This window comes from Solea solea, chromosome 4 (assembly GCF_958295425.1).
Source record: "Solea solea chromosome 4, fSolSol10.1, whole genome shotgun sequence".
Lineage (NCBI taxonomy): Eukaryota > Metazoa > Chordata > Actinopteri > Pleuronectiformes > Soleidae > Solea > Solea solea.
Window position 1 is genome coordinate 12,213,166 of NC_081137.1, and position 72,089 is coordinate 12,285,254.

Below are 72,089 nucleotides of genomic sequence, written 5' to 3' on the forward strand. Positions count from 1 at the left end.
ACTTTAATAATATATGACCAGTTCAGTCTTAAGGAGATTGCTCCATTATTAACATTATGTGGTCATGACTGTCAGCTTGCGAAAAAGTTAAATCTTAATGCAGGAAGGCGCCATTAACATCACTAAGAGGGTGGTAAATCGTATTTATTTCATTTAGACTGATGTGTGGAAAACACATTTGTCTCACCTGTCATAAATAACTGTCAAGCAGAAAAAAAAAAGGTAAATAAACATCTGCATAGGAAAGACTCATGGTCACTTAACTCCCTGTCATGTTGTAAATTTGACACATTGTTAATTCAGACATTAATTTTGTAGCTCCAAGCGGCCAAATTGCCACATTGACAGACAAGTGCTCATTGTTTCATGGTCAATGATGTAATCGCTGATTGTCAACAATGTTGTCCTTGCATAATTGTCCCCACCCAGTCTCCCTGGGCAGTAAATCTAGCATCGGGTATAATCTCAGCGTTGATTCCACTGGTATTTGTTCCGTGTGGGAAGCATAATCACAGTGTAGAAAAGGTCATTTTACCTGGTATAGAGTTTTTCCTCGGGGCTCAGGAGGAGAAAATAAATCTTAACACCTGCTGTCGCTATAAATGGGTTTTGGTGGTGAATTTTCATCATGGGAGTCAGGTTCATTTAGCTGGTTCATTTAGTGCTCAAGCTAAATTTAAATATAATGAAATATCTACCCAACCTTTATCATAATTTTTCCAAGTCAAATCTTTATTTTCAACCCTTATTTTTTTTTATCTTAGGGTGTGTGTAACTCACATGGTCACACAGTAGGGTTCAATTGTTTTTCTTTTTGATTACACCGATAAAATATATCTGTTATTTATAGTATTAGTTAAAAGAAAAAACAACAACAACACTATTAAATTCTGAAAAACCCAAAATTGAAAGTTGACCAGCAACAAGAAACTAAAACCAGTGGCAACCGGTTGTAAATGGTCTGTATTTATATAGTGCTTTTCTAGTCTTGATGACACTTAAAGCTGTTTTACAGTTTTACCATTCAAAAATCAAATGACATCATGCTCCATTAAAGTAGACATTATAAATCAAGAGAGACATGAGTAGGATTGTTTTCCTTTGCTTCCTGAGGAACCTGGAAGACTGTACAGATTACCTCCCTACTTGATCATCAGCAAACATCACAACAGGCGCAAAAATAAACATTAAAATTTAAATTATACTGTTATTTATATTTGCATTATGTCAGATATGTATTATTAAAGTAAATGTAATTGTAATTTGCTTATTTCCTTGGAACTCAAAAGGGTATCAAGACAATTTTCCTGGATACGGAGAAATTCTAGTATCATGAAAGCCCTACACATAATAACCATCGATGACACATGAGCTGAATGATGGAAAAGTGCATATTGTCACATATTTTCACATAAATTGTCTGTTGAGTTGATATGGACGTGGGCCCAAATGCAGCCTAATATTACATCAGAGCATAAACACGACTGCACATGCGGTTCACACAGAGGCTGACATGGACAAATACAAGTCGTGATGTTTCAGCACAAAAAAACATTCAAATTAACGATGCCTCTGTTCTGTTCATGCAAGTCAGTGTGACAGTGAGCCAGTGTGCACCGTGAAACTGGGGAAGCTGAATGGAACTGAGCCACTATTCATTTGGTTATTTATGCCTGCAATTTCCCTCCCAATCAAAATGGTTGCTGTTCAAAGGGTGAGTACACACTTTTCATATGCGAGTGCAACATATGGACAATATAACCATACTAAATCAATATTAGACTAGACCATAGTCTTGTTAAGGATGGACATACAAATGTAACAATATGATTATTTGTGTTACAGCATAATTCAACTATAATTTATTTATAGTAATTATCAGTTTCCTACACATGTAAATATCCTTTATTACACACTAAAACTCACCAGAGATGTTCTAATGTTAAAAGTAGCAACTGTATTTAAGTAATACTGGTCATAAACAGCTATAATGCAGAAATGACTGTATTTTTAGGCTAGATATGTTCTTAGTATTACAGTATTAAGAATGTATTGTCTTGTGAGAAGCAACTACCATTAAAATGAAAACATTTCATAAGCTCTCTTGATTTATATATACATACATATATATATATATACACATATATTATTTATGTCATCTCCCAGCCCTATATAAGAAAGGTGGTTGTTTCATATAAATATGTCTGTTTGATTCTAAGGCGAGTATGAATGCAGCTGCGTACACTAAAGCACTGTACCTGCCCTGGCACTTGATTCTTGTAATTAATCCATTGTTCAATGGCATAAAACACATTGCCCTGAGTTGCATCACATAAGAATTCAATTGTTATGCTCAGGCAAATCAAGGGAGGAGAATTGCATTACTCAGTGATGTCATCAGATAGGTTACCATGGAGAGGCACTATTAAAACAGTGGGGATGAATGGAGCTTGTATTACCGAGACATGTCATCAGCACATGTGCAGAGGGGAGTTTTCCATCACGTGCCAACATTCATTTGGAAGCCTTAAAATCTACTGAAGCCCATAGAAGACACACAAACACAACATTAAACACTTAAGGAATCCTTTTTATATTATAGTATACTGTATTTTCCCCTTTAGCATGAATAATGCATGAGTGTTGCTTTTAAAGTAAATGGCTTAAATAACACGTGTGGTCCTTAAAGAGAGCTATATGGTTATTTGTGGATGCTGAAGGAAGAGACACACGTTCATGGCTCAGTCCCTCATTCAGTGTCTTAATGTGCGCAAGTATTCCTTACCTGCTGTTAAGAGCTTTTAACCTGAAGTTCAAACTGATTCTATAAAGACCATCACAAATGCCAGCGATTTAGCTGCTACATGTCCAGAAAGAGGCAAATCTTTTTTCATCCAATAAATAAACCAGTGAACAATTCTTTGTTGAGAAGAGAACCTGACTCTTTGTCTTATTTGTTTGTTTTTTTTCTTTTTCTCTCCACCACTAATATATAAAATGTGATTGATTGTGTGTATTTTATATCCTGTGTCAGGAGTAAGGGATTGAGTGAAGTGAATTAGCGCGCTTAATTAGCCTTGAATTATTGTAACAGACTTAGATAACATTATTGGACAAATTGACCTGCATCCATTAAAAAAGGTTGTAGATTTTATTGGACAGCACCCCAGTGTCACACTGTGCATACATTAGCTGTTAAAAGGGCAGCCGCCACTTGCCAAAACTTCACCGAGTGTGAAGCTTGTTATTGCACAACGTCAAGTTAAGAGCTTTGGAGATGCAGCGGTCTGTAAAGGTGTGGATCTGATGGGGACGTGGTTCTGCTCAGCAGATACAAACCTTTTAGCTCCTAGTTCCAAGGTTGCACACACAACACAACACAACACAACCTCAACTGTCCTTGTATTAGTTTGGTTTAGTGTTACTTTATACAACTGTGTCCTGTGAGTCAGGAAAAAACCTGACACATTTCATTGTCTGAGCATTTCTGTCGGAGCCGTTACTTCATGCAGAGTGTCTCTGTGTCTCGGATTTTTTATGATGCAATTTTTTTTCTGATTGCTATTTAATTTGTGATTAAGCCTCAGTTCAATAATCACTGTGTGATATCGCTAAGTTATTTAATTGTGATATGATAGACTCCATGGAAGTGGCAGGTAATCAAAGTAACTGTTTTTCAGTTTCAGGATACTGAGGTCGGGCCACACGGTTGGTGTAGTGATTAGCACTCTTGCCTTTGCAGCAAGAAGACCCAAGTTTGCGACCTGGTAGGAACAAGGGCCTTTCTGCATGGAGTTTGCATGTTCTCCCTGTGTCTGTGTGGGGGGGGTTTTCTCTGGCTTTCCTTATATGGGGATTAGGTAAATTGATTGTAGGCGTGAGTGTGGGACTGGATGGTTGTTTCTATATGTGGCCCTGTGATGGACTGGCGATCTGTCCAGGGTGTACCCCACCTATCGCCCTATGTCAGCTGAGATTGGCACAGCACCCCCCCACGCCCCTCATAAGGAGGATAAAGCGGTAGAAAATGAATGGACGGATAGCCGCGGTAGCTCAGTTGTGCGAGTTGTCTTTCAACTTAAAGGTTATGAGGTCGATTCCCAGCTCTGCTTGTCTACATGCTGATGTGTCCATGAGCAAGACACTTAACCCCACGTTGCTCCTGATGGCTGTGCCGACAGAATGTGAATGAGTATGAAAGATGAGTGATAGAAAAATGCACTGTATGAATATGAATGGCAAATGTTATCAAGACTAGAAATGTGCTACACAAATGCAAACCATCTTATTTTAAATATTGCATTTTCAGGCTTCACAAACTAATGTAAGGGGAAGGAATGATGGATATGAGATGTTTACAATGAGTATGAATTGCATTTTATAGTAATACAGTACTGTAAGCAATTGCTGTAAAATTACAGTCAATTTCAAACAGGAATACACTGTATTTACATAACACGGTTTTATTATACTGTATTTAGCAATGCATTGTGGGCCGATCCACTTGAAGAATTTAGCACACAGGCTCTAAACATGGTAAATTATTTGTTTTGTATACCACTTCTCGTCTTGGTGACCAATCAAAGCTGCTTTACACTACAATTTTACCATTCACCCATTCACACCCATTCACTCATACAGCACATCTATGTGCAGCACATCGAACCCACAACATTCAAGTTGAAAGACAACTCGCTCTGCCACTGAGCTACCGTTGCATAAACATAAAGAGTATGTTAATGTTTTAAATCACAGCACACTACAGTATTTATTTTTACACAAAAAAAAACCTTGCTTCATCCCTACGATCGGGTTTTACGTCTACAAAATTGCACAGTAATTAAAACCTACATGTCTTTATTTCTTAGCCAGTAGCCCTATTTTATTCACATTAGCACAACATTGTGTGAAGCTTAGATATTAACGCTTTGTACGGGAGATTTTTATTATTTTATTTTGCTAATGTTAATATAGTCTTTCTTTGGAGAACAAGTGAGAACCACTGCTGGAATAAACAGTTACAGTAGGATAAAATGAGAAGAGTCCAGCAGGCAGTGGAAACAAACACCATATTTAGTTGGTGGTTATTTCAAACAGACTAACAAACAGATATTGTTGTGATGAGTTTCTTTTTTACTTCTCTGTCAAATTTGAATAAATGTGTAAAATGGAGGCAATTGAGCAAATCTTTGCTTGGTAAAAGACACTTGAATTCAGTAAATGCATTACAAGTGTACTTTTTTATTTTCTGTTTTTGAAAGTTGCCAGCAGATGTGTAGGCTTTTTTCCATGGTGGCAATAATGTTTTTCTTGTCAGATGTGTAGACAAAACTTTGCCATGATATTGGTTTAAATGAGGCACATGGGAATTCATAAAAATACACCTAATTTAACTTTGAAGTGTGTTTTGCCGGAGTGCATTCAGGCTTTTCAACTTTGTACAGACATAAAGTCAAATGTGTCCAACCTAGTTTGTGTGGCGGAGCTGAAATAGCATGTGATGTTGATTTTTGCAGTGCAAGGTGTGAGAACTTGAAGTCATTTTACTCTCATCTGACTATCGTCTCGGAGAAGTCTGCGACAGTGAATACCCATGCACATCTCTCCATGTTAATTCAACTGACTCATGACACCACGTTAAGACATTTGTTTTAAGCATTGATCAGATATTTTTCTTGTAAATTCCTGAGATATTTGATATAGTTTGTTGCTGAATTAGGGTGTTAAACCCTAGAATGAGGAGATGAACCGTTCCCCCCCTTTTTTATAACTGTCTGCTCACCAAGATGAAGAAATGTACTACTGTGTGATTTCCCTGAAAAAATGTCTGTACTAAAAATTAAAGATGTTCTCAACAAAGACCTTACATTCCGAAAAGTAGGACATAACTACCAATTAGCAGTTATCTAATATAAGTAAAAAGTTTCATTCATGGTCTCAATCACAAGTTTCAGCTCTTCAATGGAACACTATGTTGATTTTGTAAATTATGTTCCAATTTAGGGGAAACTAGACAATAAAGTTAGACACATAGTGAGAATCAAGTTGATTGACAGATAGCATCATTTAAAAGGTGCCTGGTTGCAGGTATTGTGTGAGTAATTAGTCAATTTATTTGTATAAAAAAAAGATTATTTAATGCCTTTGTTTCTGGCAGGCAATATTTGGCGGTTTTTATGCTGGTAAGTAGTGTGCAGTATTCATATTGACACTGCAGTGTTTATAAATAAACATTTTATTTGATCCCTATCTCTCATAACTATTTATTGTTTCTCTTTGCATAGTTTTATGGCAGGTGTCTGTAGCCCACAGAACAAGATTTCTCATTTCAATTGCATTAAAAATGGATTTGTTAGATATTCAAACCTTTTTTTTAAAACAATAAAAAAAATAAAAGTAAAGTAACCCCAAAGCAAAATGACTGTAAATTGAATAATGACAGAAATGAACTGCATTTAATATTGACTGTAATAGATTTAATAAATGTTTAATATTTACTGTAATAGATTTAATAAATGTTTAATATTTACTGAAGGAAAAATATTCATCAGTATGAATACTGTAAAATACTATAGATTTCTGGTTTCTCTGCTGTCTGTAATTTACTATCAATGGAAAAAAATATATACTGTAGTTTAATGAGCTGCAAGTTTTTTTACAGTATAAATAAGGTAAAACCTTATTTTCAGTTACAGAATATGGTAAAAGTATGGCAAAGTCAAAGCTTTGCAATAACAATGGACGATGTGTATGTGACAAAACAGGATGCATTTCAACATTTTTATTTGATCATGACCAATTTTCACAAACGTTATTACACTGCCTTTAGTAAAACTAATTATCAAGCTTTTATTTTGGAAATGACATAGTTTTTACTCTTATATTATCTCCTCACTGGCATTTCATTTAGTAGTATACTATTCTGTTGTATTAAAGACTTATTACCACTGTACATCGTACACATGTGCTTACCACTGTAACAAATTTTAAAATATTAATATAAAAAAATATATATTCAGCTTACATACTTGACAAATAATCAACATTTTGAGAGTGAAATAAAGACTTGTGTCAGTGTATTACACTGTACACATTATTGATTGAAACATGACAGTGAGAAGGAAATAAAAGTTGAATTTGCATTAGAAATTTTATTTTTGTAGTTTTTGTAGTGAGTATTCGTAGTATTTGAAGTAAATATTTACTATAGTTACCGCGGTGACGGATCACAGTGCATGCATACTAGACAGGAGAACAACTAAACGGTTCGCTGAACTTGGAAGTGTAAATGTATCATCATTTACTTGACTTTGCATCTCTTTGTTTTAAAAAACAACCGGGTTTGATTTATTGAGGGGATTAACGTCGTCTTATCTGTCCTGGTCTCTGGGCTGTTGTGTTGGAACCAAGTTATGAATAGCAACATTATTGATGAAGTGTCAAATGTGCAGCGTTTCTGGCAGATGGTCCCTTGAACTTGATAAGATGCTTGAGGCTCGGGGCCATGTTCCATTTAGAGGATAAGAGTGCAACACCACTATTTTACAGCGAGCACTTGTTGTTCATTACTGTACACTGTTTGTTGTATCATCAAATTAAATCCACATTTCACGTGTGAAAGGAGAAATGTGCTGGTATTGAAGTGAGCCAAGCATCTTAAGTATCTTTTTCTTTTCTTTTTTTTTTGCATGTGTTCAATCACGATAAGTGCTTTATATTGATTCATCCCCCCGCCACTCCTCCCCTTAGGTCTACAGAGAAGGTAGACCTCTTCTTATCATGCTTCACCTTGGTAACGACCATTTGCATTTTGCTTGTTGACACAAGTTACGCCTTGACTGTTAGTAGCAAGGAACAGACACAATAGCTTTCACTTGGTGTCAACCTTGAATGTGGCAGATTCTGTACAGTAACATGTTGTAACACCTCATGTTAAGAATATATATCTAATAATACCAAAGACTAACCGAGGGTTTTTTCCATATACATACAATATATACAGAGGGTATAAGAATGTGCAATATACAGTGTCTTATAGGCAATCTGATAGAAAATAAAACATTTTGACCAACTATATAAACACACACACCTGAGCAAAAAGTTCTCACAATGTTTGAAATCGGATTGGATTTGTGAAATACATCACAGTTCAAAGTTCACATGGCTCGTTTATACGTACCAAAAAGAAAAGAAAAATGGTCTATTTTGTAACAATTATCGCTTGTCTATATACTTTATATAGACTAAAAATGTGATATAAAATGAATCATAACTTTGACTCAACAAGACATAAGAAGAAATATGTACCATACTCCCATACTTATGAAAAGATGAAATAAATAGATAAAAAATAATGAATAAATATTGATCAGTGTTTTTATCGTCATATGTTTTACACAAACCACAAATATTCAGTTTAAGTGACTATTAATAAAGTTGGAAATTCATTCAGTAAAAAAAAAAACAATTGATGAATGAATTAAACTTCTTTTTTAATTGCAGCCTTTGCCATATGCTAATTTGCATTTTTCAAATTGTCATTTGAATTAGAAAACAATGAATTGTCTTGCCCTAATCAAGTTAAAATGAAGTCACAGTTATGGTTCGGCATTTAATTATGATGGTTACAGTCAGTGACTGCATGTGAATGCATTAACTCACAAAGATAGACATGTTTCTGAGTGAGAGAGAGTTAGGGAGAGAGACACAGACCGTCTTAGGCTCTCACAACGTGACATTAGGACGTGCACTTGATGTATGAGATTTACGAGTTGCACTCATCCGTCGCTGATATTTAGCATTGAGTCTAAATGTTAAATACGAATAGGAAATATGACTAATTTGGATCGAGGGCTGTTGTGAAGAAGTGAATGATAATCTCATCAAGAGCCTGTAGATAATCCTCACTTCTAGAAAAATCCAAGGCCCTGGGTTTTGAGCTGCTGTCAAATCACAAGCAGGAGGTTTTTGCCAAAGTGTGAAAAAGTTTGATATGGACTTGAAGAACTTGCTGCATGTTTACATATATTCTTATTCATGTTGACGGTCAATGAAATATTTGCCCCGATGAAGGCTTCGGCTTTTTGAAAATAGACTCAATTGCAATGAAATATTTAAGTCTTTTTAAATCTCTCATCCTCTCTACTGCCTCTTTTTTTTTTTTTTTACTTGACTATACTTTTACAAACATACATTTTAAGCAGCATATAAATAGACAGTCACATGCCATATGTTGTATCAATGCTTTTAAAACTTTATAGATACTTTTTGCTTAGTAAATAAAAAAAACAGCTCTGGATCGGTAATCGAAATACAGTGATGCACAGTAAACAGATTGGATTTACCAGTAAATGTCATCATTTTACAACTTTACAATGTACCTCTAAATAAAAAAAAAAAAAAAAAAATCAAAGGCTGAAGGCCCTGGTATACATCCTTGTCCAAGTCCAAAGAAGAAGAGAACAATGCTACAGCTCCCTTGGACATGTCTGGTTCAAGCAACTCACAGCTGAAAGGTCCATTGGGCAGGGGAGTCAGGCAGTCAGCCGGTTTGAGGGTCACCAGGTCAGGGCTCAGATGACTATCCTTGGTGTTGTCGAAATGTTTTTTTTTTCCTCCCTGAGAGCAAGAGTTAGTATCAACAAATCCTCAAATACTCTACACTTGGTTGACCTGTTCACAAGTATTTGCACCTCCTCCTGTCCACTGTCTTTAAGTCAGTCTTCAGTGTGAAGGTTCTCAGTCATCCATGTCATAGACATCTTCTGTAGTTATAGCTGTTGGTGAGTGGACACATAAAAGCTCTGCCACTTCATTTCAAATTCCTACAGTTCTTTGTGCATTGAGCACCTGCTTCAAAATGTGAAATGTCCACTCAAGATGGCAGCCACTGGGAATCAAGTTCCTGGTGTTAACCCTTAGTGCTCACGGGGCACAAATCTGTGCCGCCAGCGCACCTATGGTAATTTGCCGTGGGAATTATACACAACACAACATGTGGACATCCTTGGGGGGGTGTTTGTAGGTCACATGTTCATGCCTTTTTTTCATCGTCTTATGTGTTGTTGAGACAAAGTCATGACTCAGTTCACGTACATCACATTTTTAGTCGTGATATTAAGTAGCAATAATTGTGCAGACGTCACAAAATATACCGTTTTCATTTATTTTTGTTCATATAAACGAGCCACGTGAACTTTGAACTGTGACGTGTTTCCGAATTGCACAAATTCAATACGATTTTAAACATTTTGAGTACTTTTGGATCAGGTGTGTCTATATAGTTGGTGGATTTTTCTTTTTTCCATCAGATTGCCTAGGTTGTGCAACAACACTGTATAGTGCACACTTTATATTCTTATACCCTCTGTACATACTGTACGTTTAAACATATGGAGAAAAGCAGCCAAAAGGCTCTGTGTTCTACAAATAAAAGGCGTATTTTAAGGCTATTAATCCAAACAATATACTTTTCTTAGGCAATTTTTCACTTATACACACATAGTTTTGGGTTCTATGTTGAATTCCTGCCAATACATATTGCACACTGGACCTTAACTGTAAACCTGTGGTTTATGTTTTCATAAAAGAAAATATAGAAAATGAATTGCATGATGAAAAGCATTATCATAGCTCATGTATTTAACATATACATTTGTGACAGCTAATTACTATGTATCTTTTTTTTTGGTCACTGTAACGCTATGAAGTCTATCACATGTCCTGATATCCACCTCAACATCTCTTCCTTGTGTAGAGAAAATCCTGCAGTGTGTCATCCAGCTGAGAGGGTCATTGCTTGCCAGTTGCTCTCCACTGAGCAGGCGTCCTGATGCTAAGAGCAAAGAGGAGGGCAGGGAGGATTGCCTCCGACTCTGCCCACCCAGGCAATCAACTGTTGGAGGATTTGTGGCTCAGCCTGCCCGCTTCTGCAGCCTCTTCCCAATACCTGTCCGCCTACTCAGCTCGCCCTCCAACCTGAACTACATCTCTCAACTGACTGCCTCCACACAAGCCACAACATGCTGAATGAGCTTTGTCGCTTATCCACTTACACAACGCTGTACTGCTCTACAACACTGTGTGTCACCTTTCCAAAAAACAACCACATTTGCATAAGTTTATAAAAGCAATTGGTACTATTATCCACTATTATTATATTTATTTTGTCTTGTCTTAATGTGTCATCAGTCCAGTGAGTTGTTTTTATGTCTGTATACTCAAAGCACTGTCACTTAACCCTTCACTAAAAACAACCATCAAGCTCTAATATGTTCATGGGGATTTATTTTAACCCTTTAACACCTAAGCCTGAAAATGTCTTTCTGGACTTTTAGACTTTATTTCAACCATAAAAGAGCCAGAAAATGCCCTGTGAGTAAGTGTGTTTGCCAATTTTTCCAGACTAACTTTCAATATCAGGCAGTTATTTACAATTTGCTGCGTGTTAAAACAGTGTATTAACAATTTAAAATGAAGAAAACAAAAGTTTTTATTTAGAATAAATACTGTAATTGTAGATTTTGCTTGTTAAAATATAAAATATGAACCATATAACACATTTAAAATAACATCTGTTTGAGTCTTAGTCTCAATGTCCAGAAACTAACAACATAACAACCAACTCTCTCCTCTGGTGACAATTGTATATTGCTGATTCGCCGGCTTCCTGCAACAGCGTGAGTGGAATTACTGTTACAACCACACGTTGACAGCACAAATTGTTGCGTAATTATGGTAATGCAGAGTGCGCTTGCACAAACGTGTCGTCTGCGACAAACACCACACTATGAGTGTGTTGTTTGTGTATTGAGTGCACACTACAGAAGCACTCGCAAACGTTTAACAAGTGAATTCTACTGCTTCACCAGTTTGATGGGATAAACACTTTCTTGTCCCCTGCTCTGCTGCTGTATACACACAAACGCTCCTTCAGCCAGGTCTGATACAAATATTCTTACATCATTTATGTACATGAGCAAATAGAGGCAGAATATTAACATTAACCAGAAACGTTTCAATTATGACGAAGGTAAGTTACAGGTATAAATAACCAAATGAATGGTGGCTCAGTTCCATTTAGCTTCCTCATTTTCAGGATTGAAATCTGGATTGAAGAGGACAAAGCCCGAGAACTGTTTTAGCTGCCACTGATCATTGGTCATCTGCTGTTTCCAACAATGGCACACTGTTGTTAAACTCGGTGCCTCCTCAGTGTTACTTCTGATATTCAAGCTCAGCAGAGTGCATTTGTGTTTCCCAGGTTATGTGATTCATTCAAAAGAATGAAATCCTTGTGTCAGCTTTTACCGGAAGTCCATGCTGTAAGTGTGCATTTTGTAACACAGTGGTGGAGGAGTTTTATTATCGTTTTATTCACAGACACTTCAGGAAACAAAGTCCTGCTGACAACTGGCATTGAAAACTCTCCCGGGGCCGGCGGGTTTGGCCCAGTGGTAGACGATGCTGATTGATGAATAAAAGGTTGCTGTTTTGATTCCTGGTTGCATGAACCTGTAGCTTTACAACACTGAGAACTACAGGTTCCCTGATACTGAACTTCTATTACAGAGCAACACCTTTAAGTCCCTTTGAACACATCACTGAAGCCAAACGTGCTCTGGCACCACTGCTGCTGCTGCTCCTGCTGCTGCTGCTGCTACAGAGACAGCACTGACCTTTTCAATTAAAACAAAAGGGTTGTTTGTGTGTCTGTTGGTATCTACAACTGATGTTCCTATTACTCAGAGTAGATTAGATCACGCAATGTTCATCAAGGCCTACGTTTGAGAAATATAATGTGGCTTTGAGCCATGTGCCATTTCCTGGTGCAAATTAAACAGCAAAGGCCGATAATTCATTAAGTCATTAGTATATGCACCTGCAGGCTTTAAACAAAAAATTTGACACAAATTTAGATATGAATCCATTTTGGCACGTTTTTGACACTGAGAGATTTGAGACAATTTTTATGAAAATTTAAGAAAATAAAAAAAACTACAGGTACTGTATGTCATATATAAGAACGTACACCTTGTATTTACAGTATCAAATATAAACATGAGTGATATTGAGAAGTGTCAGCTGCCAGTGGGCATTTAATGTTTGATTATTACTAGTTAAAATGTGAAGCTGCTATGGCATATACAACAAGGATAAATGCACTTATATTAATTATGTTGGCATGCAGCTGCAAAAAGAAAAAGAAAATAATGATTTTTTTTTACTTCCCCCCATACGACTCACCTCTCAATGTGCTGTCTAAATTACTTATGCTGACAAATTCATCACATGTTGTGCAATCTATCTATTTTTAATTACAGAATGTGTTAGCCGAGTAACAATAGTCGTAAGTAAACATTAATATTGTGCCAAAAAAGAACCCCAAAATAAGATTGCTTCATTATGAGCCCATCTTGCCACGTTCTGTAAAAATGAAAAGATTAGATCAATGCTGACCTCTACAGGTGTGATTTTGCATTGCTAGTTATCACTTTAAATTCTGGATCACATTAGTAAACCCTTTCCAAAAACAACCAAAAACAGCAGTAACCATATTTAGCATACTAAAAAATAAAATCTACTTTAGTGTTTAATGTTCTTTTATAGGGATTTATATGTAGATAGGATGACAGTGGCCTATTATACATTACTGACTCAAACAATGAGCATGAGGGTGTGTAAGCAGAGCAGAGCAGAGCATAGCATAGCAGAGCAGGCTTGCTGGGGCACTGATAGATAATGAAATGTCTCAGTGGAGCCAAAATGCAGTGGCAGAGCAACAGGGAGGCAGACGGCTAAAGCAAATAACTGGGCTCTCCTCTCTGCCTTCACTGACAAACAGCCACAAGCCTCACTGAACTGGAGAAAATAGAGCGGTGGAGGAGAGACATGGTGGCGACGGAGCACAAAGTGGAGATGACAGCCTTTAGGACACAAGTGACAGCAATTCAGGGTAAACTGAGTACAAGTGAGTGTCAGGCAAACGGGGGAAGACTCGCTGCTGCAACAACTATTAATGGCGACTGGCACATGAGTGAAAGAGAGACACAGGGGTCTCGTTCACCAGGTCGTCTGCACTCGCAGCCGAATGGTCAGCTGAGAAGTATATAATGATGTTTCACTGCACACATTCTCTAAACTGCACTTATTTTGGGAAAAAAGTTGACAGACTGTGCTCGTATTACTGCAAAACTTCTACAATAAAGTCCACAGGAGCAGTGTCAGTCGCAGATCTGAGTCATGTTCATGAGGACATGTTTAATGTGATACACAGGACACTATAAACACGTGGAATGACAGAAATGGACACTTTCTTCTCCCGTTATACACCTTTTAGAATGATCTTAATCCACAGACACACTCCATGTTGACATTTCATCTTCACCTGTCTTCTCCCTGTGGCTTTATTGATTGCTAAATAAATTCAAAATCTCTACCTCTGTGATTATATAAACAACCTCATCAAATCCATCCATCATCACAACCTAGAAAATCAACCAGCACGTACATAAAGTCATCAGGAAGCGCCAGCTGGAGGAGAGCGTTTGAGTGGTTGCCACGGAGACGGACACAATCTCCCCCGTCGACTTTGCCTCGTCCAGTTTTGTCAAGACAACTATTATCAAACTCTTAAATACAAACTAGCAGTGGCGAACCGTGAGCACTACAGCTGGGCCTTCACCTCAGCCATCATTGCCGAGAAAATAAACCATCGCGGGAAAAAAGCAACAGTATGACGAACTGAACGCGTTAAACAACTGCAATTATTTAATTAACGATGACAAGGATGTAAACAAACAGACCATAACATCAATAACATTCCCCGCAACAAGATACATTCTCACCATTATGGCTACATAGTTGAAATTAAATAAACATACTCAGTGCAAACATAGCCAAAATCTAGAAATATAAAATGAGGTCACCCCGTGACGCTGCTGACAACCGACACCGAGGCTCATTTCATCACCATGGACAGCGCTATGAAATCACGGCGCACAACAAACCACACATTGACACTAAATTCATGAGCATCCTCAAACTACAATACAATTTCAAATGCACAAGCTGTGTAATACAAAGACTATTTGTTAAGATTCAATGAAGTGCGTTGCGCGCGTCAGCCCTATTTTTCCTTTTCCCTAATAGGAGTGTCAATACTCAATGCTCAATACAGTACCCAGAACTTTTCAAACCACACTTAAGCTATGGTTAGGCCTACCTTACATCCATTCGTCGGTCTTTCCTTGTGAAGTGGGCGATGGCAGCGTAGTAAAGCTTGTCCTTTGACTTGAGCTCCAAAAGAAGTCCTTTCTCTATGGACATCGGTACCAAAGGCGATCCTGTCCGGTCCTGTTTCTGGCGTGCGTCTTGATTGGTTTCAGAGGTGGACACGGGGATGGTCAGCACCAGGCAGGTGAGGGGATACAGCTGCGGCATGCTCTCAGTCAGCTCGTTAAGTGTCAGAAAGTGCAGCAGGTCTGATGGGCTCCTTGCCTCAAAGTTTGCCAAAGTTTGTGCATGACCGTCAGTTCAATCTTGAGTCTGCGGCGGAAGTCAAAGTGCAGCCCGTAGCTTTCACTGTGCAACTTCCGGTCGGCTTTGCGCACGTCTCCAACTAATTTTCGGTCTTGAAATGCTTTTCCACCTTCATAAGCTTTTCTTTTAATTTTAGTTCTGGGGTTAGACTTCCATTTTTTATTACTTGAAGTTTATATGAACGGCCGCCTTGACAAAGGCGATACTATCAAGCTAGCCACAACATCGCTCTCTCAACCTCTCTCAGTCTTCTGGGGGGCGTGGTCTGCAGTTAGACCTGCGCTGTTCGGACTTCACGAAGGCATAGGATCGTTTGTTTTTGGCCCGCCCACTTCAAATCAAACCGTGATTGGTCAGTTTGCCCATCACTCTCCAAACCAAAACACGTAGCAAGGACTTCTCCGGGATTCGAGAAGTCCTAACCAATGAATGAGCCAGCTAACCGGGCCTAATAGAGACGGACGATTCTGATTGGATAACATGTTTCAGGACAGTAACCCTTTCATTGCTGATGGGAACTTGACAGTAAACTTAACTTTAGAACATAGATGAGAGAAAATGTATTAAATGTATTGTATTAAATTAAATTACTAACATTTTTTAAATACATGTATATAATATATATACCTGTATATATATGTGTGTATATATATATATATATATATATATATATATATATATATATATATATATATATATATATATATTATATATATTTTGGTCCAGAATTAATGTTGTAGGCGTAGAAGACCCTGACGTTTCCCCACTGCACGCTGCCTGGTGACATTCCCCGCGTGGCAAACAGGAAGTGATTTGTTTTGTGTCAGACAGACGGAAACAGCAACATAAAGCAAGACGGCTGCAAAGAGACAGCCGTCTTGCCGAGGAGAATTCTACTGCATGAAAAAACACTTTGTTGAGATAAATGCTTCTTGTCTCCACCCGCCCCTGCACTGCTGCTGTATACACACAAATGCTCTCCCCAGTCAGGTGTGATAGTATTACCTGGTACAAATGATGTTACATCAAATGTTGCCACCATATGAATCAATGCTTTGACACTTAACTACAATATCTTTCAGGTATTAGACCTTTATGCTGTGAACTAGCCCTCATCAAGTTTAATTTTAGATGAGAACCACGACCTCATATGGTCTCTGACATACACCTGACACTAACTCACCATGAGAGCGGTGTGATACATCTATAAAGGTCAAAATGATTAACCTGATGAATGTCACATCATTAAGATTGGGTTTGTGACAAAGGAAAAAAAAAAGGGATAATTTACACAAACATGAGGTAAAACGTCCAAAGCATTGATATATTTGTACAATACACTGCATAATTAACTTGTGTTGTGTTGCCAGTGAAGAAAATTACATAGCAATTATGATTGTTTTATTGTTCACATTTCAACACAAATGAAAGACAATGATGTCGAATAGGTGTTGAGAGAGTATGTTCTGTGTGAGAAGACCAACTATTGGAGAACGCAATGTTTAACCTGAACATCCTTTAATGCACTGCTGTTATTTAACAATCAATCACCATCAGTACATCACTGATGTCTAGTTTCATATGAATGGTATCCAGGGCAACGGAGCAGCTACTGAGAGAGAGATAGATAGATAGATAGATAGATAGATAGATAGATAGATAGATAGATAGATAGATAGATAGATAGATAGATAGATAGATAGATAGATAGATAGATAGATAGATAGATAGATAGATAGATAGATAGATTATATAACACTTTAGGTAACAGTTATTTGAAATGTAATGAAGACACTGGAAAGAATAACAGTGAAGTGATAATTTAGTGATGAGCTCCAGTGAATCAGTGACTCCACACTGAAGTTGAAATAGACTGCGTGACATTTTGTCTTTAAAAGTTACTTTCATTCAACTCCATTTTAAGTGCCACGCTTCATTTACATAATGTGCATCCGTCCAATGCTTTTTCCAATTCCAAAAATGTGGCATTTCCGTTGTGCTGTATGTTTCATTGATTCATTTCTCTTTAGTTTCATTTGATGATTCATTTCATGTACGCATGAGCAAACTTTTTGTATCACCGGCATCTTAGAAAACGTGATCGCTTTTAAAGCCCAAAAATGTTTCCCCTCTTATGACCATTAGTGACTGAATGGATCACAGAAACAGTGTCTACCAGCTTATTGTTTTTAGGTTAGCTATAGGCCTTGCTCAAAGGGACTGTATGTGTTGATATACTGTATACAGCACTTTCAAACCTCAACTGTTTACTTACCAAAGAAGACCATTGGCATCAAACTCATCGTCTTCCTGCCTTCAAGGAACTCACACCCTCACTCACTCACTCATCTTCTAAAGCTTTATCTTCCACGGGGAGAGAGTTAAGCTCCTTTGAAATCATAATTTTATGTACAACTTACTTCGTTTGCATATTGATTTCATATTGATGAAACATTACAAGTTTAAATTACTCAACAGAAAAAAAATGTCGCTGTTGCTCAAAATGTTTAGAGCTAAAAAGTGAATTACCACTACTTAATCCAATTAATTAGGGTGAAAGGTGGGGTCTATGGGAAAATTAGCCTATTTCAATTTATTTGAAATGACAGGTCAATCCTTGTCCTACTTTCAGGCATTCTTCAGACATGTTGTCAATTATGTAAATGATGTTCCCTTTAAAAGGAAAAGACACAATAAAGTGAGGCAAATACAGTTTCCATGGATACCGTGAGATTGACAGCTTGTACAGTTCAATGGCGTCCGTGAACTTTTGGTTTCAAAAACTGAAATCATACTGTAGATCTCAAGCTTCTAAGCGGGAGTTTGTTTTGCAACCAGAAGATGGCGTCCTTTTTTGTCTCAAAAAGAGATTTAGCATCTCTCTTTAAGGAACAACATCATGACCTTGGAGAGTTCACATTATGAAAAGGTGTTGTGATTGATGACAAACTTAAACTTTTGCTACTTCAGAAACAGTTTGTTAGACTGGCAACTTTTTCCCAGAGCTACTGTCCCCAGTGAAGCTCTCTTTTTTTTACTTTTTTCTTTTTTAATTTAAGGCTAGTGATTATTTTTTTGACAGCAATATTCTTCAAATCTGTTCCTTGGTATATCGAGTGAGATGTGAAAGTTTCTACCACATGGTTTTAGAAATGATTCATATTTAATTAGCCAGACAAGCCATTTATCTTCATCCTCCATTCTATACTGTATAATACCCTGCAGCAATTATGTGGAATCCAAACCTTTTTTTTCCTGTGTACAAGAGGAAACTAAGAATAATCTCTTATCCAAAAATGTGTATTCTCCAATATTAATCATTATCTGAGGAAACGATGGTGAATATTTTTGATAAATTAAATAAGTTTGCATTGCTGTTTCTTTTATACTGCTAAATCCCTGAATGACATCATTGTTTATTTCTTGTCTAATACATTGTACAGTATATTAGATTAGATTAGATTAGATTCAACTGTATGGTCATTTCACATGTCACAAGCACAATGTAATGAAATGCAGAAGGCATAACCAAAAATGCATAGCAGTGAGGTATAGACACAACTAATTACATATGGATATTATTATAATCATTGGAATTATTCTCAATATTATCTTTATTAAATATAGTGTCTAAATTATTTTTGGGTTTCTACTACACCCTTGCTCATATACTCATATTTTGTCTGTAAAAAAAAATAAATGAATGAATAAATAAAAAAGGAAACTCTTGATTCCATCACTACGTTTGATTAAAACCTATTGTGTTATAAATGGCAGCCTGAAACCCTTAACAAGCACCGGACAGGAGGTCGTAAACGTTATCTATACTTTGCGTCTGTGCATCAACCAATGCGTTATATTGTTGTCTGCCCCTGCAATATAATGACAGTAAAGCTATGCGACGGAAAACTGTGGCAGCGTATATACAGCGCATAAAGTATTGCATCGTAACCTGATATTGCCATTGCACTGAAGGCCAAACAGCATTTAGTCATGCAGAGAGAGAGAGAGAGAGAGAGAGAGTCAGTCACTTTGTGCCTGACTCATAAACTTCACTCATCAACAGCAGAAAAGTTACATGCAGCTCAGGCACTTCCTGAAGCACATTCAAAGCTAAAAAACTTCGAGAGGACAAACGAGGAGAGAGTTGCAGTAATCAAGACGGGATGTCACCAGTGCATGGACGAGGATGGTGGTGCTGTGGGGTGTGATTGAGGGGCCGAGTGATGTTATTGATGTGGGCATTGAAGGAAAGTGGACCATCGAGGATGATGGTACGTTTACTACAAGTGTGTTTACTCTGAAGCACTGACTGAATCAGACAAAGGTAAACAGATGATACAGACACTCGGCAAAACAAAATGTATGCAGGAGTAAAATAGACTTAGGTATGCTCGGTTAATATCTTTTATTTGAGGGAGTCAGTCGCTGCAGAGGGATCCTACAATGAGGAGGAGAGGAGAGAGTGAGGGAGAAAACAGTGAAGAAAAAAATGTGTCTGCTCTTTAAAAATGTTATACTGAGACTGGGAAGTAAAATGTAAACTTGAATCAGCGCGCATCGAAAACAAAGCAGGTGTGCGGAGACATGAAACTAAGCTGTAACTGTAGATGCACTGCGATGTCAAGGGACCGTCAATGTAAAATACCTGACAAGACAGTTTTCCTTCCCAGTACAGTAGGGGGAGCTAACTGCATTGTCTGAGCCACGGCGCACAAGTGATGGACTGGTTTTAAACTTGACTTCTTTCTGAGGGGACACTGAGAATGAGAGTGTTGCATTCAAGTGGGAAACTAAATAAATAAATAATGAAACGTAATTTTGACTCAATTTTTCTGAATTGTCTTGTTATTTCTTTGAAATTTCCATTCTTTTTGTTTTTTGTTAACAAGATCTTTTCTCCATAAACATTTATTTTTTTTCTTGTAAATTCAGAGAAACTGTTAGCTACTAACTATAAATATTTATAAGCATTAGGCTTGTAGTGAGTAGCACCCTTTCCTTAGACCCGTTTTGTGACCTGTTCAGCACAAGGGTCTTTCATCATGGAGTTTGCATGTTCTCCCCATGTGAGCGTGGGTTTTCCTCCGGGTTCTCTGATTTCCTCCCACAGAGACATGCAGATTTGGGGATTAGGCAAATTAGACACTCTAAATTGACCGTAGGTGGAGGGGGTGTCAGAGTTAATGGTTGTTTGTCTCTACGTGTCGAGATGTCTATGGACTGATGACCTGTCAGCCGGGATTGGGGAAGACTGTGCGTCTGTGGATTTCCCCACAGGCATTTTCTTTAAATTTCCAAAAATGAATGGGTAAAACTTAAGACACCAGACAGCAGAGCGCTTCTCCAGAAATAGGAATAGGAATACTGTCATGCAGTCCAGTCACACAGTTGGACCATGTTTCCGACCACGTTTCAGTGAAGCATGGCTTCACCAGCGCAGCACCTGCTGTCACGATCACTGTGAGAGTCACAGGCCTTTTACAGCGCAGACACCCTGACAGGTTTGAGCAGGAAAAGCACAGGTGTCACTGATCACAGGTACGATGGCTATGTTCACTTCATGTAAGTCAGGACAGAGTGACAGTGGCCCAGTCCCAAATCTCACCCTCACACCCTCACAATAAGTAGGTGAGGCCTTCACATCACATTAAAGAGAGGAAAGAGATGAAAATAGGGGCCAGGAGCATTTCACTAATCAATAACATTCATAACAATTATCATGATCACTATTATCTTCATGGCCACACGGTGGAGTAGTGGTTAGCACTCTCGCCTTGCAGTGAGAAGACCCGGGTTTGCATGTTCTCCCCGTGTGTGCGTGGGTTCTCTCCGGGTTCTCCGGCTTCCTCCCACAGTCCAAAAACATGCAATGTGGGGATTAGGTAAATTGGACGCTCTGGAATCAGGGATACCTGTGAAATAAGAACAGAGAGTGGGGAGTTGTGTTAGACCATCTCATTTCTCACTGTGTCTTGACTTCCATCTCCTTCACACTTGGAGGGTGCAGCCTTGACTATTAGAACACAGCTAGGCTTTGGATATCAACCAATCAGCAACATAGTGTAGCAAGCTGTGTAAAGTGCACAAAGACAAATGGCACCGACAGAGTGGTCTGCAACCTGTTTGTAACTAATTTGGGTCACGGCTTCACGTTAGCTGCGATTGCTTCGGCTAGTAAGTGAAGCGTTTTATCTCATTTCCTTGCTTTAGTTGTTTATTTGCAGAATTTATGTATAAATAATTGCGCCTGAAATGAGCTTTTCCCTGTTTCAAAGACTGTCACTGTTTCACTGATGGTGTCAAAATGCATCCATTACACGAGAGATTCTAAAAACACATACAATCAACAATACAGTGAACAGAGACGCCAGATAAAACCTACAACTAATCTACGGCATCATGCAAAGCATTCACAGTAGGAGTAGAACTACTGCATGTGACTGTTTGCACTAGCCCTCTAAATATTTCAGCATAAAAGTGGTGAGTGGGCTGTTTAATATGTCATACCCCAATGAAACCATGTGACTATAAAGCAAAACCCTCAGACACAAAGTAGGAGCTTAAGTCCCTTCCCTAAAGGCAACACTTAACTTTTTCATAACAATCCATCCAAGGACATTTTACATTCTTATGAATAGCCAGACAGATTCTCATATCTGATCGAGGAGTTTGTGGAGTAATAGCGGGTTTTTAAAGGCAATTCTCTGTCACCTCTGGTCTTTAGTTTTTTAAATGTCCATATGCTGTCTTCAAGCTGCAAAAAAAGGTATATGCTAATATAAGGATTTATAATATGGATTTAAAAGATAAGTTCCACTGTCATGTGCAGGTTATACTTTCTCTAGATTTGTGTACGTGCTCACAGTCTTCCCTTTCATATTTTAGTATAGTATATGAAGTATAAAATGATATAAGGTGCATATTTTTGCTGATAAAATAGCTAGTGTTAAAATGTACTATAAATGCCAATAAGATATGGTCAGCACTACAGTTTAAGGTCATGAAATCTTCAGTATTGTTGGCTGTGTGCTGCTCCTTTCCTGCAAAAGTAACGATCTTATCAAGACAAAGGGGGTGTTGGCTCAAATTGGCTGTCCACCAGTCTGTCCTCTCAGGAAAGAAGCTCCTGCTGCACACAGGGAGCAGTAGCTCTACTGATGCGTGGCGTTGGCATGTTGTTTAGTGCAGAGACATCTGTTTGTTGGGGGGGGGGGGGGGGGGGGGTCATTGTTTAATCTCACCATATACACCAGTGACCTGAATTGTTGTGTAATCTCTGTGTTTTATGAGACACTTTTTTTTGCTCTTGTCCCGATTGTCTGGCGCTGAGGTGTGCATGTAGTCATTTCTTTGATGGATTTCTCGGCAGCAACTCTCAGTGGTGAAGTCAGACTGAGGAAAAAGTATGAGCGCAGTTTGCATCCTATGGCCTTACAATAGCATAAATCCTTATGTTCATGATCTGTCCACGGTCCTATGAAGCGGTCTGTGTCTCAAAGGTCTACTGGGAAACACTTATGAGGGTTTGTGGCAGAAATGAAATAGTCTACCATGCCGAGATCATCATACGATTTAGTAGACAATATGCTTTTGTATTGATTGGTCTTTATTTCTATTGATTAAACCTCTTGCAACTTCAGGGTCCTTTAATGGCTTTTTAGCTTTTATCTTGATAAATGATTTGATATTTTTTTTCCGAGTTAATATAAATATCATGGTTTTTGACATTTAAAAAATATGTTCCAATGACATAACACACTTTGTAGTTGTGTTCCTCACTTTTATACATAAACCATTGCAATTGAAACCCATTATGAACTGATTTTATAAATCCCTGTAATTAAGATAAATAAGGTTAAGACAGTGTTATGATGTCATCAAAACAGTGCTTTGATGTCTGACTGATGACAAACTGCAGTTTCCTGCTGGAAAGTTAAACAATATATGAATGGATAGACCATTGAAATGAATTATCTCGGTTCCAACAATTTCAGGAGAACATAAAATCATGCATCTGACAACGTTGTTCTGACATACTGGCCTCACATTTTTATGTTTTTTTTACTTTTCATTGTGATTGTTACCAATTTATCTCTGTTTAGCAGGAAGTGGTGTTGGCCAGTGGATACTAATTAAGAAAATACTGAAAACAAATGATTATTTGTTTTTATGATCTAGACTAATGTTGGTTAAAAATCATCATGTCTCTGTATACATACATGGGACATATTTGGCTGTGAAGGTGTTGAGAGTGAGTAAGTGATGCTATACTCAAAAACTGATTTAGTGAAAAAAAAAATGTATTTGCTGTGAATGCAATTTTATTCAGTAACAGTTTATGTTCTGTTCAGTCGTATCTGAGATGTCATGTTTTTAATGTAGTCATGACAGAGCAACTAGGAAACCCTCTTTTTGGAGATGCATATAGACATATACAGTAAAACTAGAGCCGTCGCCTAACATCACCAAATCTTGCAACATAGAAATTAAACAATTTTTGTTTCTGTTTCATTTTTGATTGATACGAATATAGACTGCCCTGAAGAACGTTTCAAAGACAATTTTAATTATACAGTAGTTAGTATCGACAGACAATTTTGCTAACAAATGCCCTCACAGATTCACAACACTGCTTTATAATGAATGTTTGACACTTAAATCTGCATGTGAGCCAACTTATCCAGATGGATGCATTTTATGACTCAACATAAAAGTCCAAAAATCTCAGGTTTTATTAAACTGCTTATTTGATCCCTAACACCTCCAATTTAGTGTTAATTCAGTTCAATTGAATTGTGTGGCAAATCCTGATTGTTCTGTTCATATTCTCACCTTTAAATATTGTTTTATATATCCCTTTAAGGCCCCAATTGGGGGACCCTGACAGAGTCTGCGTGGCCTATTTTCGATAAGGATCGCAAAAAAAAGTGAATTTTGAGAGAATATTTTGATGCTGGGCATCAAATTTTTCAGCGAAATCTGGGTTACAAGACTGTAAAAACCTATTTTAAATGTGACAAACACAGCTCAAATAAAATGTATTGCGCATTTCATCGCATTTCTGGAGCTAACGCCATTTTGTCCACGCACTCTCCGGTTAGACTGACTTCCTGTGTTACATTCAAAAGCTTCCGGGCGTCTCTAGGTGACGTCATCACGTTTTGAGAAGCATTACCCTATCCTAAGGCAGCAGCCAGGCGCGTCACATCCGCATGCTCTGTTGCTTCTCATTGGCTAACAAACCTGTCAATCAAAATTCGGAGACGACAGCGTCCTTCTATTGGCTGTAAAGAAGCCAATGAGATTCATGTAGACCATTCCCTCACTGAGATACAGGCCAGCAAAGAGAGACATGTCTCAACGGACCAATCTGGTGTTTGTTTTTAGAATGGAAAACATATTAAAGTCTGCAGGAACTTTGAAACAATGCCATAGATTGTTTTATTGAACATTAATAGTTATATAAAAGTGAAGAAAGTAGTTTAATACATGGTTTAAATACAAATGGCACAGATGTTTCCAAAATTCACCAGTAACACTTACACTGATATTTAGTGTAACAATTCTTTTCTTTACTTTGACACCAAAAGTATTAAAATAGACCTTGTGGTTGCAGAGATATACTCATTTTATTCTGAGTATGAACTTTTCGAATACAAATTCCCTCCTCCTGTTATCCGTCCATGGTTTTATCGATCCTGTTTTTTTTTTTAGAATTGTCTTTTTAGTTTGTATTTGGAGAATACAAAATGAGATAAAATACAGAAAAGGTCAGTATGAATTTAGAAACTTACTTCTACGTATGCAGTGTCCTATTTGATTTTCACACAATTTTTCTGCTTTGAAAACATCAAACAAAGTTTTTTTTATATATATATTTGTTTGATATTAATAACTTATTTTGTAGTTAAAAATCTCTGACAGAACCAGACTCCAAAATGTGCAGCATCTGCCGTGAAAGGAAAGGTGAAAGGACAAATGGGGGACAGAGGAGAGATGTGTGAGAGAAATACGTATAGGCCTAAGTACTGAGCTCTGTGGAACTCCATAATGAACTTTTGTTAGCCACAAAGCATTATCATTAACATGAGCAAACTGGAATCTAGTTGATAATTACCTCTGCAAAGTCCTCGTGTGGAAGACATGTAACCGCCATGGTTTTATTTCCACGTTTTATTCTGCAGACGCAAGCAATAATAACTGTGATGTTGAGGACAAGGATACTGATGATGACAATGATGATGAAAATCACAGTTGGAGTAACCACTGATGACGCCGTGGATTTAGATGATTTTGTCTGGAGGAAAACATCACAGTGCTCCACACTGAAAGGACTTCCAGCTGTGCAGCGGTAGGTTCCAGCATCCCTTGTTTTCAAGTCTTTGATATACAAGTCTCCTCGAGTCTTGTCCAAAGATGAGAAGCGGGGAAACATCCCATCTCCAGAGATTTTCTTCCAGGAGAAGCCCCGGGACTCTGTGTCTTCGGGGAACCCGCAGTGCAGCATCACATCGTTGCCGACCGTGGCATTACCAGAGACACCACATTTTGGCTTAGGTACCTCCTTTATCACTGTCAGCTGCATTGTACTGCTTTCAACTCCAGTGGATGTCTTCACCTTGCACCGGTAAGTGCCTGTGTCTGCAAGCTTAAGGTTCTGTAAGATTAATGAAGCATCACCATCTTGAGGAGGCAGCATATCAAAGTGGATCCTCCCTTTGCTGCCACTAAGGTCTACTACTGAATGTCCTTCATACCAGAGGAGGAGCTTTTCTTGACTATCCGGAGGCCTGAAGGTCCATTTGATGTCCAAAAAATCCAACTCCTCAGGAGCCAGGGTAAAATCACATCCAAGGTTGACACCAACACCTTGAACTGCATGATAGTGAGACACTGAGCTGATAACATTGAGTCCACAAGTGGATGGAAGAATGAAAATAAGCCAATTCCACATGGTCATTTCAGGGCTCCTTCTATAAGTTCTGCTGGCCATGCTTGCACTCTAAAAATGATGGAAAAAAGGAAATGGTAAAAGCAGCTCACACTCATTTTACATCCTATATATATATATATATATATATATATATACATATATATACATATATATATATATATATATATATACATATATATACATATATATATATATATATATATATACATATATATACATATATATATATATATATATATATACATATATATACATATATATATATATATATATATATATATATATATGCACTTAGGGTATTTCAAATTTGAAAGGGAAACAGTATATGACCTTACATTCCATTATCTAAAATCTCTAAAATGTTTAAAATTGAATTAAATTTGAAATGTTGGGAACCCTTTATTTTACAATCCACTAATTACCTGGTATTTACTAAGAAACTAGATGGTAACAAAATGTAGTTAATAGGAATGTTCCAAAATAACTTTATGTAAATACTAAGTTATAACCTAGTAAGTACATGAAAAACTGCCAAGAAACTAGATGTAATACAATCTATTTATTAAGAAAGTACCCATACGGAACGGATGTAAGTACTAAGTTATAACATACCAAGTACATGGAAACATACTATTAAAGTAGATGGTATTTCAATATACATATTAACAAAGTACCAGAAAGAAAGATTAAAGCAGGGCCGGCTCTTGGCATAGGCGATATAGGCGGTCGCCTAGAGCGCCATCCCAAAAAAAAAAAAGAAAAAATTTTAAAACAATGAAAATAAATTAAAAATTAAAATTCTATTCCCAGTCGCCCTCATTTGTATGTTCTCTCTTGAAAATAATAAATATTAACAAATGAATAAACAATAATGTTCCTAAAATGTGGTGCTGCTGAATCACATGACGGGTGACCTCAGGGTCAGAGCAGGGATCAGAGGTCAGGTCACAGACAGGTGAAGCTTTTGTTATTAACGACATGAAAAGGCCGTCCAAGCCCTCGGGACAAAGTTATTACCAAGTGAGTACATGGAAACGTACTAGGAAATTAGATATATATTGTAAGTATCATGGTAAAGGACAGTTAGTACAGTACGTTAGCAAAGCATAAACAAATTGGCCTGGTTGTCTGTCAATGTGTTCAGGTCCAGATCACATAGACTGGATGACAATAGAGAGGATACTGACTCGGCATTCACACTTGTAATGTTAAAAAAAAAACAAAAAAAAAACATTATTACTTTCTTACTGTGTGGATATCAGCACAATCCTTGAAAACTGGAACAAGTGCACTTTTTGCAGAAAACTCAATCGGCAGTGTTGAGTATACTCATACGGTTGCCTTTGATCTGCCTTCAGATCAAAGGAAAATTGTTCCCACCACAGTTGCCATGGCAACCCATGCACAGATCCTTCGCCATTATTTTCAAAGTGAAAAAAGCTGCAGAAAACATTTAGTTCATTTAAAACTTTTAGTGTGAGGAAGAGTAACATGCAGAAGTAGCTGAAGCCCAAAGTAACTCATGGAATAACTGAGAATAATGAAGAAAACATTAGTTAGGAGTGCTGATATCCCCAAAAAAAACAATGATTAAAACCTCTGACGTCTTATACCTGGTGGATGTCGCAGAAAAGTCTGTGGTTTATAATGAGGATTATCAGCCCACACCACCTCTCTCACAGCTCTAATGAGCATGTGGATTCCACTGAACATTGTGAGGAGTCCACTATGCGCCATCTTCAAAGATCTTTCTTTTTTTTATTATTATTCTTAAATAACAATATAATAATACTGAGACTGCAGCAGCACTCGATGGCTAATCGATTGGGAAAGATGGAGAAAAATCTGCATCGCTTGTAATTTCCAGAGTCAGCGTTTTTGCTTTGAATGAAGCTTTTAAAAAAAAAAGATTTTCACGTTACAATAAATCGTCAGATCAGCAGTTATGAACGCTCCTAAATCATTAATAAAGAGCAGTCGCCCCAACATTTTTAATAAACCATTCATTCTGCAGTTGCACGTCATTCAGTTGTCACTTTGAGTCATCTCAAAAAGGTAATGTTAATTATTTAATACATGGTTGCTACAGCACTCGGGATATGTCCAAGTTAACAGCCATTCTGTTAATCTTGCTTTGGATCTATCTATCTATCTATCTATCTATCTATCTATCTATCTATCTCTCTATCTCTCTATCTATCTATCTATCCATCTATCCATCTAGTGTCATCAAGACTAGAAAAGTGCTATATAAATACCATTAATTATACATTTTTATAAATATTATGCAACTGAGCTATATCTTTCAATACATTTTTCTCTTTCATATTGTATGTACAATATGTGTTATAAATGTGCTATAAACTCTCCGTACATCAGTTCTTTGTATTAGAACTATCAACTATTAGAACTATTAGTTAAACTGTATTGTCCCTACTCAAATACACATTATATTCTAATAACAACGATAATAATAGATCACTATTATTATTATTATTATTATTATTATTATTATTATTGTTATTAGTTCAGCCTAAACACACATTATGTAATTTCTGTTCTCAACAAGAACAAAAGACCTAGTTTAATGACATTGGAGAATATTAAAAGAAGAATTGGAAAATGCCTTATTATGATGATGATTATTATGATTATTATTATTATTTTATAAGACACAAGGGGACACAAATCTTACATGAATTGGTTTTAATGAAAGGCAAACCTTCACAAATTAAAGTGCTGACAAAATAAAACATGTAAACACATAATTCATCAGTCACAATGGGTCAAAGGTCACCAATGGTTAAACTCTCTCACTCACTCAGGCACCGTAATCAGCGCCAATTCACCTGTCCTCATCGTTCACTGCCAAAGTGTCAGATTCAGGACATTTTTACTCAGTAACGGATGTGTGAAGACCTACTCAATGACAGTAACGCGAGTACACTTTTCATTTTTAAATAGAGAATAAATAGAATAGAATGCCTTCATTGCCATCAACAACACTGTGTGGTGTATAGTCATGGTATTCAAAGAGAGCTTCACCTTACAATACGACCGTACATACAATATATTGCCCTCTCTTTGAAATATGGTGGTGCCTATTTTAATGCAAAAAAAGTTACATATTATATCTTAAAGCCAAAAATGACATCTAAAAATGAAAATCACAAGCTCCCCTCTACGTGAGCAACAAAGTTTTCTCTTGGTATGAGAACAGGTGAAAAGTTTCCCACTGCTCTTCACTTTCCCCTGACAAGAATTTAGCGTTGATGATTCTTGAGGATTTCTGTGCCAACCGTTGGTGACAGGAGGTTTCCAGGTGACTGCTCCAATAACAACTCTGTGCTCACCTGTCCCTCTCTCTGGTGACATTTATGTCAAGTACTCAAAGAAAAGAAGAAATACACACCGGGCCTATAGTTAAATAATGCAGGTGATGTGACCTCGTGTGCTGCTAGATTTACAGGAGGCAGGGAGACGAGTATAGCGGCACATAAAACTAGCACAGCAGCGACGCAATCGGTGTTTTATGTCAAGGATGAAACCCAAAATATTTTCAACGACGATGAGTACGGGCTTTAAGATTACGTCGGTAAATTTGCAGGTAGTTCCCGTCTCCCCATTTCTATCATAAACAAGATGTTCTCAGTGGAAAAAAAGAGAATTTCTAAATAAGCACATACAGGAATGCACAGGATGTGATTTGTGCAGATTATTGAACTGCATCATTTATTAAAGATCATTGTTTACAGATGGTGCATCTAAACATGAAAGCTTAAAATGACAGTATATGGTATTTCTGGGGTTATATTAGCAGATATTGAATTTACTATTCATATACATGATACCGATGTTGTATAATCACAAAATGATAATTGTTTTGGACAGAGATGTCTTCCTGTTCAAAGGGTTTCTCTTCTCTTTAAAATATTATTGTAAAGGTTTCTGGTTTACTAGGTACAGTACCTTAAAATAATGTGACTTGTGATTTGGCACTATACAAATAAAATTGACAGACGTGCAAGGTGTTGTGAGAGAACCCTGGGAGAAGCTGGATTCAGGATGTTTGTAAGGATGGAGAATGATATTTATTGTGTTGCTGAAAAAAAAGCACCGACGCCTGAATCTACGTCATCGAAGAAAACGAAGCACGATGCCAAAAACAAAAAAGGACAGAGGTTTACAAACTTCACATTTCACATACTTATCTGAATGCTATTTGTAGTTTTATATGTGTAACTAGAACACAGAGCAGTGTTTGTGTTTGTATTCCGTGCGTATAGTTACTAATGCACTAATGCCACTTCAACTCAGCAGGTAACACATTAGCTGCTCAAGTGTTAGAGGACTGGGAGGGTTTGTGCTCCCTCTGTGTTCAGGTGAGTGAGAACATCCTCCTCTGAACATGAAACACAATGTGTTCAACTGTGGCTACAGCAGTAGTGTATTACGAGAAGAAGTTGATTGTTCACAGGGTTTGATCTGAAAAGTTTTTTTGTGTTTCCTAATGTGTCGCACACACTACACCTTACAGAGATGAGTGTTTAAAGGTCATCAGAGAGAGGCCTCCGACGTTCAGAGCTTAGACATGAATCATCATCCCTGCGCTGATGCATCATCAGAGCATCAGAAACTAGACCTGGTTTTCTCTATGTACATGAAACACAGAAAAGAGAGAAATAAAGTGTTTGTTTGAATGATGATGACAATGGACGGCATGTTCCGGTTTGTAGGTCATTCACTATTACATTCACTATCTCAAGCTTAACCTCACTGTTACTTTGATTACAGCTAGCCTGCCATTAGTGATATGGAAAAGTTCTGTTTCAGTATTCACTGCATGTCATAAAGGTTTGCAGTATCTTTTCAGGTTGCCTTTTGCGACTGGCTCTTTGCACCAAAGTCCTTGGAGAAAAACTTTTTTATATTTGTATGATCTGCTGATCTGCTGCTGCCTTGTTGGGTACAATTGAGTCGCTTTGGTAACTCTGAATAAAAGCCTTCAAATACCAAAGTCACAGAAAAACACCTGTGAGCTTACTGATGGAGGGAGTAGTGGATTCATGACTAAGGTGATTGATTTTCTCTGTGGAATTTGGTGAGGAGTGAGAGGTTTACTTCAATTTCCACTCAAAAGATAGTACTGTATATCGGGGAGAAAAAGCAGCAAACAGACATCTGTTTATATCTAAGACTTTTGTAGGTGTAGATCATAGTAGAACTTTGTGTGAAGTGACAAAAATATCTTTTTTTTTCCCCTTTTGTCTCCAACATGAGTCACATTCAGCTTCTTCAGCATTGACTCTTTAGAGAAGCTGAACTATTACTTTAATGCAACAAAAAAATGTAGAAAATGTATTTGTTTTGTTCAGAATGTGGCAGCACACGTAAGACAACAGTTGTGTTTTCCTGTGTGACAGAAGCAGTTAATGACTCTTTGGCTCTTTGACATGTGGTGCGGAACATCTAAATGCACTCAGCCCATGACAGTCATTTTTACCATCTGGAAAGGAATGTGACTGTGTCCAACCAAAACAGCTTAAGTGTTAAAAGCTGCAGGATATAGGCTAACCTAATCCTGCAGTTTTAAAGTGGGAAGTAGTTAAAGACAAAAGGGATTGACGTTCTACTCTTGCTCTTCGGCGAGACTCGTGGAGTGAGGAAGAATGACGGATATGATATAATCTCTTTTCTATTTTTGATCCCTAAATGTGGTGGAACTAAGAAAAAAAAACATATTTCAGCACTAATAGTAATAATAATAATAATAATAATCTTGAAAGTTTATGATAGTTATTTGAATTAAATTAGTGTTTTTATTTTACTTACAAAATGTGGTGCAAAGGCTTGGCTTGCCTGCTTGTGGGGGGGGGGGGGGCACAGTAATGTGTGTGTGAGTTTATCACAGCTACTCAGCTTGTGCAGTGTGTAAGTGATGCCATGCACTTAGGCCGTGAAAAGCAGGTCAGTATGACCAGTGAGAGAAAACCACATGTGTATCGCATGAATAGCCTTGGGATTATTCCTCACAAAATGTCTTAATTCTTCTGTTCCACTAATGATCCAGGGATAATGCCTCCCTAATCTCCATCCCATTAATTAAAAAGAGCATGAGCCCGTGGAAAACCTCACCATCTGCTGCAGTTTCATTCCCACAGACAGATTGTGTTTTCAGTGTTTCAACCAGAGCAAACGGGTAAAGAGCATGTGAGGAGGATGGTAAACAAATATATCCACTGAAATACAATGAAATAGCATATATAACCATTTTGTACACTCAAATTATACCCAAAATGATGTACCTACTAGATGGACCAAAGCAGTCATACTTCATTTGCATATAATTTCAATAATCAAAGTACAAAGTGAAAATAAATAGATATTGAATGTGAATTAAGGTGATTGTAAATATGAGGAAACATTTAACACCTTAATGTGTTCTCCTTTGATCAATTTGTTTGAAAAAAATATTTTCTTTTGGACAGTATATTTTGCATTTGTCTCTTTTAAAGAGAGTATCTTTTGGAAATAGAGAATAAACAACATTCTGACCATGAGCACCTCCAGCAACTCGCTTGTGTGACCCTAAGGTGCAGGAAAGAATATTACAGGCTATTCCTTCCTGACGTGACTAAACATCATCAAACTCTAAAGATTCAATCAGATCAGCACAGCACAAAATCTGCATCAAAACAATCAAAATGGTCTTCATTATAAAGCACTATATCCACATTAAGTATTACACTATGATGTTTGAAGCTTTATTTTCCCGTTTACAATAAAAATCTGCATCACCACATCTATGGGAAACGTGTTTCACAGCTAACAAATGCATTTCCATTTCTTAGCCTCAAAAGAGAAAATCATATTATTATTTGTCTTTCAATAAGATTGTGTGTGAAATTTCTACTTTCTCTCCATGAGAATAAATGAACAGATTAATTGCCTTTCTTAAAACAAATCCCACTTTGACTTTTCCAACATGCAGCATCTTTAAACCTGCAAATGTTTATTTATGAATGTATTCATTTATTTATTCAAGAAAAAGGGACATTGCTTATCAATAAACATTAGAACGTGAATATGCCAGGTTATAACCTGAGGCAGGTTCATGTTACAAGAAACTACAATAAAATACAATCATAACACAACAGTTCAATAAAGAGGAAATCCTAATCCATTTTGAATTACTAGTGCGTGAGGAAGTAATTCTGCATGAGTTACTGCGGGTCATTGGTTTAAGGAGATGAAACACTGGTGTAGAAATAAACTGAATCAGTGATGTTTGACCTGCTGTTATGTGACATGAATCTGATCGGGTTTGTAGAAAGGTAATCTGAGCAGATGTTGTTAGGGCCAATAACACATACGCGCGCGCACACACGCACACACACACACACACACTAATCACAGATCCAGGGCTCATAGCCAGAGCGCATCTCTCCCTCTCTCCTCTCTTTTCTCTCAGATAGTCTCTGTTCCAGTGAAGTTGTTTTTTTTCCAGGCTCCATTTTGCGCAGTTCTGCTTTAACCATTAGACCCTTCAGCCTACAAATGTACACGCGTGGAGCAGGTAAAAGACAGTGTGGAAACTGTCGCGTGGTGTACTGGTTTGTGTTGTTTTCTTGCTTCTTGGATGCGGCGCGTGCACAGATTCGCTACTCAATCCCAGAGGAGCTGGAACATGGAGCTTTTGTTGGCAACATCGCGGAGGACTTGGGCTTGGATTTGGACAAACTCTCTGCGCGCAGATTCCGGATAGTCTCCGGTACCAGTAAGCAATACGTGGAGGTGAATTTAGAAAATGGAGTGTTGTTTGTCAATGAAATCATCGACAGAGAAGAACTGTGTGAGCAGAGTTTGTCCTGTTCTTTTCACTTACAAGTGGTGATAGAAAATCCACTGGAGCTTTACAGAGTGGAGGTGGACATTCTGGATGTTAATGACAACTGTCCAAATTTCCCGTGGACAGAATTTAATCTGGACATATCGGAATCCGCTGCGCCTGGATCTCGATTCCCACTCGAGAGCGCACAGGACTTGGATGTCGGGTCCAACTCGTTGCGCACCTATTTACTGAGTGTAAATGAGCATTTCATTTTGGACATTCAGACGCGCAGTGATGGGAGCAAATTTGCGGAACTGGTCCTCCAAAGCCCGCTGGACAGAGAGCAGCAGAGCACACATCAGATGATTCTGACAGCGGTGGATGGAGGCGCGTCGGAGAGATCCGGCACTGCGCAAATCGATATTACCGTCTTGGACGCAAACGATAACGCACCCGTGTTTGATCAGTCCTTTTACAGAGTGAGACTGGCTGAAAACGCACCCAAGGGCACAGTTGTCATCAAACTCAACGCGACCGATTTAGACGAGGGTCCCAATGCTGATATTACTTACTCTTTCAGTGGCCACGCGCCCATCAAAGTGCGCCAGCTCTTCAGCGTGGACTCACGCACGGGAGAAATCAAAGTCAAAGGGGTGATTGATTATGAAAAGGCCAGGATGCATGAGATTTATGTGCAGGCTAAAGATAAAGGGCCATCCGCTGTTGCAGTGCACTGCAAAGTGCTCGTGAACGTCTTGGATCAAAATGACAACCTCCCTGAGGTGATCTTGACCTCAGTGTCCACACCTGTGCAGGAGGACGCGCCCCCGGGAACCGTGATAGCCGTGATCAGCGTGATGGACAAGGACTCCGGTGAAAACGGCAATGTGGACTGTGAGATCCCGCACCAGATTCCATTCCAGCTCCACTCCTCCTTTAAAAACTACTACACTCTTGTGACTTGTGATTTTCTGGACAGAGAGACAGTGGCAGAGTATAACATCACAGTCACCGCCCGCGATATGGGCTCTCCACCTCTCTTCACCAGGAAAACCATTCTAGTCCAGGTGTCTGATGTGAACGATAACGCGCCTCACTTCAAACAGCCTTCATACACTGTGTATTTGGCTGAGAATAACGCGCCAGGCGCATCCATTTGCTCCGTGACGGCGCTGGATCCAGATATTGGCCAAAACGCATACATCTCATATTCAATACTGGAATATGGGGATATTCTGGGGATGCCAGTGTCCACATATGTGTCCGTGAACTCGGACAGCGGGAACATTTACGCGCTGCGATCCTTTGACCATGAGCAAATCAAACACGTTCAAATCACAGTTCTGGCGCAAGACGCAGGGTTTCCTCCACTGAGCAGCAACATGTCTGTGAATATCTGTGTTTTGGACCAAAACGACAACGCACCCGTGATAGTGGCAAACACTCAGCAAAAGGACACGGGAGTAGCGCCAGTGCCCAGGTCTGCTGACCCCGGGTACCTTGTCACCAAAATCAGAGCAGTGGACGCAGACGCGGGTCAAAACGCGCACATTTTCTACCAAATGCTCCAAGCGACAGAGCCGAGCTTGTTCAGCATCGCTTTGTATACAGGCGAAGTCAGGACGATGCGGCCGCTGACGGACAAAGACGCCGCGAGGCACGGACTAGTCATTCTGGTGAAGGACAATGGTCAGCCAGCGCTGTCTACCACGGTTTCCATCACTCTGTCAGTAGTTGACAGCCTGCCAGATTCAACGCCAGATTTGGATGAGCTGTCACTGAGCCCCGCACATCACAGCTCCAACTTCAGCCTCTACTTAATCGTGTCTCTGAGCGCAATCTCCTTCACATTTCTGGTGGCTATCATTGTCCTGGTGTCAGTGCGGAGGGTGAAGGACAGAGCGTCCAACAGGGAGTCCAGCGTGCCCTCCCTCTGCTGCTGCTGCTGCTGCTGCTCTGCCTCCCAAACCTCCTCCTCCACTACAGAGGTTTTCAAAAAGACGAACCTAAATGCGCGGATGTCCACAGGCGCGTCTGGCTGCGCGGAGACGAACAGCAACGGCGCGCTGCCGCAGGTTTATTGCTATAAAATGTGTCTCACGCCGGAATCGTCCAAGAGTGACTTCATGTTCCTGAAGCCGTGCAGTCCGGTCATGTCAGTGCGGCAGAATATCGCCAAGAGCACAGACTATCTGACCTCTGGTTGGAGCGCAGTGGACCGCAATGAGCTGAGCAACAACAGAGCAGCAACACCAAGCCAGGTAACTAACCCTGACCACATACTGTACAGTATATAATCAATGATCTTTAAACTCATGACTTTTATTACACACTTAAAGCTCCAGTGTGTAACCTTTGTCACCAAAACACCGTTAGTACTATTAAAACCAAGTTTGAAGAAAAGTAAAATGTTATCATAATTGAACGTATGAGGGTTAATATTAGTCATTCCACAGCATAGTTTTCTTTAGGGTAAAGTGGGGAAAAGGCTTATGATTAAGTATTTTCTATTATCCCATGTAATACCCTACATTTCCTTGCAGTGTGGGCAGATAATGGCAGTGTGTCATGTTGTATGACACTAACATAAAAAGGTGTGTCTGCGTGATGAAATACATATTTTGTCACTGCCTTACTCTCCCATTCAAATGTCCATTAATTAAACCAACGTTTTAAGCTACCTGGGAAACAGGAGCTGCTGGTTTAAAACTGCCTTGTCTTTTAGGTTTGTGTAGTTCGTGGAAAGATGAACAAAGGATTTCAAATACCAAAGTCACTGAATAATGCATTTGAAATCACTAATGGAGGCAGAATTGGATCATCAACTCTTGTGTGCCGAGATGTTAAATTGTTGATTTCCTTCATGGACTTTGGTGTGGGAGAGTTAATATGTCACAGACATCAGTTTCACTCAGAACGCTAACAAAAAACAAGCTTATGAGACATCATAGACTTATATAAGTTAATACAGTGTGTGAAAATTAACAAGTGTTGCAGCTGAACATCCCTGTCTAGTCTACATGCCGAGTAAAGCAGCTTTGAGTGCTACATAAATACAAAAACTTTTTTATATAATTATTTTGTCTTCAATTTCTGCCAAATAAAATGACTTATATCTAAATTTTACACACTAAAATACATTTTTCCTTGCGTCCCAGTTGGCAAGGATGTAGACACAAGGGGCCAGGAGTGCACACAGCTTAGTGTTAACTCAAACACCCTCACTTCAAAATGACATAAACTATCCCTTTAAAGGGAATATAGTGTTGTGTTTTTATTTAAAGCAGGTTTGAGGATAAATGAAAAAGGCTTTATGATATGACATTATGATTAGATTATAGCAGATCATGTCAGGTTGTGTGACACACTGTGATTAAGAAGCACATTTTTAATTAGTAAGTTCAAGCATCATTACTTTGATCATAACTCTGCCGCAGCTGTATTTGTATTTTTTTTTTTTTTTTTTTAATTGACAAACTGTTGTCATTGGTGTTAAAGAAAAAACCCATGTCATTTAAAATAGACTTTCTTTTTTCCTTGTCTGCATTTTTAATGCCTTTAGTTATACGTCCATACATGAAAAGCTCTTCTTCTTGTACTGATATCTTTTTTTTTTTCTTGTTTCCTCTGTTGCAGCTTAAGTATTCAAACAAGGACTGGACATGGACCAAGAACCAATACAACTCAGCATACAAGAGGTGAATACACATTTTAAGCCAATTAAAACAAACTGTATGTTAGGGATGTCCCAATATCACTTTTTTTGAGTTCGATACCAATACCGATATCAAAAAACTCTACTGATATCGATATTATTCCAACACGGTAAATTTTCAACATTTAGGAACGTATGAAGCATTTGTGCTGAGTCATTTCAAAGACATAATTCTATACCGATACTGACCGATACCGATTCCCATCCCCCTATATATGCACAAACATCCATGGAAGACACCCATTGCTTCCTTATCTGTTTACAGGAATAGTTCAGCAAATATGGAGGGCGCTGTTTCTCATCAACAAATATACCATGCTGATGGTTTTTCCTGCCCAGTGGCACCACAGTACTTGACCTGGGGGAACCACATGAAAGGTAGGCAGTGGTCATCATGGCTCATTGTTGGTTAGAGATGCTGTGATAGTGTGTGTGAGGAGCAGGAGGAGGAGGAGGGGTGCTCTGTGTGCCTGTGTTAAAAGATTTAGTCTGGAATATAAAATGGCAAACAAAGATAGGATTTGTTTTAAATGCATCAACATGAGGATTACTCAAACTCCTGCAAGACAAAATGGAGAAGATGCCCCCCCCCCCCCCCACACACACACACACACACACACACATTCAGATCAGTGATACTGTATGCAAATATGAGGTTTTAGCATAAATAATCATCTGATAAAAAAAAAAAACCTGTAATTTATGCACATATTTACAGACTGCAAGATTTCTCTTGAGGAGGAAACAGCCTCTAACTGCTCGTGGACTCCTAAGTTGACGCAGCCTCATTGTGACGCACCCGACTACCAGCACAATGTCTACATTCCCGGCACCACGTCTGGCTCCAGCACACTGAAGCTGACACCCACTGGAGAACTGGATGTGTATAATACCTTCTCTACCTTTGGGAAGAAAAAGAAAGTCATCTCAAACTATCAGCTGCCTTTTGATAAAGCCGATGGTCTCTTTAAATGATGCACGTAATAACTCCAACTGTGTATCCTCTCTGTCAATGTGAAGGCTAACACACTGCAATGTTATTCTCCCATTCCCATGCATTGAATACCACTCGTAACAGATATACTATTTTTATAAAAAAGTGAAATATTATATTATTGTATAATGTTATAGCGTATTATATGATAACATATTAAAGCTGGGTAGCAATAAAGGCTAAATGGGATAGTTACAATTTTCTTCAGTGGTTGTATGAATAACTTACCCTGAATAAGTGCAGTGTTTGCTTTGCATGTCCCCATGTGTGCTGAGTTCTCCATCTGAAAAAGCACTTTGTCAAGCAATACTATCAGATTACTATGGGAGCACGAGTGTCTATACAGCAGCAGTGCATGGGTAGGCGGGGACAAGAAGTGTTATCCTGGCAAACTGCTGAAACCTTTGGGGCACTTTGAGTGTTATAATCAGTCATAATCCTAATAATGTTTGCAGCCCTTGTGTCACTGCAAGCTAAAAATGAAAAATGACCTTAATGGACTTTGGTGTGGGAGAGCGAGTGATTCACAGACTTCAATTTACTTACAACCCTCATACAATCGTACTTAATGAAACCTGACATATGTTTGGACTATGGAGCAATGTGGTCTAGTAGGAGGCAGTGAAGTGGAACAATGGTTCAGTATTTTAGTGTAAAGTCATTACACTGAGGTTTTCCATGTTTCGTTCCCCTCATTTTCCTTGTGTACAGACAGATCCTCCTGATACACTGCTGTGTGTCAAAGCTGAATCAACTAACTAATGTTCTATGGCCTTCAAAGGAGAGGTTTATATCATGACACTTCAAAAATGAAGACTGTGGATCGTGCTTGGAGGATCAAACTGCGGTACAAGTAAAAATATCAATACCACCTGTACATCTTCATTTGGTAGTGGTGTAAATAAAAACATAAAATCAGTCATTTGACTGCTGTAGTCAACTGAACTGATATTGTTGATAATATCTCGAAGGACAAATACAAAACAGATAAAAACAGGTCAAATGATGCTCCTGTCATCATAGTACAATCAAGATGCAACTCTCAGTCATGTTTCAAAAACTGGCTATACAAATGTTCTATTTGTATTGATCATCATGTGTTCCTTATCTCCACAGTTATTAATCACTCTGTATACACTGTATAGTTATAGCAATAAATTTGTCTTCAACCATGTGTCGATTTTTAACAGAAATGTTCTTCCTGAAAAAATTAAACTATTTAAATCTATACCAGTGAAAGTCTATGTCTGCTGCTTTATCTCACTGTTAAACACTGGAAACTGGAGTTTGTTACCTGCTCACTATCCTGCACCAAAGTCCATAAAAAAAATCTTCACTTCTTAGCTCATGGGGACACAGTTGGACTACTGCTGCCTTGTGTGGACGTTGGTGAGGGAGTGAGGGATTTACAAAACAACACAAACTTCAGTTCCCTGGTGGAAAACTATGTCTAACGATGAGTTAGCAGCAAGCATAAAGATAAATGGTCTGTATTTAAAACGTGCTTTTCTAGTCTTGATGACCACTCAAAGCTGCTTTACACTACAGTCTTGCCATTCACCCATTCACATCCATTCACTCACACTTTCATAAAGTGCATCTATGTGCAGCACGTTTCCTTGCCCAAGGAATTGACAGCTATTCTTTTTTACTTGTGTCCCGGCTGACAGTGTCTCAAGTCGGTTCTCAGCATCTGATATGTGTCAGTGCCTCATACAATCAGACTTCAAAACCCTGAACTATCACTTTAATCCCCAAAGAAGCTGAAGGGTAAGAGAGCAGTGATATCCCATTCTTTTACATTGAAGCTTGTGGCTATTATCACTGTGCCCAGCATATTGTGTAACCTTGCATCATAAAATTCAGCGGGTGAACTCTAAGTTCTTAGTTTTAAACTAATATCCATAATAATAAAATAAGAAGAAGAATAAAAAGAAGTGGGATAAAGAATATGGTTTATTTTAAACACTGAACACTGCTTAGATGGTTGTGCATTGACCCACAAGCATTTCATTATGCCAACATCTTTTTATCACAACCAAAATATCTAAATATCCAGGCTTAGCCATTATTGTCATTTGTGCTATAAGTTCAGAGGCAGAACATCTGCCACTGCTTCTGTTCAGAGTCACAATCTCTGTGACTTTATTTGTCTTTCCATCCCACTTTTCTCAGGAATCCACACAGCTCCAACTGAGCAGCAGAGTTTCCCTTAAATATCCACTAGAGGTCGCCTTTTACTTACAGACAAACGGAAGTGCAGAGACAAAAACAACCATTCAGACTCACTGTTACGACCCCAGGGTCGTCTGCATGTGAGTGTGAGATGGATTGCAGGTGTGCATGTTTCAGTGAACGACGTGTGTGAGAGTCTAGGTGGATCCTGGGAGCTGATTGGTCCTGCACAGGAGGTACCAGTACAACAGGCCTGATCATCCAAGCTGTAGTGGACTTTCTTGAACCACATTCTTGGACCCCGTAAAACCTAAGCCATAAGAACTGCTTGAGGAGATAAGGCTTCTCGAATCATTCATTCATTCATTGTCTACAACTTTGTCTACAATGAGGGTCATGGGAAGGTGGAGCCAATCCCAGCAGACATTGGGTCACATCTCACACCCTGGACAGGTCATCAGTACATCACAGGTCAAACACACAGAGACAAACATTCAACACCCTCAGTCAATTTAGAGTGCCCAGTTAACCTCTACATGACTGTGGGAGGAAAACAGAGAACCCAATATGCAAACATGCAGCATGAGCTTTCTCTCTGCAATCAACAGGTCAGCAGTTATGAACACTGGTAAATCATTAATAACAGGCAGTCAATCCAACGTTTTTAATTCATTCTACACTTACCATTTTATTGCATGGACACCTGTGTCAATGAAGAAGCGACTATTATTACTGTTCTCTGACTTCTGGACCAGTGTATCATGTAACCTTAACTCATTAAATTCTGTTCAGTAAACTCAGTGTTTTAATCTTAGTCTAACTGTAAAGTAAAAGTAAACTTAATGTAAAGAGGAACAAGGAGAACAAATCTGCTCTCTCTTCTGCTCTACTAACAATGGTTTGCTTTTATAAACCATATCAATCTTAGTGTGGCTGTTGTCTTTCTTACTTCTTCCTATAACAAATAAAAACATAAAAAGGACTGTGCAAATGCACATACAAACAGCATCAGCATACATGTGAGAGAACCCTGACATTTGGACATTAAAGAACGAAAACTAACTTCAAATAATACAAATTAAAGAAATTCATGTAAAATAACATTATAAACACACTTCACTTTTTCTTTTCTTTTTTTACTCTGGGTGTGGCAGCTGCCTGTAAGTCTTTGAGTTGTCACTGGATGGAGCTAAAGGACACATCATGGAAACAGCCAAGAAAGGGACAGTAGAGTAAAGACTGTGTGGGCTATGACACGGAACACAACTGTCAGTGTGACCACTGGAGGCTCACAGATCTGCTGAGGATGTCAGGAAAATGTTAAAATGCAAATGTAACCTTCAAAAATGTGACCATTGATAACTTTGTTGAAATGTAACATATGAAACAATGACCCTGACTTTTCCTAAATGTGTGTATTTATCATTTCAACAATGTCATATTATAAAAATGACAAAATGCAAAAAATTGTTCTGGTACTGTCCACCTTTAATTACCATAGTCATTTGACCATATCCATGGAGTGGGAGTGAAGTATTGTTTTAAGTGGCTCTGTGTGTCTGTTTGTGTTTCCACACTTGCCAATATGACCAACAGAGGCTGGTTGGGTGAATGGAGTGAAGTCTGCCATCTCTGATTGCCCTGTTTTTTTTTACCCTGAGGTTAGTTAATTTCCGACTCTTATGGCAATTCTTCATAAATGGTTATAAACGGCTTTGACATACATATTTGTACATACACATATAACTTGTTAATTAACTCATATATTTTAAGGTTTAAGAAAAAATGAATTTACTTTGCGTTTTAAGTGAAAAATATGGTATTTTCCAAATAATAAATTTTCTCACTTAGAATTCACAGTTTGTTTCCTCTATCACCTATATTCACATTACATATCTATTTATTTTCAGATTGGACTTTATTTAATAATATTTCTATGAATGGTCAAAATTACCTCTGTAATTTCTGGTAGTTTGAGTGAATCACGTCTTAAAACCCATTATTATAGAATGGCATTCTTGCGACCCTGTTTATTTATTTAGTTAGTTATTTATTCATTATACCGTGGGCAGCCCATGGCCAAGTAAAAAAGTAACTTGCTTATGACTGGAGGGTTGCCAGTTCGAGTCCCTGCCAGGTCAAGGGCTGACCTTCTGACTGAAGGTCACTCATAAATACAAAACATAATTTAGTGCTGCAGCTACCTTTATGTTCTTGAGTTGGTAACCTATACTCTGATTGATACGTATTTATAATCTAAAGCTATGGTTAACAGTAGTGTGTAACTCTTATTTGATTGATAGAGGCAACAACAACAACACTGCACTAGTAGTGTGAGATGGTTCCAAACAGGAAGGCGTATGTATGAAAACACAAGGATGTGCCCACGAGAAAACAGAAGCACATTTTCTGCTCAAAATCCTAAACGTGAATCTTAAATGTGCAGCACTTTGATGGGATAAATGCAACGTGTCCACTCCAACCCCTGCAGTACTGCTGTGCACACTCTCTCAGCCAGGTCTGATAGTAATGCTTGACCGATTTTCAGAAGGAGCATAAGAAAATGTTACACTGTTTCTGTACAAAAGAGCAAACGGGGTCAGACTAATAGTATCAACAACTGTTTAGTTTAATTAATATTTTCTCAAGCGGCTTCAATTGATTTTATTTTATTTTTAAAAGCCCCCCCAACACCACCACCGCGCAGGCCACACAGATGCTGGTTACGCCCCTGCAGAGCGTTGGCGTAGAGAAGCAGGCTCCTCCAGCATCACTGTACTGTGCATGGCCTTTACTGCAGCTGCATCTACAACTCGTGGTGGCAATAATGAGACCGGCACCTTATTTCATCAAGACAACCTGATCATAACAACGGAACTGTTTCATTTCTATCGTTAAAGGAAAAATACCACAATGGTTGCGCTGATATTTGCGCCTTTATGGACACGAAGGGTCGCGGCTGTTTTCACATTTATTTCACTATGGGGATTTGCGCTCTCCATCACTCGGTACTCTATTCCGGAGGAGATGGAGGAGGGCTCCTTTGTCGCCAATCTGGCCACAGATTTGGGTATGGACGTGCACAGTCTAGTGCAGCGCAGCGCAAAGCTCGATGTCATCCACAGCAAAAAATACCTCGACATCAACAAAGAGACGGGGGAGCTGGTCATCCGCGAGAGGATGGACAGGGAGAGCATATGCACGACTAAAACCGCCTCGTGCTTTCTGAAAATGGATGTCATCCTCGAGAACCCCATTCGCATCTTCAATATCGAGCTCGAAATCCTGGACATCAATGACAACGCGCCCGTGTTTCGCAGGAAGACGATGCTCTTGGACATCTCGGAGGCAACCCCTCCCGGTGAGAGGTTCTCCTTGACGAACGCCGTGGACGCGGACGTGGGAGCCAATTCAATCAAGACCTACTATCTCAGTGAGAGCAAATACTTCATCATTGACATACAAACTGGCAGCGATGGCTCTAAATATGTGGATTTGGTCCTTAATGGTAAATTGGACAGAGAGGAGCAGACAGTTCATAATTTGATTTTAACTGCTGTGGACGGAGGAGTACCTCCCCGTTCTGGCACAGCCAACATCATTATTAATGTCCTGGATATCAATGACAACGCCCCCCTCTTCAGTCAGCCGGTGATTGCAGTCAATATTCCAGAGAACTCAGCTGCAGGGACAGTGGTCCTGACCTTAAACGCATCAGACTTGGATGAAGGCTCAAACGCGCAGTTAACGTACTCTTACACGCTGTACACCTCGGAGAAGACGCAGGAGATCTTCTCGCTCGATCCAAACTCAGGTGAGATCAGAGTGAAGGGGGTGCTTGATTTTGAGGAGAGTCCAAGTTTTGAGATGTACATCCAGGCTCAGGACGGAGGAGCGAACCCACGGTCAGGGCATTGTAAAGTGACTGTGTCTGTCACAGATCTCAATGACAACTACCCTGAGGTGACCATTAAGTCTCTGAGAAGTGCCCTGAGTGAAGATGTCTCTGTGGGGACGCTGGTGGCAGTGGTCACTGTCGGAGACAGGGACTCGGGAGACAATGGCGAAGTGGAGATGACCTTGAATCAGCAGGAAACCTTACCATTCGTGCTGAACAAATCCTCAGAGGGTTACTTTGAGCTGCTTGTGTCAAAGCCACTGGACAGAGAGATGAGGGGCAGATATGACATCATACTCAGAGTTACAGACAAAGGCTTGCCGCCCTTATCTGAAAACGAGACCATCATTTTAGACATTTTGGACATCAACGACAATGCACCTGCATTCCCTCAATCTTTCTATACAATCCATGTTGTGGAGAACAACGTGCCAGGAGCATTACTGACATCCCTGAGTGCACATGACCCAGATCTAAACGAGAACCAGTACTTGGTGTATTTCATAATGGAGAAGGAGATCGTTAACACGTCCATGTCAATGCTGTTCTCCATCAACCCCGAGAACGGCGACCTTTACGCTCTGAAAACCTTTGACTACGAGCGAGAGAGGGAGTTCCTCTTCCACATTGAGGCGAGAGACTCTGGGATTCCCCCACTGAGCAGCAACGTGACGGTTCACATCATCATCCTGGACCAAAACGACAACACCCCTCTCATAGTGTCACCATGGCGAGCGCAGGGCTCCATGGTAGAGGAGGTGATACCCAGGTCCACAGAAAAAGGCCACTTGATCGCCAAAGTGATCGCTATCGACGCAGATTCTGAGCAGAACGCCAGAGTCACTTATCAGCTCCTGCAAAATAGCGACGTATCGCTCTTCAGTCTCGATCAGTACAACGGCGAAATCCGGACAACAAGGATGTTCAGCTACAGAGACCCAAGACAGCAGCGGCTAGTCATTGTTGCCAAAGACAACGGTGAACCCGCTCTCTCTGCCACTGTCACCATCAAGATATCGACCGTGGAACACGTCATGTCCTTTTCAGAGACGACAGAGTTGCCACTAGATTATGACCTATTCACTGACCTAAACTTGTACTTGGTGATTGGTTTAGGAGCGGTGTCATTTCTGCTTCTGATCACCATCCTGGTTATTATTGTGCTGAAGTGTCAGAAACCAAAGCCAAAGGCCATCAAGATGCCCCCAGGGAATAGAAACAGTGTGGTCAGCAGAAACAGCATGATCAGCCAGAGAAGCTCGACCATCGCAGATTCCACGCTGATATCCAGCGATGCCTACTGGTACAGTCTGTTCCTCGCAGAGACCAGGAAAGGTAAAGTGGTGGTGAGACAACCCATCATTCCAAAAGGAGCTGGGTATTTTGTGTCCAGTATACCCAGGAGCATAGGGCCAAGTGAGACCACAAACTCCAGAGCTTCCACACTGGAGGTATGTATAAAAAACAATCCAACTGAAGCATGAAAAATAACTGGTTATTGTATTTTCTGTGGATATTATATGTTCTACACATTATTATTTTTAATAAGGAGAAGTTTTGTAGTAATTAGTGAATAGATTATCTGGGACACAATGTTCTGACTGGAAACTGAAGTTTGCAAACGCTTCCGATACCAAAGTCCATAGAGAAAATCAACATTTCCTGTTTGCATCAGTCACTGGTCTACTATTGTTGTCAATGGAGTTTGGTTTGGGAGAGTAAAAGGTTTAAATACTTTGGTTTCCAGTCAGAAAAGGCTATCTAAAAGTGAGATAAAGCAGTGAGTATATTGCTAAGATATAAGAGAGATTCAGATGAGCTAAAATCAGTATGTCCCAATGGGGGCCATGTGTTAGTTCAGTACTAGTGCACTTCAAAAAAAAAACTTGATTATTTTTACTTTTTATATGTACTTGAATGAATTACATTCTGAAATGTATAGTTATTTTAATTCAGATATTTTTTTATGAAAGTTGTAGTTACAAGTTACTTTTAAGATGATAACCCCTTTTGTTTAGGGAACACTGGGCTACAACAGGGTTAAGACACTCTCAGTGGGCAGCTAATCATTTAAAGTCACTGAAAACTGAAGTGAAAATTAACTATTGGTGGTGCCGTCTTGTTTAAGTTGAAACATGATGCAAATGAAAACCACGTTTTTGTGGTTTATGTTATGTAAAAATACAGAGTCAGGTTGTGCTAAGTTCAGTTATAAGCCTAAGTAATTTATAAACAGTCAGCATTTCAGTGCACAATGAGGCCAAACAAACAAACATACTCCACCACCACCATTCCAAATCGCAAATGTGCCACTGTCCAATGCCTTATACAGTGTGTAGGTCATGAAATGCAGATGCATAACTAGTGGGTGGTACTTCAAAGAAGGAAGGAAAGATGCTGTTGCTTTATTAAATGAGATGCAGTACAGAGAGTGTTTAGCAGCAGACTTATTACTGTGTTAAAAGTGCTGATACTGATCCAGATGTTGCAGACCAAACCTGACACATTGCCATCGCTGTGCAAAGTTAAACATCATGACTATGTATGAACGCACACGAGAGAGATAAAGAGAGAGAGGTGTTTGTATGTTTGTACTGTTAGGCCTTGCTCATAATTTCCATGTTCTGTCCTCACATTTCTGCATGCCTGTGCATAGCCGTGGTTTCATTTGTATTAAACTGAGGGTCCATTCCGGTGTTTTGCATACGCATACTTGCTCTCAAATTCTGTTCCAGTTGCAGCAAGTTCTCACCAGTAATTTGCCCTCATTTCTATGTCCTTGTATCCTTTGAACAAAGGGTTCTTTCTCCCGAGTTCCTTTCAACCCCATACAAACATCGGCCACCGAAGGGCTCAGATTCAGAACTTTTTTCTTTCCTCTTTTTAGAGTCGGAAAAGGGTTCAAATGAGCTCAGTGGAGCAAGTCTCTTAAAATGGAAGCAACTGCCAAATCAAAAGAGAGCTGCTCTTCGACCATGTTGGATGTACATAAAAGCTGCTAGATGGCCGCACATTGCACTCATCATCACACAGATCTTACCTGACCTCTGTGGACATGGGACTATGGGAAATATGAGCCTAACTGTGAGTCTGAATGTCATACACACAACTTAACCTGTTTTCTTTTTTCTCTTCTTAAGTACTCAAAATGAAAGGAAGCCCCTTCTACAACTGAAGGTACGTCACTATAGTCACTATAATTGTGTAGACATTTGAAATAGTTGTTTGGTTTGACTCAGAAACATTGTGTCTGATTAACTGTCACCCTTCCCAATGCAAATCTTTAGCATATTCCTTTCGGTGAATGTTTATCTTACACGTCTTCTTCTGTTCCTCACAAATCCAAAACCTCTGCTCTGATATCATGTAATTGTGAGTCTGGCCAGTCTCTCAATTGACAAGGCAGAGAGCTGAGATTAGAATTTAATTGGCTGCTGGTCAGATTTGTGGTGTGCACATCTGGCTCGCGTGTCAGAGGGACGGCACAAATTGGGGGAAAATGAGGATTAAAGGATTGTCCTGAACGGGTTCTCAGCATGTTAACGCCCCTGAAAGCAGGGACTGCATCAACTAACTCGACATCCCAAATCTGTGAGCAGTGCCCTACAGTAATGAGATAGTTATTTTAGATTTGGCCCACCAAATACCAAATAGCACACACTGACGTCTGCTTCTGCATGCTTTTTTAGCACGCCAATATCTTTGACGTGTTTTATTTTAGCACATTGATTTACTCTTTTATGTCCCTGCACAGATGTCCCTATAACTCAAATGACATGTCAATGATGGTGGCAGCAAACGAGTCACAATCCACACTTGCATGAGTGGGGAATAAGTTCCGCTTAGGCTAATTTTACTTTCTCTCTGTCAGCAGGAGCCCAGAAGAGAACTGCCATGATGTAATCATCCCTTCGTGGGAGTCTCTGTGTGAAACTTTTCCCCCATGGCTCACAAAAAAAAAGATACTGTTCAAGAACTGTCCATCCTTCCAGCTGCTCTGCTCCAAGCCAACTTTCTCTCCAGTTCCTTCCAATCCCCTATATGAACATTGACCGCCACACGCCTCAGATTTGGACCTGTCCTCTCTTTTTAAAGCATGAATCTGCATGATTCTACAGAACAAGTTCAAGGTATTTTAAAAGTATTTGGATATAGAAATGGACTGGTTTATGGAAGAACATCTGGATATTAATATAGAGTGGTCTCATGTTATAATAATCCCCTCATTCGTACAGTGATGGTTCAGGTTTTTCTGAAGACGATTTTTATATGAGAAACAGAGACGTGGTCAGTGCGGACTGGACCGAGAACGAACTTGAGACTGACAACTAGGAAAGGAAAAGGAAAGGAAAGCATCTGTATTGTCATTATATAACCAGTATTGCACAACGAAGGCACCAGCAGGGACACAAGAAAAAAGCGATTTTAGCCACTTTATAATAGGCTCACCTTATAAAGTCTACACCTGCTGAAGTCTAAGATTGTGTGTGTGTCTCTTCATCTTGCCAATATCCTTTTTCCAACTGGAAACTGAAGTCTGTGTCGCTTTGTGAAGCGCTCACTCTCCCACACCAAAGTCCATGGGAGAAAACAAGCAATTTTACATTTGCAGCAGTGGAGCAACACAGGAGTTGTTCTTCCACTGTTGCCTCCATCGCCAAGTTCAAATGCAATATTTTGCGACTTCAGCGCTTAAAAACCTTTGTTTGGATTTTCATTAGTGACACTAACTTAAAACCAAATGAGGCTGCAGTAGACCAGCAGCTCCTGTTTTACCTCAAGCTAAAAAGGATGATTTTCTCTATGGATATTGGTGCATGTGAAAAGTTGCTTGCCTCTGGAGAAATAAAGCAAACATACATATATATATATTTTTTTTTTATTTTTTATTTTGTTGACTTAAGCCTCTTATTAAGTGGTAAAAACCTGTTTTCCCTTGTGTCCTTGCTGACAGTGACGTTTTCGGAGAGAGTGCGTGTCCATGTTTCAAGCTGGTTCGCGGTGCAGGCAGAGCACACACTGCAGATACTGCAAATACTGCACACCATGTGTCATTATCTCATACAACCATGCCTCCAAAAACCTGAAATATCCCTATAAGCTCCTCAGTGGACACACTTGCCTTCTCTCCAGGATTACATCGCGCGCTGCAGTTCTAGAAAGACCATCAGTAGGTTCAACGCTGTGCAACAAATGTTGAACAACAAAACAGGAATCAGGGTCAATATGATTCTTCCATAAACCTCACTGGTCTGTAGCTGGGTATGTCATCGATTCAAGCTTTGCACTTGATGTTTTTCTCGCTTTGGGTTTTTTTTAATAGGACATTTCTACTTTATTATGAGTCCTGCAGTTTATCAAGGCTCTCGTTGTCTTTCCGATGAAAATAATTATTGATAAAACTAGATTTGTTTTTTTTACTGTTTGTTGTTCTTATAGTGATGAATGTATGAACATGACAAAAAAGAGAATGAAAGGAATGTGTAAATTAGGGTATGAGATGCACGGTTTCTCTTTTATTTGATTGTAGACGTACTTAAGATTTTTGAAAATCAACACCAGGTGTGCAGATATTTGTGGTGCTCTAAAGTATCTGACTCTAGACAGTAAAACACAGCAGTACTGTGGCATTGTCTTTCCAAACAGGGACGAGAGAAAATGTTTCAGAAATGGGGCTACAACGATGAATTGGTTATTAATTGCTAACTTTTTTTTTTTGGCGTGTTAATAAAATAAAAGCCAGCAGACTAAATTCAGCTTCTTAAATGTGGCTTTCTTTCTGGTTTCAGGAAAGAAAAAATGGTTGTGGACCAAAAAAAATGAGGATGTTGTTAAACAAAAATCAATATTTTATACCATTTTCTGCATTTTATGGACCAAGCAACCAATCGTTTATATGAGGAAACCACCGACTGAATAATAAGTTGTGAAAATGTTCTTTAGCCCTAATCGGAAACATAAACTGCTGATGTATGAGAAAGGTGTGTGCTCAGGTGAAACTTTTACACCTCAAAAACAGTCAAAAACTGGGTCAGCATACCAATTGCCCTCTCTTTATGACAGTATTATCTTCTCTGCTCAATTTTAACCAATTTCTCCCAGGTTATGAAAACTGGTATATAAATTATGAACGACATTTATTCACTGCACACTGGAAATTTTATTTTAAATCAGAAAAAAAAAACATATATCGAAAAGAGCAAGAATATTATAAGGTTTTTTTTATCCTTGCCATGGTAGAATGGAATATACAGTGAAAGGGTTTTACGAGTATTAATGTTTTTATAGAAATTTGATTTGACAAACTCTCAGTGTTGCTTTTGTGAGCTTCTTCCAGGTTGTATTTTGTGTTGCATATTTGTATTTCAAGTGCATATGATGTTGTTTTGATAGTGTATATAAGGTCAAGGGAAAACAAAGTACTTTTTTCCTTTTACCTCAAAGGTAGTGCAGTTGCACTACTGTTAAAGGCCCAAAAAAAAAAAAAGGATAGCTGAGTAGGGGCTGATAAATCATTAAATCTAATAAGGAGAACGTTGTGGTATTCTGTATAGTATAGCAGTATTCCAGTACTGACTACTGAAAATGAAATACATGTTAAATAGATGACAGCACTTTGAAATATGCATTGAAACTAAGCGGCGGTGCAGCTTTCGGAGGTATCCGGTTACATAATGCGAGTCGGGCAAATCCAACCTCTATTATTCGATTATTCTCCTCTCACTGTTACAGCAGACATAAACACAGCTGTCGCTCAGTCTGTTAGATGTCATTTGACAGGGGGATCTCTTGCCGGGGAGTCCATGGTGTACGTGCAACCATTGCCCCAACCAGCTGATTCCACCAGAGTTTAAAAGTATTCCTAAATTGCACATATGATGAGCTCCTTGCGTGCCTTCTGCATTGTAAAAGACTGCTGATGAATAAACTGATGGTGTTTCGTAGAGTATTACAAGTACAGTTATCCCCGTGGACAAAATAAAATAAAAATACCACCTTGAATCGTTGGATATGGACTTGATTCAGAAAAAGTAAACGACTGTAAATTGAACCACTTTATACTTTGTGTTTTTTTGATACCGTAGACTTTTTTGATATCTTCTGTGTTCACTGTGATCAAATGGCACAGGAGGTGCTTGTGCTAGCCATGTTAACACGTCTGTCATTTCTCAATTGTGTAAACAACTTTACATTGTTTTGTTTTTTTTGGTTTAGTTTCTCCCTCTGTTGATTTGAGACTCACATCAAATGTAATCCAACTCATCTCACTTAGGAGAATCAAAGACAATATTTTGGAGAGAATGGCCTCGCTTTATTTTCCAAGTTAATTGTCAAATTTTGATGTTGCTTATTTGGCGTTCATTGTTCTGCCTGATCATGCTAGTTTGAATAAAGCTTTTTAATCAGTCTGTCTGTCGTGTCTGTGATGACAAATGACACTATCATGACTTTCTCAGTGTATTTCCCCATATCTCTGTCTGTGTGTGTGTGTGTGTGTGTGTGTGCGCAATTCCTGCACATTTTGACCCAGTTCTTGAAAATTGAAAACTAAATAAAAGCAAAATGCCTGCAGTTCAATTTGCAAAAAAGCAGACACAGTAATAGCTTTGTCATGTTTAGAAAAAAAAAAAAAAGGCCTGGAGAAAGATGCATAGTCTGCTCTTCACTGTGACCACACACTGCTGAGAGTATGTGGTTCCACAGGAGGCTGATGTGCAATGGCTCTCTGATTTTATTTCTATAATAAGAATTCCAATTTCAAGTTTGTTTTTAATGGATTTGCATATTATTACCAGTTAGAAATGCAAGTGTAGTTGCACAGACACTACCAAACCTTCACCTAACCCACACTCCTCAGCCCTTTTTGTTGTTTTTTTTTTGCATAAAACACTGAACTCAACTCAAAATAACATCAAAAAGAACGATATCAAGACGCGATAAAGAGGTAATTGTGCAAATAATATTCACTTACACAGATTCGATTGAAGCCACTCACTTGAGCATTGCAGACGCACAACGATGGCATCAAGGACCTCTGGTTATTGCTGTAAGAGAATCAGAAGTAGGTCAGTGGAGAGAAGCAGCGGTACACTCATGTGACACTGTGATACTTGCCATCTTTTCTCCTCCCCAGTGAGGCACATGCTAAAAACTGTGCTTTTTTTATTTTTATTTTTTATTATTATTATGAAATTTTGAAAATGTTGTGTTAGCCAATTGTGATACACCAGCTCAACAAAGTGCAGAGATTTTTTTTTTACTGTTGCTGAGAGGTAAATGAATGAATGAATGAATGACCCTAAATGAATTAAGCTCATCCAAAATAATTATTGCGTCTTTCTCATATCAAAGTTATGAGAAAATGTCTGTATGACTGGTATCACCTGCAATTTTTGCTGTTGATGTCACATAAAAACATATTACCTGTACACTTGCCATAAAGTAACTCTGTCACTTTAGGTGATTTGATTGTGGTCTCATTTGTAGTTAATTTACTAGAAATATGCACCATGTTCATATGGTTGATGGTTTAAATGGTTTGCAGTCAATTGTTTAACATACTTATGTTTCTATATCATGTTCATGTGTGTACATGTATCACCTACATATCCAGAGTAACCTCTGGAATCAGCCACTGTACTTTGTTCTCACATTTATCTAAGGTTAGGTCCTCCCTGCCCGTTATTAATTAGTTGAGTGACATGTCAGGCTCAAACATTGATCCGTCTGGTTGTTCTTTTTATCCAGGAGAGATCCGCACCACCACATATCGAACCGTTGTGTTCCATTTTTATTCCGCGCGCGTTTTGTCTGCATGCGTTCCTGTCCATCTGAAAACAGGCTCTGTCAAACAATACTAGCAAGCATTTATGTGTATACAACAGCAGTTGGACAAGAAGTGTTTATCCCATTCAACTACTGAACAACCAGTTTTTTTTTAGCTCTAAAAATTCACTTCTGAATCTTTTTGCATGCAGTCACTTATTTGTGTTTTCGGGCAACCTGCTCGCGGCGGTTTCACAAGATTCTAAAATCAGTGACTACACTGAGCATGTTCTTAACATTATCTATGCACTGTATATGTACATAGGCCTTCACTGTTAAATAGTAGCACAAGCTTATTTAGATTATCTTTTGTGAGGGCTTAAAGAGATATGAAATTATGCACCCCGTTACAGACCATTGGGATTTGTATATCCTGTATGTGCAGCCTCACAAGTAGTGTATATACTCAAGTAAAACTACTCCTAAAATTACAATTCATCCCAAAGAGTTACTCAAGTATATGTAACGGAGTAAATGTAGCGCGTCACTACCCACCTCTGGTATTAATCCAGTCAAGAGTGTTTCTCTGCTGAGTCGCAGGAGCAGTCAGTTCACTTAGTGACCACAGAGTCAGTCCAAACAAGTGGAACACATTCAACAAACGACAGGCAGGAATCCAAGGGTCAAAAAGCCAAACAGGTCGGATGAGGTAGAATTAAGAATGTGGGAGTATTTGACAAAAACACAAGTAAATCTGGCAGAGGTTGGTATATATACAGGGGGACTAATGAGCTGCAGGTGTGGACACGGGACGTGCAATAACAGGTGAAGGGAATTAGCTGATTGCATAGAAGAGGAGGAGGGTATACCTCCATGGCCCCTCCCACAGGCGGCGAAGGGGGACTCCTCTTTGGGCCATCGTGCCCCACCCCAGGTTGTGGTCTAGGTGTTTAGAATCATATTTCTTTTGATTAAATCATATAGTCAGCCCTGATCCCCAGCCCTGTGTAAAGCAGCAGATGGCAATAGTCAGTTCAAGTGTAAGCAGGAGCAGGAGTGACATCAGGAGGACTCTGTTTTTATGAGACAAATGCTGCTTAAGAGAGAATTGAAAGCGTAATTACTGCAGTTTTTATGTGAAGCGGCATAAGCTATAATAAGGAGCAGGCGTCTCATTTACAAGGGGGAACAGGGACTGAATTAGCCTATACTTATTTGGAAGACTGTGATGGATTTAAGTACAGTGTCCTTTATGTTTCATCTTCAGTGATGCCTGTGGCAGGTTATTTACAGCGTGTGGCTGCTGGTTAGTCGTCGTGCATGTGAGCGGTTTTGTATTAGTTAGCAAAATAAACAAAGTTGGGTGGGTTGGTATCTTTTCTTTCAGACATTATGAGCGTGTCTAAAACCACCGCTCCACTCTGTTGTTCTTAGACATTTCAGTATGTTGAAAATTTAAATTTAGAACATCTGACATCTGAACACAACATGCATCAAACAGCTGTTGCTATGGAAACAGTATTCTGTACACACATATTCAAAAACGTACGCAAAACATCCATAATGCTTTTTATAACCAGAGAGGGGAACAGTCAGCTTTGCATATTCTATTCTATCAATTCACATAACAAAAATATGTGGAAAAAAAACTTTATTATGTTTTTACTTGCTTTTATTCATTTTCAGTCCCACTGCTCTCACTTTGCAGTTCCGGCCAATTATATTATTGACATTGTTGCATCTATTTTGAATAACTCATGTTTTGCCACGTCAAAGTCAGTCGTTCAATAAAATTCAATGGTGACATCTTATATTGGACTCACGGCATAGATTATTTAAAGAAGCCACGATGGCCCTCCTCCATTAGATGCATTCAGCCAGTCATGTATTCTGCTTAAGGCTATCAGGACAGACGTGTGCTGCCAGATGTTGTGACTGACTTTGCTCATGTGATCTGTTCGCCGTCATATGTTGATACTGACGGTTAATTTTAAGGTGATTTGATGTTTATACCGATAAACCATCTACAGCGATACTGTTGCTTAGCAGGTTTTTGATACATGAGGCCATGTATCTGTTTATTCATGATGGCCTTTACCTCAAATTTAACACATGAGAGCTGGGATTACTGACACAGTGAAATAAACCATTTAATGTCATATGATCTTGTATGATTTTCATCAGTTTGAAATAAAGCTTGTAAATTGAAATTGTCAATTTAGACTCACATGTCAAAACTGTAGCGTGAAGCAGCTTTGAGTGATCTTCAAGACTAGAAAAGCGCAATATAAATACAAACCACAGGGCCAATAATTATAGCCTTGATGCTGAAGTCAGTATCTGCTGATGCTTCCTGTGTTCACTTGTTACTGAAGAGCTTCACTCCAAACAATGTCAACTGTACTATCTCCAATGATATCCAGACTCCCGAAATCCCTAAACACAAAACAATGCATTAAGCAATCACACAATTTTAACAATTCTTTTTCGACCCAAGAGCTTGTGCAGTGTTTATTATCTCCATTGTTGGACAGAGATTTGATTAAGGTCACGACAAAAAAAAAGGAAGGAGTTGAGTTGAGCTGAGCTGAGCCGACAAGAGTGTAAATCATCTAGCGTACAACAGAGCCGCATCTCACAAGAAGCTTTTGCAAAATTCAATCACGGCGAGGCAGACGCGCATCAATTTTGTGGTATATACGGTTCAGCCTCATGTCCATCGAAGCATTCGGGGAGCACTTAGAGAATGTTGATGACAAGGCCTCTGAGAACACTGCAGGATAAAAAGGGATAGTTCACGTGTTTTCAACTGCAAACCAGTGAGCTTTGTAAAAAAGAAAAAGAAAAAAGAAGAAGCATGTGTGGGTGAAGACTGTCTCGTCATGACCATTTGGTGTAGATACAGTGAACATATTGGTCATGACATCATGTGACACATCCACAGTTACATTCACACCTGAGTGGGGACTGTATGTGTAATATATTTTAAATGGAATTACAGGCTCAGTGAAAATGTATTTATTGGGGGGTGTTGCTAATTTTAATAAACAGAGCCCCCCTCATTATTTACAGCATAGCAGCCCATATATAGATGGTTCTATACACCCCATATATCATGTTTCTCTTCGGGATACATTGCACAGGAGAGGGGGAAAGTGGCTCTTCTTCTTTTAAAGGTCCACCACAGCAGGCAGCACGAATACAATGATGTGCCCTGACAATCTGAGGTTTATCACTGACATAAGGAAGCTTCTCCCCCCCCCCCCCCCCCACACACACACACATACACACACACCCTGCAATGTATATGTTCACCATGCGGTGATTCTGCGCCACAGAGTCGCTACCGGCAAAATACATCAGAACACAGACAAAGGAAGGCAAACATGACATGTGTGAATGTCTGTGATCATATTTTCACCCCTCTTATGTTTCTTTATTATAACGGAGGTGGCGATGTTGAGTTCTCCACAGAGGAAGATTTGTCTTTTTACGCAACAGTGTGATAATCCATACGTGTATTACTGCATGAGACAAATCTCCGGGTCACATTGTAATTTCCTCACTGTAAAATTGTTTCAATCATGTGCTGCAGACACAGGTTGATTTTCGTAGTATTTGTGTTGTTTGTTTGTTTGTTTGTTTGTTTGTGTGCTGCATTATAATGTGGTGGTGGTCGTCTGTTATCTGCCAGACCGTATACACCGAGGTTGCAAATGGAGGGATCAGAGGAGAGAGGGGTGGGTGGGGATGTAGGCAGGAGGACAGCATGCGCCACGGTGGCGAGGAGAGCGCCGGAGTCTGGGTGCGCGCTAAAGGGTGGGATACGGTCCCCTCCAAGGTCGAGTTAGCTGTATTGAATCTTATAACTTCCGGTTATTTTTTTCAAAATAAACATCTTTACGTTGCAGAAAGACGTGTGCGGGACTTTTTTTTTATAGCATAAAGGCTACTTATACAGCATCTGTGGCAGATCATATATGGTAAGTCTAGGCTTATGTGAACTCTCCATACTGTCACGTCTGTTTTATGTTGTGCATATTCGGATTTCTGTGTATATTATTATATATTGTCAATATCCCATATATAGTATGGTGTTTATAATACATGCTTAGAGACTGCAAGGCTGTTGGATTAAGATGTGGATTAAGAAAAAGGCCTAAGGAAATCAAACTAATAAAAAACAAATCATGACGCATGGCTCTTTGTTATATTAAACTGAAGTGATGTCTTTGCTTTTAGTCAACACACGCAAGTAAAGGAAAAAGTGGCACTATTATCAATTTTATTTTGAAATGCAATGTACTTTCCGTTCCTTTTAGTGAAGCTCTCCACAGCCTTGACAGACTTCACATCTCCAGCGGCACAGAAACACACCCGTCAGCAGCGCGCACTGGAAGGACAAAGGAAATATGGATACGCTGGAGAGGATCCACCTCAGCCCGTGCACACTATGGATGAGACGCGTGTGTTTCATTCACCGGGAGATCAATTAGTCCTCCTTAATGAGGTGCTGGGATGCAAGATACTGCAAGCTAAAGAGGCGGAAGGCTGCGTTTAATGCGTCTGCGGATCCTTTGAGCTTGCAATGGCTGTAACGGGGAAATGCATCTGGATTGGGAATAATGTGCCTTTTTATTTTGTGATATTTTCCTTATTTTGTGGCCTTTCATTCGGGCAATTGCGATACTCTATTTCTGAAGAACTAGAAAATGGGGCACTGGTCGGTGATCTGGCGCATGACTTGGGGCTGGATATTCGCAAGCTCTCCACTCGAAAAATTAAGATAACCTCCAACAGCGGGAAGCGCTACGTGATTGTCAATCCCAAAAATGGGAAATTACTTGTCAACGACAGGATCGACAGAGAGGCACTGTGCGATACGTCCAGCACCTGTCTCATTAATCTGGAGGTGCTCATCGAAAACCCCACTGAGGTGCACCACGTCGAGGTGGATGTAGTGGACACCAATGATAATGCGCCTCAGTTCCCCAGCGACGAATATCAACTGGAAATCACAGAGTCTTCGTTACCAGGCTCTCGTTACCAAATCGAATTAGCCCAGGATCCAGACATTGGGTCCAATTCAGTTCGTATGTATCAGCTCAGCACAAATGACCATTTTGCGCTTGTATCCAACAAACCCTCCATAAATATAAAGCACATTGAGCTTGTGCTCAAAAAGCCCCTTGATCGGGAGCAGACACCTTATCACCAGTTGATTTTAAGTGCTGTGGATGGTGGGACACCAGAGAAATCGGGATCTGCTAAAATCAACATCCGTGTCCTCGATTCAAATGACAATGTTCCCATGTTTGACAGCTCTGTGTACAAGGTGAAACTGCTGGAAAATTCACCCAAAGACACCTTGGTCATTAAATTGAATGCCACTGATCTGGATGAGGGCAAAAATGGGGAGGTTTATTACTCATTCAGCAGCTATACTCCAGAGAGAGTGAGGCAGATGTTCAGCATGGACACTAATTCAGGAGAAATAAGAGTGAGGAACAATGTTGACTATGAGGAGACCAACTCCTATGAGATGTACATCCAGGCAATGGATAAGGGACCTGGGGCCGTGGCAGCACACTGCAAGGTAGTGGTAGAAGTGGTGGATGTGAACGACAATGTACCTCAGATCGTGCTGTCATCCTTATCGAGCCCTGTGAGGGAGGACGCCCGTGCAGACACGGTAGTTGCCCTCATTAGTGTCACCGATCGAGACTCTGGCACCAACAAGCAGGTGAGCCTGGAGATCCCTGCAGGCCTTCCTTTCAAGATCAAGTCATTCAGAAATTACTACACTCTGGTTACCTCAGCCTTCCTGGACCGCGAGACCGTTGATGCCTACAATGTCACTCTGAGTGCCACAGATGGAGGAAATCCTCCTCTCTCCTCCCAGAAGACCATACACGTGGACGTGGCTGATGTTAATGACAACCCACCACGATTTGAGCAGACTTCGTACACAGTCTACGTGGGTGAGAACAATGCCCCTGGGGCCTCTTTGTGTACTGTGAAAGCTCAAGACGCAGACATCAAGGAGAATGCACGCATCACCTACACAGTGCTCAATGACAACAACCACGGCATCCCTGTCACCTCCTATGTGTCTGTGAAGGCCGATACCGGGGAGGCTTATGCCCTGCGAGCCTTCGACTATGAGTCTCTAAGGGAGTTTCACTTCCAGGTCAAAGCCCAAGATGGGGGCATTCCTCCACTCAGCCGCGTTGCCACAGTCTACATCTATATAATGGATCAGAATGACCATGCACCACTGATAGTCAAACCTCCTGGCAACGGCACGCGCTCGTTGGAGACGGTGCAAAAGAATGCAGAGCCTGGTGCCTTGGTGACCAAAGTAGTAGCATATGACGCCGATGCCGGTCCTAACGCCTGGATGGTGTACATGTTGGAGACGGCCACTGACCTGGACTTGTTCAAGGTCCATGAACACACCGGCGAGATCAGAACCACGCGCAGGATCCTGGAGGACAACTCCACCTCGTTTGCTCTAACTGTCCTAGTGAAAGACCATGGGCAGCCAGCTCTCTCGTCCACCGCCACCATCAACGTGGCTGTCATGGAGGTGCCACCCAAAGTGGTTCCTGACCCAAAGAAGATCGTGCGACCTCACAGCACACTGCTGTTCTCCAACGTGACCCTCTACTTGATTGTGGCTTTGAGCGCCACCACCTTTGTTTTCCTGGTCACTGTGGTGGTGCTGGCTATTGTCCGCTGTCACGCATACTGCACCCAGCCAGGTTCTTGCTCCCCTTGCTGTGTGTCACAGAAGCCCCCTCCAGATGGTGGGAACAGCAGCGTCAGTGCAGGTGGAGGAGGCAACAGCGCGGCCGGGGCTCAGCCTAATAACAACGTGATGCTCCGTAGGGACCTCAAAGTGGAGCCTCACTACATCGAAGTGCGGGGGAACGGCTCCCTGACAAAGACTTACTGCTACAAGACCTGTCTGACCGCCACCTCCGGCAGTGACACGTTCATGTTCTACAACACCGGACGTCCCATCAGTGGCACCTGGGGCAGCGGTGCTGACCGCTTCTTCACCAGTGGAAGTGGATTTGTACGCAGACTGAGTATGCCTGATGCCTCGCTGCAACTCTGTCCAGAGGTGTGTCATTACTTCTCTATTTGTGTCTGTGTGTGCATACCTGAGAGGGTCATGGATCATCATTTTTACTCATTAATCACTTTTTTAATCCAATTTGATTTAATCCAGTTGAAAACAAATGTTCATATGAAACCACCTCCAATCTTAGATTTCATCTTTTTTTCCTGTGGGATGATGTTCCTTTATGTTCTCTCCCTCTCTCTCTCTCTTTGTTCAGCTCCCACTAGCACTTTGCGCTCACTCACTTAGCTCAGCACTCACACTGCATTAGTGTCAGTTCTGTTTTTTTCAAGCCTCCTGTGTGAATTCTGATGATTCAGAGATTCATGTTTCTGTTTGAGGTTGTCATCACATGCACACCAAGAGCAGGACACACCCTCTTGCTCATTCTCTCTGCGTGTGAGCTTGACTTGTGCGTGCATTCGTGAGGTTGAATAGTTGAAGAAAACTCAACTGGAACACTGCACAACACTTAAGTGACACACTTTTGCAAAGTCTAGGACGAGTGAGACAGGGATTTTCTTTACCCGTTGGGCATAGCCATACTACTAACATCTCTTCCCTAAAACCCTTAATATTGCAATTGCCATGTCTTGGATTTGGATCTAGTAAAAATCTAGTAAACATTTCTTGATAGATATAATCTTGATTGTATGTTTTAGGTAATAGATTAACCAATTTAACCAGTTAACCAATGTGTGTTTTTTTTTTTATATTAAATATAGGATAAAAACATCTCAACATTCTCTGATTTCAACTTCCTAAATGTGAATATTTACCATATTCACATAAAGTACAAAGTTACAAAGTAAGACAGACCAGATTGATGAAGCAAATGTTTCTACAAGTGACATTTCAGGGTGCTTACTGACATATTTCTTTATATAAAAATATATATACTCTTGTAGATGTTTAATAGGTGTTCTCGAGATGTTTAAATTGACATTTTAGCCATTAAAATACACTTTTAATCAAGAATTACTTCTATGGACCACATAAAAATATATATAAAATAGGTAGGTAAAATGGGCCCCTATTGGTCAGTGGGCAGGTGCTTCAGTCCTTTAATGCAATTTAAGTGCTATACCAATTCATGTTGAACATGACTATGAAAGGAACAGGCACAATCAATGGAAGATTAGCTCATTAAAAATATGACTTCTGCACCTCTTAGAATCCCATGTTGTTTGAACTTAAAAGCACAATCCTGACTGTGATAATGCGTCAAGCGGTCCCTATGGGATGTGGCTGCCCTGTATAGCAACAATGGCTCTTTATTTTTAGGAGCAATAATTTAAGGGGCTGTTACCAGTCGCAAGCACAGAGGCCAGTTTCATCAAAAACAAACAGATTTGCTCCAGTTGCTCACAGACACGTATAAAGGCTGCATGAATACTCCATAGGCCATTCATCTCCCAGCACCTCACCTTTATAGTCCAAAAACTCCATCAATATTGCTTTCACTCACTGCCCTTTTGAGAGTCCTTATGTGGATGTTAATATGTGTTTGTGTGTGAGAGTGTGTGTGCATGACTGCAGTGCTCCTACATACAGAGCTGGGATATGCATCATGATTAATAGATGAGGCCATGGCCCAGCCAGCCTGGATCTGCACTGTATGAAAGCAAACTCAACTCACACTCTTCCCTCCCTCCCTTCCTCCCTCCCTTTTCTCTCTCTCTCTCTCCCCCTGTTTTTGTCTTTTGCTCGCTTAGCCAAAAGCTCCAAATGCTGACTGGCGATATTCCGCATCTCTGAGGGCAGGGATGCAAAGGTAAGCACTTTCCGTCTTTTACAACTTGTGATCATCTCAATAAAGTTACATGTCTGCATTAGTTCTACAACCATAGACTGTGTATAAAGTAGATGTAGTCCTTCAGTGACGTAATCAACTCTGAGGCCTCGAGATTTGTGCGATTTCAACTGGCGCCACGGCAGCATTGGAAAACCACAAGTTCACAGACGTCCCCTGCAACCAGGCTCCGATTAGATGATACTAGCTGTCAATCACACTGGTCTCCACTCATATTTGATCATCTATTTCCCTCCAATTGGGAAAGTCATTTACTAGATTGATCGAAAAACATGATGACGCATTGCACCGTCAAAACAGTAAAGGACCAGTCTGAAGGATACAGTGGTTCTATGGATTTGATGTCTTGGTACAAACATTAAAAGTAAGGATTGGCAGCAATGTTTGTCCGTGAAAGGGATGCTACATTATTTTATTTTGGGGCAACACTTCAAAAGGTCGGACAGAACATCTGGCAGGACATGTCTGTACTAAGAGCCTTAAGCAGAATAGATCTCAGGCTGAATGCATTTCATGGAGGAGAGCCATAATGGCTCCTTCAAATGATCTATGCCATGAATCCAGTATAAGAGAATGTTTAATTAAAGGTTTTACTGTGTCTTGACAAAATATGAGTTATTACAAATGAATACTACATTTAGCAGCAACTGCAAAGGAAAATGAATAAAAGTGAAAGCATCCGTCTAGCTGCAAACTTAAGCAAACTGTGTCTGGGTTTGCTGATTAACTGTTGTTCTGATATGTTCATATGAACTGAAAATGACTCATATTAAAGGAATTGTCACAGCTGAGTGTGCTGGATGCCTGCTCTCTGTAAAAACATCCATCCCTCTTCTACTGCTTTATCCTCCACATGAGGGTCACTGTGCCAATCTCAGCATAGGTCATAGGGCCAACGGCAGGGTACATCCTGGACAGATCGTGGACAGAGTCTCCATAAAAACATGTAAAACAGAATATATATTTTACATTGATTATTTTATTTTTATTTTGTCCCAGCAGTCAGTACCTCTCCCAACTGCCCTTTAAATGAATAAATGACAGAAAAAGGGGTAGCATATTAGATTATCAGATGGGTATTAGTCATTTTCCAGATATGGCTGCTCGAGGTCCCCTCACCATCTGTTTTAACCCCATCCTCCTCCTTTGGGAAAAGCCAGGTGCACTCAGCGCCCCCCCCCCCCCTCAGCCATCCTCCTCTGCAGTGTAACATTATACAGGCCATCATCATTCTGAGCACTGCCTCCCCGCGTTACAGTCTTCAAGCAGGAAGCATGAAGGACAAATCAGCTGTCTGTGACCTTTCTCTGATTATGTGGGTGTCTGCGTACATGTACTGCGATCGCGCGGCTTTCACGTGTGCGTTTCAGTGCGTATTTGTACACGTTTGCCTGGAGACGAGGGCGAAAGCGGCGAGGCCGGACAGCACAGTACACTGCAGGCTCCTGTCATACATGATGAATTGCTGTATGTACATGCACGCACTCTTGGTTTTTCTAGCGAGGGCTTCATAGGGCTGCATTGTTTGACCAAATACAAATGAAATGTACAATAGACCTAAGACGAGACAAAGACACTACATACATCCTGTCATGATTATCCTAACCAATATAATTGTGATTTATTGTATCTGCTTTAAACCCTTAAAGGGTAACAATTGCGAAAGGTGAAATATTGAATATAGTGTTTTCTCCCAGCCCTTCTATCTACAACAACTATTACACTGAAACTGTAGGACTTCATTAATTCAGAGAACACATGTCAATAGTCTCAAGTCTAAACATCCTGCAGTAAGATTGTCCTTCCATAATAATTAGCAGTTCTCTATTATAATAGTAGTAGTAGTAGTAAAACATAATCAACAGTTTCATTCAAATCTGTAATGGGGTGTTTTGTTAATTTGATGCGAGGACAGCTGGAACATCATGGACTGATGAGTATCCCCCCCCCCCCCCCACACTTGTGTTGTAGCAGTTTTATCACAATTTCATGCTAACAATGCTTACTTGCTCAGCAGTGAGGTCTTAGTTTGATTTAATTGGGCATTAGTGTTCATTTCTGTGGTGCGAGGGACATCGTGTCATGAAGTCGCTGTAACTAACACGACACGGTTCAACGTAAATCATCACTGCAATTTGCCACCGACCCTCTCTGGAATGGCAGCGCCTATAACGCACACAGACACAGGGAGACGGCTCACATTAACACTTAACCCTAACGCGCGCGCGCCACACTGCAGCTCATGAGCTCGCCACCACCTACTAACCCACATCCCTAGTTCAGTACCAGTCTCTCGCCTTTTCTTGCACATTAAAACACTTGAAGCGAACCGAGACCTACGTTTTAGGGGGACTAGAGTTCGCTTCCTTGGTTGGTTGCGCATTCACACCTCCTTAAATGACTAACTCACTCGGGCTGGTGTGAATGCACCCTTAAACTCAAATTATCCACAGATTAGACTAGGCCGGTGGCAGAAAATACATCAGATGTCCATGCATCAGTGCACATGTTTTTATAGAATTGGTCATTATCACTTTCTTGTCTCTGTAGTAGTAGTGAACACTCTGTTTGTGTGTCCTGTCTTTCAGTTCGGTCCACATGGAGGAAGCCTCAATGATGCAGGGCGCCCAGGGGATGCTTGTCCAGAACTGGCCCACTGTTTCCAGTGCTGCAGGTGAGGAAATGTGGAGCTCTCATGATGTATCAGCTTCTTTATTATTATTACTACTACTACTACTTATAATAATAATAATACATTTTATTCAGAAGCGCTTTTTAAAACACCCAAGGAAACTTTATAGAGAAGGATGACACAGTAAATGGAACAGGGAAACTGCAGAGCATAAGCTATTTTGAGCAGATGAGTTTTGACTCTGGATATGAAGAGGGGAAGAGAGTCAGAGTTCCGGATGTGTGGTGGGAGTGAATTCCAGAGATGGGGGGAGCAGAGAGGCTGAAAGCTCTGCTCCTCATGGTGCTGGAGGTGGGCGGAGGGCACAGTGAGGTGGAAGATCTGAGGGAGCGGGAGGAGGTGGCGATGTGTGAGGAGGTGAGACGGTGGATGGACTTGAAAGTGTACAGGAGGATTTTGAACTGGATTCTGAATTAACCGGGAGCCAGTGGAGTTGTTGTAGGATGGGGCTGATGTGAAATGACGGGGGGGTTCTGGTGATGATGTGGGCAGCTGAAATCTGGACCAGTTGAAGTATATGGGGGGGGGGATTTGTGAAGGAGATTTGAAAGAGGAGAGTATTGCAGTAGTCAATTTGGGAGGTGGAGACGATTAATGTTGCGTAGATTATAAAAAGACTGGGTAATATTAAATTTGTCCAAATCAATGTGCAAATAATCAATTTCATAAAAGTGAAAATAATATGAAGGGACTGTATTTGGAAAAAAAATGGAGAAGTCATCACTGCCTCTGGGGATATAAGGAAAAACAGAATTGAGCCACGTGACAAAAACAGATCATATCATCTATATAAATCTATGATATCTTATGAATACTTTTGACTAGGGAGTGTAATGGTTTACAAAGTGACAGAAACTTCAGTTTCCAGTCGGAAAAGGTTGTCTGACGGCTAGATAAAGCAGAAACATGCTCTTTGTAAACTTAAGTAGGCATAGATTTTAGTAGGTGAGAGAGCAAGCACCCCTGTCTTTAGTGTTTCACACCACGGGGGGAATTTTTGATGCTTTTGCTTGTTTTCCCTTTTGCTTGTGTCCATCACACTGGATACAATTCATGCACTGCACCCACAACACGGAAGGTTCATCTGTCTTCAAATACATCCAGATAGAATGATCCAGCGATGACAGATTTGAATATCTCCATGAACTCGAAATGAAATAGTGTTCTTACAGCTGAGAGGACATTAAAAGACGACACTAAAAGCTCTCGGCCTAATGCAGAGTTACAGAGAACCAACACCATGATCTCACGAAAGCAACGGATGGTGCAGAGAATACAGAGACAGAACTGGCAACTGTGTTACTCTACTTCTTTTTAAAGTGGGTATCATCACTGTACTGTCATTGTAAACAGAGCTGGCCTTGATCATTCAGACAAACACTGACTCAAAGCTAATGACTAAGAACCTTTAGTAGCACCTCCCTAGGTGGGAAACCACAGTGAGTGAATTTTGCGTTGGTTGACTGTAACTAGCAACATAGTAATCCTGTTCTTCAGTACAGCTGCCGTTCATTGATTTTCCTGTCAGGCTGCAGGAATTAGGACACAGGTAGAGGCTTGGGTGTGACGCGTAGCATCACAGTCGATCACTGTGAGAGTCAGTGACAGCTTGTCTTCAGCAGGCACCGACTGTGCTCTGTGAGAAGAGCTGAGGAATTGTGCGAGACACTCGTTGTACCGTTCTCCAATTTGTGTCAGGTTTTTTTTTTTTTTTTGGAGCAGACAGTTCTGCCTCTGTTTGAGCATTGTCTTCAAGTAGGGAACGCTGCGGTTCTGTCACAGGTGCATTGTTGCAGTAGGATTTCATCTGGCAGGAGTGTCACTACGGTGATGCACGGACGGTGTGTCGGATTGCGGGTTGTTATCATAATGAAGTCGTCTGGTATGCTGCGATGCCTCTGAATGCGGCAGCCACCACAAGACTGCGTTTATGTAAGTGACCCATGGTGCAGACTAGGAGTCTAAAGCCAGAGGGGGACACAAGCTAGTGTGAGTCAAAATATGAAAAATATTGTCATGGAGAAAAAAAAAAAAAGAGATTCATGAACATTAAATACAATTTTGGAAAAAGGAAGAACAGAGGAGATATTCGGGGGGGGGGGGGAGGAGACAAAAAAAGGTTAAGAGGATTGGCTTGTTCCTGCAGTAGTGTTGTTGCTAGGGAACGCCATGTGACCTGTTGCCTGGCAACACTGTCTAACTGAGAGATTGCTGCAGCAGCCGCACCCTCCATCAGCAGGGAGTGGGCGAAGGCAGTTTCCATGGAAACCGGTCATATCTCTGAATGGAAGATTTAGCCACACACACAAAAAAAAAAACTAAGGAGTGTGGAGCTGAGGCAGAACAGGGAAATAATAACTTAAAAAAGAAAAAACACGTTATGTAATTTAGAGGAAATACTGAAGGAAAAGTGTTGTAGGTCTCATGCAGAATACGTGCAGTGTACAGCATTTAATCACACAATGCGTGACGCAACTGACAGATTTGTGCATGTGCTACAAATCACCAGAGGGATTCATTTTAGATGGAACTGAATCTCAGACTAGACAGGAAATAGCACAGACCTATTTTGAAAATATAGGACATCAGATTACAGCGAAATGAGGCTTCAAACACCCAGAGCATCTACATCAGGTGCCATGGCAACCTCCTCCCGAGGAGTAACAATGTACCGCTCACAGGCGGCTACCATAATCCATTGCAGAGACAGTGTCAGAGTTACAAACACTGTGTCAGAGAGATGGTAGCACATAGGAAGCAAAGGCTCTTTATAGCTGCACCAGCTCCTGACACAACCTGCTCCTTATGGATTAATTTTTCACATGCGCACACACACACGCAGACAGACAGACAGACAGAATATTCACCTACTTAAACACCACACAATCACATGGTAGACATGCAATTCAGTGCATCAAATATGCCATGCATTAGGTTTCAGCGTTGCCTGTACAGGTGCAGCTCAATAAATGAGAATATTGTGGAAAAGGTCATTTATTTCAGAAATTCAAATCAAAAAGTGAAACTTAGAGCTAGTGAAAACCCAACGTTTCTAGAAAATTTCAATGACCAATAAAAAAAAAAAAAAAAGGATTTCTAATCCATAAATGTCGGCCCTGAAGCGTATGTTCATGTGTATGCACTCAGTACTTGGTCGGGCTTCTTTCTGAATGAATTACTGCATCAATGCGGCATGGCATGGAGGTGATCTGCCTGTGGCACTGCTGAGGTGTACTGGAAGCCCAGGTTGCTTCGATAGTGGCCTTCAGCTCGTCTGCATGGTTGGGGTCTGGTGTCTCTCACCTTCCTCTTGACAGTTTGCTGGCCAATCAAGCACACTTGGGCAGGTGCCAAAATCCTACTGGAAAATGAAATCAGCATCTCCACGAAGCTTGTCAGCAGACGGAAGCACAAAGTGCTCTAAAATCCCCTGGTAGACGGCTGCATTGACTTCATAAAACACAGCAGACCAACACCAGCAGATTGCACGGCTGACATCACTGACGCGGTCAGGGTTCACACTGGACTTCAAGCAGATTCTGTGACTCTCCACTCTTTCTCCAGACTCTTGATTTCTAAATGAAAAATGTAAATTTGACTTTCATCCGAGAAGATGACTTTGGACCACTGAGCAACAGTCCAGTTCTATTTTCTCCTTAGCCCATTAAAGATACTCCTGACATTGTCTCTGGTTCAAGTTGCTTGACACAAGGTCCTGGATATGTCTATGCGTGGTGGCTCCAGCCTCAGTCCACTCCATGTGAGGTTCCCCTCAAATTCTTGGATGGCCTTTCCTTATAACTCCTCTTAAAGGTGACATGGAATGCTCGTATCACACATATATGTTAGTTATGGAGGTCTACTTACATAAAAACCTCCTAGTCGCTGCAAACGAGCCGATCGAAATATCTCCTCACTGACGGTCTCGTCAGCCGCGCTGTTTCAGACCAAAATCACACCCCCAGAACGTGGACTGTGTTGTGATTGGCCAGCCAACGAGAGCTTTCCCACTGTCCTGTTATTGGCCAGGTACCTGGAAGTGACTTAATTAGCACATCAGCTCTCAGTTACGCAGCTCCCCCTCTGGCACGGTGGATGCTCTGCATCTCAGCAGCTACAACGAGAGTAGTTCTTCTTCTTCTGCGGTTAAATTTACGCAACCGCATGTGCCCGGACTAGTGCCCGCACCAGGAGGAGCTACGGTGGTGAGAGGAGTGGTGAGGTTTGCTGATGACATCATCAGACTGAGAGACCATTTAAAGGCTCAGGCAACCTAAATTTAAAGAATATGATGTCCAAGAGGACAGATATCATATTGGAGGTATAATGTAATGTACAGTCTAAAGGCTGAGACTGAGCTTCTGGATTTCTAGCCTACAGAATTGTGAAGTTTTGTCCAGACAATGTGGTGACCAGTGTTTTGGGGACTCTCCAAGATGCAGGCTTAAAAGAGCAGAGGATTTAATTTGATCAAGGTCAGTCCATCAGGTCATTACTTGTTCTTGATATGGTGAAGAAACTGGGCACTGAAAGACTGGTCGCACGTCAACTGTCTTTTTAAGGATTGAACTTCAATGGCTGGACATGTGTCAATGAACTAGGCATCAAACTATATGTATTTGGATGACAAATCAAATTAGTGACACAGTCAATGCTGATTGCCTTTCAGGGTGACAGACCAAGTTCTTGACACATGTCCAGCCATTGAAGTTCTACCCTAAATAGACATTTGACGTGACAAATATGGTGGCCATTTAAATAAAATGGCCACCATATTGCATTTTGAGATGGCTAACAGGCTTTTCTGAAAAGGTAGGTCTCAGCTGAGGCATTATTCCTGCCAAATGTGGTGCTTGTATCACAAATCATCTGCTGCACTATTTATCTCACCATGAGACCGCCTTATCTGACAGGAACCTGATGCTGATGTCACTTTGTAAACTCCTTTTCTCCCCGCATCAAAGTCCATCAAGAAAAGTCATTGATTTTTTTACAGTACACAGGAGTTGTTAATCCACCGCTGCCTCCATCAGTCAGGTCAAACGTGTTATTTTGTGACTCTAGTGTCAGTCAGAAAAGTTGATATCACTTGTGTAAAATAAATACTTCCTATAGCCATATTGCTCCACTGTCAGACTATTTATCTGCACAGTGTCCCTGATTACATCACTTATGGAAAATAAGTGATAACAACTTTTCGGATCTTTGGTGTTGTAGAGTCAGCAGTTTGCAAACTTAAGTTTCCAGTCATCTGCATCTGCGTCCCAGAGAGGACCTGGACAGAACCCAAGAACTGCAATCTTCACTTTTATCATGGAAACAGCCGGCGAAGAGAGGAGTTGTGCGATATATTGGTTGATTTATGTTTTGTCTAGTATATACTGTACATCTATAGAGGTGAACAGCATTGTATACTACCAGGGGGGCGTTACCGTTGGTTGTGTGATGTCAGCTCCTGGAGCTCTATGCTAATACAGCCATTTTGTAGGAATTTTGAATTGGCTGTTAATCCACAGAGGCTACAAACACATTTTACTCTTCAATAAACATTCATCTTTCCAGCAGTGAAATCAAATTAAATAAAATATCATCTCAGAAATGACTGACCAATATCTATAAAACCTTCCTTGTTTTCCCTTTTGCACCACTTCTATGTTGTGCCCATGAAATATCCCATATTCCATCAGACATAATAACTGACTGTCCAAATAATGTCATCAGGGAACTGGAAATAATATGTGAGCTCTATAAAATGGAGGTGCATTGTTTACAGCAGTGAAATGCACTGCACCAATAAGCTCATCCTCATTCTGCCTCATAGTCGTCTGTCCATTTCCTTTAACTTTAACTTTAACTCACCCACTTCCTGTTCCGTTTCATCAAACGAAAGGCTGTTTTCCCATTTTCCTAATTAATAATAGCAATAGTACACTGCAACCTCTTCCTGGGTTTAATACCCAGATTAAATTCAGACAGACTATACCACCAGATGTCATAATCCTCAGAAACAGTCGAGCATTATGGCTTTGGACCACAGCCTTCATTAATAACATTATGGTAATTGTAACATCTGCCTACAAGATTAAGGAAGTCAATTATCTATTTATTTCTCTTTTCTTTTTTTTTTTTAGATTTCCTTGACAAATATCCATTTCTTTCTCACAGTGTCCTTCACCAACCCTTTACAGACTCATATTTGCACAAGTTAATACGGTATATAATCAATTTACAGTGAGTCATGTCTCAGTAATATATAACAGCAATCAGTTGGACGTACCCAGTGCCTTGTGTGGTCAATGCAGAGCTACTTTATCTCTTATCTCTCTCTAGATATGCATTTCCTTTTTTTATATATATACTGTATATAATTCTCTTCCCTATAGGACAATTGCTGAACCACAGTGTCATTATGGAAATCAAAAAAAATCTAATAGGATCTTTTAAAAATGGCTTGTGTTTGATCTAAATAAAATCCAGACTGAAAGTAGGTCAACGCAGCAGGAACTGGTGTGGGCCTGAGAGCACCGTGTCTTCAAAACCCACCCACCCCCTTCTCTCATTCTCTGTGTTTATCTCTCT

General features: G+C 40.0%; 4 protein-coding genes across 7 annotated transcripts in view; 3 read left to right on the forward strand and 1 right to left on the reverse strand.

Annotated features, from left to right (window-relative positions):
• Window positions 1-19,929: 19,929 nt before the first annotated feature.
• Window positions 19,930-27,809, reverse strand: LOC131458032 (coxsackievirus and adenovirus receptor homolog). Of its 2 annotated transcripts, none has more exons than XM_058626653.1 (3): window positions 27,738-27,809; window positions 25,661-26,545; window positions 19,930-21,455 (listed from the first exon to the last, which is right to left on the reverse strand). In XM_058626653.1, exons 2-3 carry the CDS (start codon window positions 26,534-26,536, stop codon window positions 21,279-21,281), a joined length of 1,053 nt encoding a protein of 350 aa, XP_058482636.1. In that variant the 5' UTR covers window positions 26,537-26,545; window positions 27,738-27,809; the 3' UTR covers window positions 19,930-21,278. The 2 variants fall into 2 exon arrangements, with proteins under 2 accessions (XP_058482636.1, XP_058482637.1); XM_058626654.1 differs by having other exon boundaries at window positions 27,746-27,808.
• A 5,753-nt stretch (window positions 27,810-33,562) lies between these two features.
• Window positions 33,563-39,470, forward strand: LOC131457968 (protocadherin-10-like). The gene is made up of 4 exons (XM_058626527.1): window positions 33,563-36,589; window positions 37,965-38,026; window positions 38,309-38,421; window positions 38,762-39,470. Exons 1-4 carry the CDS (start codon window positions 34,055-34,057, stop codon window positions 39,016-39,018), a joined length of 2,967 nt encoding a protein of 988 aa, XP_058482510.1. The 5' UTR covers window positions 33,563-34,054; the 3' UTR covers window positions 39,019-39,470.
• A 4,544-nt stretch (window positions 39,471-44,014) lies between these two features.
• LOC131458772 (protocadherin alpha-C2-like) lies at window positions 44,015-52,519 on the forward strand. 2 transcript variants are annotated; one of them, XM_058628021.1, is made up of 3 exons: window positions 44,015-46,561; window positions 48,251-48,287; window positions 48,982-52,519. In XM_058628021.1, the coding sequence occupies exons 1-2, from the start codon at window positions 44,126-44,128 to the stop codon at window positions 48,260-48,262; spliced, it is 2,448 nt and encodes an 815-aa protein (XP_058484004.1). In that variant the 5' UTR covers window positions 44,015-44,125; the 3' UTR covers window positions 48,263-48,287; window positions 48,982-52,519. The 2 variants fall into 2 exon arrangements, with proteins under 2 accessions (XP_058484004.1, XP_058484005.1); XM_058628022.1 differs by having other exon boundaries at window positions 48,985-52,519.
• A 5,266-nt stretch (window positions 52,520-57,785) lies between these two features.
• Window positions 57,786-72,089, forward strand: part of LOC131458328 (protocadherin alpha-C2-like) — a 21,512-nt gene continuing 7,208 nt past the window's right edge. The window contains exons 1-4 of one of the 2 annotated variants that reach the window (XM_058627348.1): window positions 57,786-57,859; window positions 58,199-61,005; window positions 62,721-62,779; window positions 65,407-65,492. In XM_058627348.1, the coding sequence (XP_058483331.1) occupies window positions 58,465-61,005; window positions 62,721-62,779; window positions 65,407-65,492 (2,686 nt within the window). In that variant the 5' untranslated portion in view covers window positions 57,786-57,859; window positions 58,199-58,464. The remainder of the gene's footprint in view (window positions 57,860-58,198; window positions 61,006-62,720; window positions 62,780-65,406; window positions 65,493-72,089) is intronic. The other variant, XM_058627347.1, reaches the window with a different exon arrangement.

Excerpts from the sequence above, each read along its gene's own strand:
- LOC131458032 (XM_058626653.1), bottom strand. The coding sequence starts at position 26,536 with ATGGCCAGCAGAACTTATAGAAGGAGCCCTGAAATGACCATGTGGAAT. Across the intron at positions 21,456-25,660 it reads CACACGAGGACTTTGCAGAG|GTATCCCTGATTCCAGAGCG; the intron begins GTAATTATCAAC and ends CTTATTTCACAG.
- LOC131457968 (XM_058626527.1), top strand. The coding sequence starts at position 34,055 with ATGTACACGCGTGGAGCAGGTAAAAGACAGTGTGGAAACTGTCGCGTG. Across the intron at positions 38,027-38,308 it reads TACAACTCAGCATACAAGAG|GAATAGTTCAGCAAATATGG; the intron begins GTGAATACACAT and ends ATCTGTTTACAG. Across the intron at positions 38,422-38,761 it reads CTGGGGGAACCACATGAAAG|ACTGCAAGATTTCTCTTGAG; the intron begins GTAGGCAGTGGT and ends ACATATTTACAG.
- LOC131458772 (XM_058628021.1), top strand. The coding sequence starts at position 44,126 with ATGGTTGCGCTGATATTTGCGCCTTTATGGACACGAAGGGTCGCGGCT.